Source organism: Oncorhynchus kisutch, linkage group LG3, assembly GCF_002021735.2.
Source record: "Oncorhynchus kisutch isolate 150728-3 linkage group LG3, Okis_V2, whole genome shotgun sequence".
Taxonomy (NCBI): Eukaryota; Metazoa; Chordata; class Actinopteri; order Salmoniformes; family Salmonidae; genus Oncorhynchus; species Oncorhynchus kisutch.
Genome location: NC_034176.2, coordinates 4158216 through 4229778, shown reverse-complemented (window position 1 = coordinate 4229778; position 71563 = coordinate 4158216). Strand labels below are relative to the sequence as shown.

At 49.1% G+C, this 71563-nt stretch overlaps 2 protein-coding genes and 1 long non-coding RNA gene across 5 annotated transcripts; 1 reads left to right on the top strand and 2 right to left on the bottom strand.

Annotated features, from left to right (window-relative positions):
* Positions 1–23317: 23317 nt before the first annotated feature.
* Positions 23318–49811, bottom strand: LOC109875014 (sorting nexin-18). Of its 2 annotated transcripts, XM_031816605.1 has the most exons (4): positions 47102–49811; positions 36471–36921; positions 34136–34152; positions 23829–24849 (listed from the first exon to the last, which is right to left on the bottom strand). In XM_031816605.1, exons 1-4 carry the CDS (start codon positions 48157–48159, stop codon positions 24594–24596), a joined length of 1782 nt encoding a protein of 593 aa, XP_031672465.1. In that variant the 5' UTR covers positions 48160–49811; the 3' UTR covers positions 23829–24593. The 2 variants fall into 2 exon arrangements, with proteins under 2 accessions (XP_020322729.1, XP_031672465.1); XM_020467140.2 differs by lacking the exon at positions 34136–34152 and having other exon boundaries at positions 23318–24847; positions 36452–36921.
* A 20-nt stretch (positions 49812–49831) lies between these two features.
* Positions 49832–52011, top strand: LOC109871321 (uncharacterized). Of its 2 annotated transcripts, XR_004207749.1 has the most exons (4): positions 49832–50062; positions 51050–51111; positions 51309–51524; positions 51922–52011. It is a non-coding gene; the product is annotated as an uncharacterized LOC109871321 (long non-coding RNA). The 2 variants fall into 2 exon arrangements; XR_002252278.2 differs by having other exon boundaries at positions 51309–52001.
* A 1731-nt stretch (positions 52012–53742) lies between these two features.
* Positions 53743–55149, bottom strand: hspb3 (heat shock protein, alpha-crystallin-related, b3). The gene is made up of 2 exons (XM_031816604.1): positions 55044–55149; positions 53743–54639 (listed from the first exon to the last, which is right to left on the bottom strand). Exons 1-2 carry the CDS (start codon positions 55060–55062, stop codon positions 54071–54073), a joined length of 588 nt encoding a protein of 195 aa, XP_031672464.1. The 5' UTR covers positions 55063–55149; the 3' UTR covers positions 53743–54070.
* Positions 55150–71563: the final 16414 nt, after the last annotated feature.

Below are 71563 nucleotides of genomic sequence, written 5' to 3'. Positions count from 1 at the left end.
GCATCAAAGCTGGGACCGAGAGACTGAAAAACAGCTTCTATCTCAAGGCCATCAGACTGTTAAACAGCCACCACTAACATTGAGTGGCTGCTGCCAACACACTGACACTGACACTGACTCTACTCCAGCCACTTTAATAATGGGAATTGATGAGAAATGATGTAAATATATCACTAGCCACTTTAAACAATGCTACCTTATATAATGTTACTTACCCTACATTATTCATCTCATATGCATACGTATATACTGTACTCTATATCATTGACTGCATCCTTATGTAATACATGTATCACTAGCCACTTTAACTATGCCACTTTGTTTACATACTCATCTCATATGTATATACTGCACTCGATACCATCTACTGTATCTTGCCTATGCTGCCTCTGTACCATCACTCATTCATATATCCTTATGTACATATTCTTTATCCCCTTACACTGTGTATAAGACAGTAGTTTTGGAATTGTTAGTTAGATTACTTGTTGGTTATTACTGCCTTGTCGGAACTAGAAGCACAAGCATTTCGCTACACTCTCATTAACATCTGCTAACCATGTGTATGTGACAAATAAAATTTTATTTTATTTGATTTGATTTAAAAGTAAAGAATGGAATTAATAAATATATATATATATTAGACTGAACAATGTCGGAGTGGCATTGATTAAAATACAGTAGAATAGAATACAGTATATACATATGAGATGAGTAAAGCAGTATGTAAACATGATTTAAACATGGGACGACAGGGACGAGTGTTCCATTATTAAAGTGGGCAATGATTCCAAGTCTATGTATATGAGGCAGCAGCCTCTAAGGTGCAGGGTTGCGTAACCGGGTGGAAGCCGGCTAGTGATGGCTATTTAACATTCTGATGGCCATAAAGATAGAAGCTATTTTTCAGTCTCTCGGTCCCAGCTTTGATGCACCTGTACTGACCTCGCCTTCTGGATGATAGCGGGGTGAACAGGCCGTGGCTTGGTTGGTTGATGTCCTTGATGATTTGGCCTTCCTGTGACATCGGGTGGTGTAGGTGTCCTGGAGGGCAGGTAGTTTGCCCCACAGCACCAACAGATCTAGAACCAGGCTATTGGCTAGACAGCACAAACAGATCTAGAACCAGGCTATTGGCTAGACAGCACCAACAGATCTAGAACCAGGCTATTGGCTAGACAGCACCAACAGATCTAGGACCAGGCTATTGGCTAGACAGCACCAACAGATCTAGGACCAGGCTATTGGCTAGACAGCACCAACAGATCTAGGACCAGGCTATTGGCTAGACAGCACCAACAGATCTGGGACCAGGCTATTGGCTAGACAGCGCCAACAGATCTAGGACCAGACTATTGGCTCGACAGCACCAACAGATCTAGGACCAGGCTACTGGCTCGACAGCACCAACAGATCTGGGACCAGGCTATTGGCTAGACAGCGCCAACAGATCTAGGACCAGACTATTGGCTCGACAGCACCAACAGATCTAGGCCCAGGTTAGAGAACTTGCAGCTCACACAGAGGAACTGTGTCCTAATGAGCAGAATGCACGGAGGGTGCATTCGACCGCAGCATAACTCCTATAATGACTTAATCAGAGTCTCGAGATCCTTCCTTAGATAACGCTGAATTCCTGCCCCACCCTCCTATTCAATGCTATTGCTGTGAGCCCAGAGGAGAGGCGGAAATAAGCTAAAAACAGGAGCTTAACTTTTCTCCTGGCTGTAACTTGGGTTACTGAATATGTCTGTATATCATCAAATCGAGCTTTATTTATACAGCACATTATAAACATGAATGCAGAAATATTTACTGCACCACCGACATAAGAGGATCAAAAAGAAGAAAGTGACAATAAAAACTGACTGACGGAAAAGCACCTTCAGGAAAAGCACCTTCAGGAAAAGCACCTTCAGGAAAAGCACCTTCAGGAAAAGCACCTTCAGGACAAGCACCTTCAGGAAAAGCACCTTCAGGAAAAGCACCTTCAGGAAAAGCACCTTCAGGAAAAGCACCTTCAGGAAAAGCACCTTCAGGAAAAGCACCTTCAGGACAAGCACCTTCAGGAAAAGCACCTTCAGGAAAAGCACCTTCAGGACAAGCACCTTCAGGAAAAGCACCTTCAGGAAAAGCACCTTCAGGACAAGCACCTTCAGGAAAAGCACCTTCAGGAAAAGCACCTTCAGGACAAGCACCTTCAGGAAAAGCACCTTCAGGAAAAGCACCTTCAGGACAAGCACCTTCAGGAAAAGCACCTTCAGGGAAAGCACCTTCAGGGAAAGCACCTTCAGGGAAAGCACCTTCAGGAAAAGCACCTTCAGGGAAAGCACCTTCAGGGAAAGCACCTTCAGGAAAAGCACCTTCAGGAAAAGCACCTTCAGGAAAAGCACCTTCAGGACAAGCACCTTCAGGAAAAGCAAAGCTAAAAAGGTGTTTTAAGATCCCTTTTAAATATGTCCACAGTTTCGGTCCTCCTCAGGTTCTCTGGCAGGATATTCCAGAAGCTGGGGGCATAGTAACTAAAGGCTGCCTCTCCATGCCTCTTGGTTCTAGACTTCAGGATCGTTAAAAGGCTGCCTCTCCATGCCTCTTGTTCCAATACTTCAGGATAGTTAAAAGGCCAGAGGACCTGAGGGACATACTGGGTACATCACTTAAAAGCATGTCTGACATGTATTGGGTTGCACAATTGTGGATTGATTTAAAAACCAATAAAATAATCTGAAAATGAATTCCAAAATTCACAGGCAGCCAGCGCAGAGACCATAAAACCGGTTGTAATGTGTGCTCTCCATCTGGTCTTGGTTAGTACCCGACCAATGTCTTTCTTGTGAAAAACAGACAGGGGAGCATTACAGTAGTCAGGCCTGCTTGTAATAAAAGCATGGACGAGTCTCTCTGTGTCATCCTGAGAGAGAAACAGCCGCACTGTGGCAATGTTTCTCAGGTGGTAAAAAACTAAACTACATGGCCAAAGGTATGAGGACATCACTTCAAATGAGTGGAATTGGTTGATTTCAGCCAATAAAATCGAGGACACAGCCATGCGATCTCCATAGACAAACATTGTCAGAGCTTAGTGACTTTCAATGTAGCCCCGTCATAGCATACCACCTTTCCAACAAGTTAGTTCCTCAAAAAACTGTAAGCGCTGTTATTGTGAAATGGAAATGTCTAGGCGCAATAACGGCTCAGCTGCGAAGTGGTCGGCCACAGAAGATCACAAAATGGGTCTGTCAAAGACCTGAAGCGCGTAATGTGTAGAAATCATCTGTCCTCTGTTCCAAACTGCCTCTGGAAGCAATGTCAGCACAATATCTGTCTGTTGGGAATGAAATGGGTTTCCATGGCTAAGCAGCCGCACACAAGCCTAAGATCACCATGTGTAAAGCTCGCCGCCATTGGACTCTGGAGCATTGGAAACGTTATCTCTAGAGTGATGAATCACGCTTCACCATCTGGCAGTCCGATGGACGAATCTGGGTTTGGCGGATGCCAGGAGAACGCTACCTGCCCCATTGCAGAGTGCCAACTGTAAAGTTTGGTGGTGGAGGAGGAATAATGGTCTGGGGCTGTTTTTTACAGTTTGGGCCCCTTAGTTCCTGTGAAGGGAAAGGTAAACGCTACAATGACATTCTAGATGTTTCTTCCAACATTGTGGCAACAGTTTGGGGAAGGTCCTTTCCTGTTTCAGCATGAAAATATTCTCATCCCATTCCTTTACTAGATTGTGTGTATTAGGTTTTGTTGTGGAATCGTTAGATATTACCTGTTAAATATTGCTGTGGATCTAGAAGCATAAATATTTCGCTACACTCGCATTAACATCTGCTAACCATGTGTATGTGACTAATAACATTTGAATTGATTTAAATCAGACACCTTTGGGAAGAATTGGAACGGCGACTGTGAGCCAGGCCTAATCACCCAACATCAGTGACTGACCTCACTAATGCTCTTGTGCCTGAATGGAAGCAAGTCCCCGCAGCAATGTTCCAACATCTAGTGGAAAGCCTTCCCAGAAGAGTGGATGCTGTTATAGCAGCAATGTTCCAACATCTAGTGGAAAGCCTTCCCAGAAGAGAGGAGGCTGTTATAGCAGTAATGTTCCAACATCTAGTGGAAAGCCTTCCCAGAAGAGTGGAGGCTGTTATAGCAGCAATGTTCCAACATCTAGTGGAAAGCCTTCCCAGAAGAGTGGAGGCTGTTATAGCAGCAATGTTCCAACATCTAGTGGAAAGCCTTCCCAGAAGAGTGGAGGCTGTTATAGCAGCAATGTTCCAACATCTAGTGGAAAGCCTTCCCAGAAGAGTGGAGGCTGTTATAGCAGCAATGTTCCAACATCTAGTGGAAAGCCTTCCCAGAAGAGTGGAGGCTGTTATAGCAGCAATGTTCCTACATCTAGTGGAAAGCCTTCCCAGAAGAGTGGAGGCTGTTATAGCAGCAATGTTCCAACATCTAGTGGAAAGCCTTCCCAGAAGAGTAGAGGCTGTTATAGCAGCAATGTTCCAACATCTAGTGGAAAGCCTTCCCAGAAGAGTGGATGCTGTTATAGCAGCAATGTTCCAACATCTAGTGGAAAGCCTTCCCAGAAGAGTAGAGGCTGTTATAGCAGCAATGTTCCAACATCTAGTGGAAAGCCTTCCCAGAAGAGAGGAGGCTGTTATAGCAGGAATGTTCCACATCTAGTGGAAAGCCTTCCCAGAAGAGAGGAGGCTGTTATAGCAGTAATGTTCCAACATCTAGTGGAAAGCATTCCCAGAAGAGTGGATGCTGTTATAGCAGCAATGTTCCAACATCTAGTGGAAAGCCTTCCCAGAAGAGTGGAGGCTGTTATAGCAGCAATGTTCCAACATCTAGTGGAAAGCCTTCCCAGAAGAGTGGAGGCTGTTATAGCAGCAATGTTCCAACATCTAGTGGAAAGCCTTCCCAGAAGAGTAGAGGCTGTTATAGCAGCAATGTTCCAACATCTAGTGGAAAGCCTTCCCAGAAGAGTGGAGGCTGTTATAGCAGCAATGTTCCAACATCTAGTGGAAAGCCTTCCCAGAAGAGTGGAGGCTGTTATAGCAGCAATGTTCCTACATCTAGTGGAAAGCCTTCCCAGAAGAGTGGAGGCTGTTATAGCAGCAATGTTCCAACATCTAGTGGAAAGCCTTCCCAGAAGAGTGGAGGCTGTTATAGCAACAATGTTCCAACATCTAGTGGAAAGCCTTCCCAGAAGAGTGGAGGCTGTTATAGCAGCAATGTTCCAAAATCTAGTGGAAAGCCTTCCCAGAAGAGTGGAGGCTGTTATAGCAACAATGTTCCAACATCTAGTGGAAAGCCTTCCCAGAAGAGTGGAGGCTGTTATAGCAGCAATGTTCCAACATCTAGTGGAAAGCCTTCCCAGAAGAGTGGAGGCTGTTATAGCAGCAATGTTCCAACATCTAGTGGAAAGCCTTCCCAGAAGAGTGGAGGCTGTTATAGCAGCAATGTTCCAACATCTAGTGGAAAGCCTTCCCAGAAGAGTGGAGGCTGTTATAGCAGCAATGTTCCAACATCGAGTCCTGGGCGGCTCCATGGCCATTTGATAGGGGTGGTGATGGAAGAAAGATGAGGCGAGGGGGGAGGACGTGGGAGGGGATTGCGGAGGAGAACCGTTGGAGTTGGAAGAACGAAGCGGCAGAAATCCCCTAGCGCCGCTGGTCTGACTGTAGCTGGCTACTAGTCCTCCCCTGCCCCCCTCGGCGCCCCCGTATTCTGTTCGCTCCTGCGACTCGGCTACTGCCCCCGCAACGTCACATAAATGAACCCCTTTTGGTACAGGCTCCGGGGTGGAGGGCAGTCGGGAGAAAATACAGGGTTCCTGAGTCGTCAGTTGACCCGTGGCTGCGATTGGCATTTCCTTTTGGTGGTTTCCTCGTTTTCTTTTCTGTCGTTCTCTGTATTCCCCGGCAGCAAAGGGTGGACCAACTCCATATTAATGCCCATAATTTGAAATGAGATGTTCGACAAGTAGGTGTCCACCTATGTTTGTAGTATGTGTAGTATATTTTGGTCACGTTCCTAATGTGTGATTCCAAATTATGTTCAGAATCTAAAATTACAGCTATTTAAAAAAATTTACCTTTTGAATTAAAATGTGTGGCCAGATTCTCTCTTTGTGTTTTGGCTCCAACAATAAGTACCTCGGTCTTGTCTTGATTTAGCTGGAGGGAGTTGTGAGCCATCTAAGTATTTAAATCACTAATAGAATCTAATAATTGATTTGTGGAGCTAAAATCCTCTGGTGACACAGAAATGCCAGGGAGTAACAATTGGGTGTACACACATTACCTCTTTGATTTAAGCTTGGCATTGGTGTGTGTGTATGTGTGTGTCTATGTGTGTGTGTGTGTGCGTGTGCATGTGTGTGTGTGTATGTATGTGTGTGTATGTGTGTGCGTGTGTGTATATGTATGTGTGTGTGCATGTGTGTTTGTGTGTGTGTGGGTATGTGTGTGTGTATGTGTATGTGTGTGTGTATGTGTATGTGTGTGTGCGTGTGCATGTGTGCAAACTCACGTTATCTCTCAGTCACACTAGCCCATTTTGTCTCTTTACATCAAACCATTTTTCCTCATCGTCTCTAGACTTTTCTCTCACCACTTTACCATCTGTCTCTGCAGCTCTCAACCCCCTATTGGCCCATACACCCTCTCTGCCAATGCCCCCAGAAAATCACCAGATTACGATTACACTATTGCCAGACTTGATGAAGGCCTCCCAAAACTCACATTAGCGTCAGGAAACAGGAAACAGGAAACAGAGGTGGCGTCCCAAACAGGATCCTATATACTAAACTACTACTTTTAACCAGAGCTCTATTCTGCCCTGCATACCGACGTTGGGCACTTCAATATCATGGTTTTTAACACCACAATAAATAAATGTCAACCAACATAAAGTCCCTCTCTATCTAGTTTGGGATTGATTGATTTATTAGTCAGGAAAAATACACATACAGCATATTAATGAGGCTGTTTTGATACACTGTACCCTCATACTATACTATACTACTATACTACTATACTATACAACACTACACGATACCATCATACTATACTATACTACTATACTATACAACACTACACGATACCCTCATACTATACTATACTACTATACTACTATACTATACAACACTACACGATACCCTCATACTATACTATACTACTATACTAATATACTATACAACACTACACGATACCCTCATACTATACTATACTACTATACTACTATACAACACTACACGATACCCTCATACTATACTATACTACTATACTACTAAACTATACTATGCAACACTACACGATACCATCATACTATACTATACTACTAAACTATACCATACAACACTACACGATACCCTCATACTATACTATACTACTATACTACTATCCTATACTATACAACAATACACGATACCCTCATACTATACTATACTACTATACTACTATACCACTAAACTATACTATACAACACTGTGCCCCCATACTATACTATACTACTATACTACTATACTACTAAACTATACTATACAACACTACACGATACCCTCATACTATACTATACTACTATACTACTAAACTACTAAACTATACTATACAACACTACACGATACCCCCATACTATACTATACTACTATACTACTATACTACTAAACTATACTATACAACACTACACGATACCCTAATACTATACTATACTACTATACTACTATACTATACAACACTACACTATACCCTCATACTATACTATACTACTATACTACTAAACTACTATACTATACTATACAACACTACACGATACCCTCATACTATACTATACTACCATACTATACAACACTGTACCCTCATACTATACTATACTACTATACAACACTATACCCTCATACTATACTATACTACTAAACTATACAACACTACACTATACAAAAATACTATACTGTACTACTATACTACTATACTACTAAACTATACTATACACCACTACACAATACCCTCATACTATACTATACTACTATACTACTAAACTATACTATACAACACTACAACGATACCCTCATACTATACTATACTACTATACTACTATACTACTAAACTATACTATACAACACAACACTGTACCCTCATACTAAACTATACTACTATACTACTATACTACTAAACTATACTATACAACACTACACTGTACCCTCATACTATACTATACTACTATACTACTATACTACTAAACTATACTATACAACACTACATGATACCCTCATACTATACTACACTACTATACTACTATACTACTATACTACTAAACTATACCATACAACACTACACGATACCCTCATACTATACTATACTACTATACTATACATCACTACACTCTCATACTATACTATACTACTATACAACACTATACCCTCATACTATACTACTAAACTATACTATACAACACTACACGATACCCCCATACTATACTATAATACTATACTATACAACACTACACTCTCATACTATACTATACTACTATACAACACTATACCCTCATACTATACTATACTATACTATGCTATACTATACACCACTACACAATACCCTCATACTATACTATACTACTATACTATACTACTAAACTATAATATACAACACTATACCCTCATACTATACTATACTACTAAACTATACTATACAACACTATACTACTATACTATACAACACTACACTATACCCTCATACTATACTATACTACTATACTACTATACTACTGAACTATACTATACAACACTGTACCCCCATACTATACTATACTGCTATACTACTATACTACTAAACTATACTATACAACACTGTACCCTCATACTATACTATACTGCTATACTACTATACTACTAAACTATACTATACAACACTACACAATACCTGCATACTATACTATACTATTAAACTATACTAAACAACACTATACCCTCATACTATACTATACTATACTATACTACACTATACCCTCATACTATACTATACTGCTATACAACACTATACCCTCATACTATACTATACAACACTACACTATACCCTCATACTATACTATACTACTATACTATACAACACTACACTATACCCTCATACTATACTATACTACCATACTATACAACACTACACTATACCCTCATACTATACTACACTACTATACTATACAACACTACACTATACCCTCATACTATACTATACTACTATACTATACAACACTACACTATACCCTCATACTATACTATACTATACTATGCTGTACTATACTGTGCTACTATACTATACTACTAAACTATACTATACAACACTACACTATACCCTCATACTATACTATACTGCTATACTATACTATACAACACTACACTATACCCTCATACTATACTATACTACTATACTATACAACACTACACTATACCCTCATACTATACTATACTACTATACTGTACAACACTACACTATACCCGCATACTATACTATACAACACTACACTATACCCTCATACTATACTATACTACACTATACTATACTATACTATACTATACTATACTACACTATACCCTCATACTATACTATACTGCTATACAACACTATACCCTCATACTATACTATACAACACTACACTATACCCTCATACTATACTATACTACTATACTATACAACACTACACTATACCCTCATACTATACTATACTACCATACTATACAACACTACACTATACCCTCATACTATACTACACTACTATACTATACAACACTACACTATACCCTCATACTATACTATACTACTATACTATACAACACTACACTATACCCTCATACTATACTATACTATACTATGCTGTACTATACTGTGCTACTATACTATACTACTAAACTATACTATACAACACTACACTATACCCTCATACTATACTATACTGCTATACTATACTATACAACACTACACTATACCCTCATACTATACTATACTACTATACTATACAACACTACACTATACCCTCATACTATACTATACTACTATACTGTACAACACTACACTATACCCGCATACTATACTATACAACACTACACTATACCCTCATACTATACTATACTATACTATACTATACTATACTATACTATACTATACTATACAACACTACACTATACCCTCATACTATACTATACTACTATACTATACAACACTGCACTATACCCTCATACTATACTATACTACTATACTATACTATACAACACTACACTATACCCTCATACTATACTATACTACTATACTGCTCTACCAAACAAAAAGGCAGTAGCTGCTCATAGCGTAGAACCTAGAAAAAAGTGCTTTTATTTCCCTTGGTTTCACGGTAACTTTATCCAGTTACTGTTAACATGACCCCCATTGTCTCCTGAACACAATACAATAGAGGTAGGATACTTGTCCACGTGATTAAGCATGTATTTAATGTTGTAAAAAGGACATTAACTCATTTTCGACCAAATTTAGTAGTTACTGCATTTTGTTGTTGTTGTTGTTTTGGTAGGGAATAAGGAATGGGACACAGATACTTCATCATCCTCACCTTCGTATTTCTTCTGGCCTTTTATTGAAAAGGAACTAAAACACTGTTTAAAAAAATAATATATATATTTTTTAAAGGAAGTCCTCCTTTTAAAGGAAGTCCTCCGTGGTTTTATTGAAGTGGTGTAGCGTGTATATTGTTAGTGAAGGTGTTACTGAACAAGCATACGATAGGCCTAACAGTATGGAGCTACAGCTCAAGTAGTGCTGTAGTCGCTGCCTCAAATGGTACCCTGTTGCCTATATAGTACACTAGTGTTGACCCGGAGCCTTCAATAGGTCATGGTGAAAAGTAGTGTATCGAGTGTTATTTGGGAGTCACTGCAGTGTTGGAGCCAACAGACGACTGCGTTGGTATGCCCCGACTTCCTGTGTACTTCAGACCTGGGTTAAAAAAGGTATTGATTTTCTTTCAAATACTTTAGTTGATCTTGATTGAGCTTGCCTGGCACAGGGGAAACAATCGGATGCTCTTAAAAAAGTGCCGCCCATCTGGGACAATCAGGCAGGCTCCATCAAAAGCTCAGTTTTTGAAAGATTTCGAATACTATTTAAACCCGGGTCTTCTGCACTCAGGGCAGACTGGGGCGATATCTACGGCATCTCAGATAGGACATGTCCCAGGAGTACTAGTTCAGATCTTTTTACTGTTTTCACTAACCAAGGAAACTGACACCATGACACTATAGACAATGAAACTGACACCAAGGAAACTGACACCATGACACTATAGACAAGGAAACTGACACCATGACCCTATAGACAAGGAAACTGACACCAAGGAAACTGACACCATGACACTATAGACAAGGAAACTGACACCATAACACTATAGACAAGGAAACTGACACCATGACCCTATAGACAAGGAAACTGACACCAAGGAAACTGACACCATGACACTATAGACAAGGAAACTGACACCATGACCCTATAGACAAGGAAACTGACACATGACACTATAGACAAGGAAACTGACACCATGACACTATAGACAAGGAAACTGACACCAAGGAAACTGACACCATGACCCTATAGACAAGGAAACGGACACCATGACCATATAGACAAGGAAACTGACACCAAGGAAACTGACACCATGACCCTATAGACAAGGAAACGGACACCATGACTCTATAGACAAGGAAACTGACACCAAGGAAACTGACACCATAGACAAGGAAACTGACACCAAGGAAACTGACACCATGACACTATAGACAAGGAAACTGACACCATGACCCTATAGACAAGGAAACTGACACCAAGGAAACTGACACCATGACACTATAGACAAGGAAACGGACACCATGACCCTATAGACAAGGAAACGGACACCATAACACTATAGACAAGGAAACTGACACCATGACACTATAGACAAGGAAACTGACACCAAGGAAACTGACACCATGACCCTATAGACAAGGAAACGGACACCATGACCATATAGACAAGGAAACTGACACCAAGGAAACTGACACCATGACCCTATAGACAAGGAAACTGACACCATGACCCTATAAGAGCCAGACACTGTGTTCATACAGTAAGAGCCAGGCACTGTGTTCATACAGTAAGAGCCAGACACTGTGTTCATACAGTAAGAGCCAGGCACTGTGTTCATACAGTAAGAGCCAGACACTGTGTTCATACAGTAAGAGCCAGACACTGGGTTCATACAGTAAGAGCCAGACACTGTGTTCATACAGTAAGAGCCAGACACTGGGTTCATACAGTAAGAGCCAGACACTGGGTTCATACAGTAAGAGCCAGACACTGGGTTCATACAGTAAGAGCCAGACACTGGGTTCATACAGTAAGAGCCAGACACTGGGTTCATACAGTAAGAGCCAGACACTGGGTTCATACAGTAAGAGCCAGACACTGGGTTCATACAGTAAGAGCCAGACACTGGGTTCATACAGTAAGAGCCAGACACTGGGTTCATACAGTAAGAGCCAGACACTGGGTTCATACAGTAAGAGCCAGACACTGGGTTCATACAGTAAGAGCCAGACACTGGGTTCATACAGTAAGAGCCAGACACTGGGTTCATACAGTAAGAGCCAGACACTGGGTTCATACAGTAAGAGCCAGACACTGTGTTCATACAGTAAGAGCCAGACACTGGGTTCATACAGTAAGAGCCAGACACTGGGTTCATACAGTAAGTAGGGCATCTCTGTTCTTCTAAAAAAAAATTAACAATTAAAAAAAAAGTTTTTTCTTTAGTCATGCCTAAAATAAATAGTTGATTTATTGTGATGGTGTATATTAAATTGATTTATTAGAATGTAGATGTTCCAAAGATCAGCAGCTTATATGGACGTCTGGAGATGTTAATTACGGGGCAATTTAAATTCTTTAATTACGGGACTCTGAAATTCTCGGAGAGTCCTGTGTAGTATTTTCGTATAGAGAGAGAGGAGATGGTCAGTGGTCCTGGAGAGAGAGGAGGGAGAGGAGATGATCAGTGCTCCTGGAGAAGGAGAGGAGATGGTCAGTGGTCCTGGAGGGAGAGGAGACAGTCATTGCTCCTGGAGAAGGAGGAGAGAGAGAGGAGATGTTCAGTGGTCCTGGAGAGAGAGGAGGGAGAGGAGATGGTCAGTGGTCCTGGAGAAAGAGAGAGTGACGAGATGGTCAGTGGTCCTGGAGAGAACGGAGGGAGAGGAGATGGTCAGTGGTCCTGGATAGAGAGGAGGGAGAGGAGATGGTCAGTGGTCCTGGAGTGAGAGGAGGGAGAGGAGATGGTCAGTGGTCCTGGAGAGAGAGGAGGGAGAGGAGACGGTCAGTGGTCCTGGAGAGAGAGGAGGGAGAGGAGACGGTCAGTGGTGCTGGAGAGAGAGGAGGGAAAGGAGAGGGTCAGTGGTCCTGGAGAGAGAGGAGGGAGAGGAGATGGTCAGTGGTCCTGGAGTGAGAGGAGGGAGAGGAGATGGTCAGTGGTCCTGGAGAGAGAGGAGGGAGAGGAGACGGTCAGTGGTCCTGGAGAGAGAGGAGGGAGAGGAGACGGTCAGTGGTGCTGGAGAGAGAGGAGGGAAAGGAGAGGGTCAGTGGTCCTGGAGAGAGAGGTTGGAGAGAGGAGATGGTCAGTGGTCCTGGAGAGAGAGGAGGGAGAGGAGATGGTCAGTGGTCCTGGGGTGAGAGGAGGGAGAGGAGATGGTCAGTGGTCCTGGAGAGAGAGGAGGGAGAGGAGACGGTCAGTGGTCCTGGAGAGAGAGGAGGGAGAGGAGACGGTCAGTGGTCCTGGAGAGAGAGGAGGGAGAGGAGAGGGTCAGTGGTCCTGGAGAAAGAGGAGGGAGAGGAGAGGGTCAGTGGTCCTGGAGAGAGAGGAGGGAGAGGAGACGGTCAGTGGTGCTGGAGAGAGAGGAGGGAAAGGAGAGGGTCAGTGGTCCTGGAGAGAGAGGAGGGAGAGAGGAGATGGTCAGTGGTCCTGGAGAGAGAGGAGGGAGAGGAGATGGTCAGTGGTCCTGGAGAGAGAGGAGGGAGAGGAGACGGTCAGTGGTCCTGGAGAGAGAGGAGGGAGAGGAGACGGTCAGTGGTCCTGGAGAGATAGGAGGGAGAGGAGAGGGTCAGTGGTCCTGGAGAGAGAGGAGGGAGAGGAGACGGTCAGTGGTCCTGGAGAGAGAGGAGGGAGAGGAGACGGTCAGTGGTGCTGGAGAGAGAGGAGGGAAAGGAGAGGGTCAGTGGTCCTGGAGAGAGAGGAGGGAGAGAGGAGATGGTCAGTGGTCCTGGAGAGAGAGGAGGGAGAGGAGATGGTCAGTGGTCCTGGGGTGAGAGGAGGGAGAGGAGATGGTCAGTGGTCCTGGAGAGAGAGGAGGGAGAGGAGAGGGTCAGGAATGTTTTACTGGAGTCAATGGAAGGACAGTCTTCTGGCAAAAACATATTGATAAGTCCATTATGTGACCACCAGGTAAGTCAGTTGAGAGCAAGTTCACATACACAGAGTGTATAAAACCTTCCTAACATTAAGTTGTACCCCCTTTTCCCTCAGAACAGCTTCAATTGGTCAGGGCATGGACTCTACAAGGTGTTGAAAGCTTTCCTTAGGGATGCTGGCCCATGTTAACTCCAATGCTTCTCACAGTTTTGTCAAATTGTCTTGATGTCCTTTGGGTGTTGGATCATTTTTGATACACAAAGGAAACTGTTGAATGTGGAAAAACCCAGCAGCGTTGCAGTTCTTGACATATTCAAACCGGTGCGCCCGGCAGCTACTACCATACCCCGTTCAAAATCCTTCTTTAACCAGGTCTCCTCCTCTTCTACACTGATTGAAGTGACATCAATAAGGGATCATATCTTTCACCTGGATTCACCTCGTCAGTCATGGAAATGTTTTGTACACTCATTGCATGTGTAAACTTACAATAAACCTCTTCATCACCGATGAGATCATGGTAGATGTAAAACTGGCTCGATGGCTGAGTGCTCGACCCAAAAATAGGCTCCAGATTCCTGGCATGAACGATCTGTTCCCATCGTCCAGAGAACGCTGCCTGGGCTACTCTGCAGGCATTGTTTGAGCTAATGAGAATGGTTCCCGAACAGGGAACTGTAGCTAAAAATACCAATTACGGTCTGGATACCCACGTTATGGGGTTAAAAGCTGTGGAGTACAGTGTCTGCATGGCTCAATAAAAGTTATTTACAAACACTAAATTAAGTTTTTGGGGCCTTGCCAGAGGCAATGAGAACCAGAGAAGGCAAAGAGGAACCGAGAAAAATGTACAACAGCACAATTTTTTAAAAATATTTTTTTACCTTTATTTAACCAGGCAAGTCAGTTAAGAACATATTCTTATTTTCAATGACGGCCTGGGAACAGTGGGTTAACTGCCTGTTCAGGGACAGAACGACAGATTTGTACCTTGTCAGCTCGGGGGTTTGAACTCGCAACCTTCCGGTTACTAGTCCAACGCTCTAACCACTAGGCTACCCTGCCACCTCTACACTCTAACCACTAGGCTACGCTGCCGCCTCTACACTCTAACCACTAGGCTACCCTGCCACCTCTACACTCTAACCACTAGGCTACGCTGCCGCCTCTACACTCTAACCACTAGGCTACCCTGCCACCTCTACACTCTAACCACTAGGCTACCTGCCACCTCTACACTCTAACCACTAGGCTACCTGCCTCTACGCTCTAACCACTAGGCTACCCTGCCACCTCTACACTCTAACCACTAGGCTACCCTGCCACCTCTACACTCTAACCACTAGGCTACCCTGCCACCTCTACACTCTAACCACTAGGCTACCCTGCCACCTCTACACTCTAACCACTAGGCTACCCTGCCACCTCTACACTCTAACCACTAGGCTACCCTGCCACCTCTACACTCTAACCACTAGGCTACCCTGCCACCTCTACTCTCTAACCACTAGGCTACCCTGCCCCCTCTACACTCTAACCACTAGGCTACCCTGCCTCCTCTACACTCTAACCACTAGGCTACCCTGCCGCCTCTACACTCTAACCACTAGCTACGCTGCCGCCTCTACACTCTAACCACTAGCTACGCTGCCTCCTCTACACTCTAACCACTAGGCTACCCTGCCTCCTCTACACTCTAACCACTAGGCTACCCTGCCTCCTCTACACTCTAACCACTAGCTACGCTGCCGCCTCTACACTCTAACCACTAGGCTACCTGCCTCCTCTACACTCTAACCACTAGGCTACCTGCCTCCTCTACACTCTAACCACTAGGCTACCTGCCTCCTCTACACTCTAACCACTAGGCTACCTGCCTCCTCTACACTCTAACCACTAGGCTACCCTGCCACCTCTACACTCTAACCACTAGCTACGCTGCCACCTCTACACTCTAACCACTAGGCTACCTGCCACCTCTACACTCTAACCACTAGGCTACCCTGCCTCCTCTACACTCTAACCACTAGGCTACCTGCCTCCTCTACACTCTAACCACTAGGCTACCCTGCCGCCTCTACACTCTAACCACTAGGCTACCTGCCTCCTCTACACTCTAACCACTAGGCTACCCTGCCGCCTCTACACTCTAACCACTAGGCTACCCTGCCGCCTCTACACTCTAACCACTAGGCTACCCTGCCGCCTCTACACTCTAACCACTAGGCTACCTGCCTCCTCTACACTCTAACCACTAGGCTACCCTGCCGCCTCTACACTCTAACCACTAGGCTACCCTGCCGCCTCTACACTCTAACCACTAGGCTACCTGCCTCCTCTACACTCTAACCACTAGGCTACCCTGCATCCTCTACACTCTAACCACTAGGCTACCCTGCCACCTCTACACTCTAACCACTAGGCTACCCTGCCACCTCTACACTCTAACCACTAGGCTACCCTGCCTCCTCTACACTCTAACCACTAGGCTACCCTGCTGCCTCTACACTCTAACCACTAGGCTACCTGCCTCCTCTACACTCTAACCACTAGGCTACCTGCCTCCTCTACACTCTAACCACTAGGCTACCCTGCCTCCTCTACACTCTAACCACTAGGCTACCCTGCCTCCTCTACACTCTAACCACTAGGCTACCCTGCCCCCTCTACACTCTAACCACTAGGCTACCTGCCACCTCTACACTCTAACCACTAGGCTACCCTGCCTCCTCTACACTCTAACCACTAGGCTACCTGCCACCTCTACACTCTAACCACTAGGCTACCCTGCCTCCTCTACACTCTAACCACTAGGCTACCTGCCTCCTCTACACTCTAACCACTAGGCTACCCTGCCACCTCTACACTCTAACCACTAGGCTACCCTGCCTCCTCTACACTCTAACCACTAGGCTACCCTTCCTCCTCTACACTCTAACCACTAGGCTACCCTGCCCCCTCTACACTCTAACCACTAGTCTACCCTGCCTCCTCTACACTCTAACCACTAGGCTACCCTGCTGCCTCTACACTCTAACCACTAGGCTACCCTGCTGCCTCTACACTCTAACCACTAGGCTACCCTGCTGCCTCTACACTCTAACCACTAGGCTACCTGCCTCCTCTACACTCTAACCACTAGGCTACCCTGCCTCCTCTACACTCTAACCACTAGGCTACCCTGCCTCCTCTACACTCTAACCACTAGGCTACCCTGCCGCCTCTACACTCTAACCACTAGGCTACCCTGCCACCTCTACACTCTAACCACTAGGCTACCCTGCCTCCTCTACACTCTAACCACTAGGCTACCCTGCTGCCTCTACACTCTAACCACTAGGCTACCTGCCTCCTCTACACTCTAACCACTAGGCTACCTGCCTCCTCTACACTCTAACCACTAGGCTACCCTGCCTCCTCTACACTCTAACCACTAGGCTACCCTGCCTCCTCTACACTCTAACCACTAGGCTACCCTGCCGCCCCTACACTCTAACCACTAGGCTACCCTGCCACCTCTACACTCTAACCACTAGGCTACCCTGCCTCCTCTACACTCTAACCACTAGGCTACCCTTCCTCCTCTACACTCTAACCACTAGGCTACCCTGCCCCCTCTACACTCTAACCACTAGTCTACCCTGCCTCCTCTACACTCTAACCACTAGGCTACCCTGCTGCCTCTACACTCTAACCACTAGGCTACCCTGCTGCCTCTACACTCTAACCACTAGGCTACCCTGCTGCCTCTACACTCTAACCACTAGGCTACCTGCCTCCTCTACACTCTAACCACTAGGCTACCCTGCCTCCTCTACACTCTAACCACTAGGCTACCCTGCCTCCTCTACACTCTAACCACTAGGCTACCCTGCCCCCTCTACACTCTAACCACTAGGCTACCTGCCACCTCTACACTCTAACCACTAGGCTACCCTGCCTCCTCTACACTCTAACCACTAGGCTACCCTGCCGCCTCTACACTCTAACCACTAGGCTACCTGCCTCCTCTACACTCTAACCACTAGGCTACCCTGCCGCCCCTACACTCTAACCACTAGGCTACCCTGCCACCTCTACACTCTAAGCACTAGGCTACCCTGCCTCCTCTACACTCTAACCACTAGGCTACCCTTCCTCCTCTACACTCTAACCACTAGGCTACCCTGCCCCCTCTACACTCTAACCACTAGTCTACCCTGCCTCCTCTACACTCTAACCACTAGGCTACCCTTCCTCCTCTACACTCTAACCACTAGGCTACCCTGCCCCCTCTACACTCTAACCACTAGGCTACCCTGCCCCCTCTACACTCTAACCACTAGGCTACCCTGCCGCCTCTACACTCTAACCACTAGGCTACCCTGCTGCCTCTACACTCTAACCACTAGGCTACCCTGCTGCCTCTACACTCTAACCACTAGGCTACCCTGCTGCCTCTACACTCTAACCACTAGGCTACCCTGCTGCCTCTACTCTCTAACCACTAGGCTACCTGCCTCATCTACACTCTAACCACTAGGCTACCCTGCCGCCTCTACACTCTAACCACTAGGCTACCCTGCTGCCTCTACACTCTAACCACTAGGCTACCCTGCTGCCTCTACACTCTAACCACTAGGCTACCCTGCTGCCTCTACACTCTAACCACTAGGCTACCCTGCCGCCTCTACACTCTAACCACTAGGCTACCTGCCTCCTCTACACTCTAACCACTAGGCTACCCTGCCTCCCCTCTACACTCTAACCACTAGGCTACCCTGCCACCTCTACACTCTAACCACTAGGCTACCTGCCTCCTCTACACTCTAACCACTAGGCTACCTGCCTCCTCTATACTCTAACCACTAGGCTACCTACCGCCTCTACACTCTAACCACTAGGCTACCTGCCTCCTCTATACTCTAACCACTAGGCTACCTGCCTCCTCTATACTCTAACCACTAGGCTACCTGCCTCCTCTACACTCTAACCACTAGGCTACCCTGCCTCCTCTACACTCTAACCACTAGGCTACCTGCCTCCTCTACACTCTAACCACTAGGCTACCCTGCCTCCTCTACACTCTAACCACTAGGCTACCTGCCTCCTCTACACTCTAACCACTAGGCTACCCTGCCTCCTCTACACTCTAACCACTAGGCTACCTGCCTCCTCTACACTCTAACCACTAGGCTACCATGCCACCTCTACACTCTAACCACTATGCTACCTGCCTCCTCTACACTCTAACCACTAGGCTACCCTGCCTCCTCTACACTCTAACCACTAGGCTACCTGCCTCTACACTCTAACCACTAGGCTACCTGCCTCCTCTACACTCTAACCACTAGGCTACCTGCCGCCCCTACACTCTAACCACTAGGCTACCTGCCTCCTCTACACTCTAACCACTAGGCTACCTGCCTCTACACTCTAACCACTAGGCTACCCTGCCTCTACACTCTAACCACTAGGCTACCCTGCCGCCTCTACACTCTAACCACTAGGCTACCTGCCTCCTCTACACTCTAACCACTAGGCTACCTGCCTCTACACTCTAACCACTAGGCTACCCTGCCTCTACACTCTAACCACTAGGCTACCCTGCCACCTCTACACTCTAACCACTAGTCTACCCTGCCTCCTCTACACTCTAACCACTAGGCTACCTGCCTCTACACTCTAACCACTAGGCTACCCTGCATCTACACTCTAACCACTAGTCTACCCTGCCACCTCTACACTCTAACCACTAGTCTACCTGCCTCCTCTACACTCTAACCACTAGTCTACCCTGCCACCTCTACACTCTAACCACTAGTCTACCGTGCCTCCTCTACACTCTAACCACTAGTCTACCCTGCCCCCTCTACACTCTAACCACTAGTCTACCCTGCCTCCTCTACCTGCCGCCCCAAATGCTTTTCTGTTTGATACTTTAGGCCAGATATTGTTAAACATGCAATGCTTCTTCATCGTTTCACAAACACAAGAATAGGTGTAAAGCTAATCAAGCACCACTATGAATATTAGGTGATTTTAACAATATGGCTAAACAAGTTGTTATTTACAAGTTATCTCTTTTGGACTGTAGGACACATTTTTATTTAACCTTTATTTAACGAGGCAAGTCAGTAAAGAACAAATTCTTATTTTCATTGATGGCTTAGGAACAGTGGGGTTAACTGCCTTGTTCTGGGGGCAGAACGACATATTTTTACCTTGTCAGCTTCAATCGATGCCAAGCAGCGTTGGTTCCCATGATTTAGGCTAACGATTTCAGCCCTCTCATTTCTGACTTGTATGCCTAAAACCGTCTGTGTTAACTCAGTTTCTCAGTCCACGCAACAACCAACCACAACACTGACAGATCAGAACACAATACGACACTAACGAAAGACTTCCTGTCTGTTAGAAAAGCCAACACGCTCCCACATCTTTCTCTGCTCTGACACACAGTACTCAACATCCCTCACTCTTTACCAAGTCAAGTGCTATGATAACCCCTCTCTCTCCTTAACTCTGCTCTCTCTCCTTAACCCCACTCTCCCTCCTTAACCCCACTCTCCCTCCTTAACCCCACTCTCTCTCCTTAACCCCACTCTCCCTCCGTAACCCCACTCTCTCCCTCCTTAACCCCACTCTCTCCCTCCTTAACCCCACTCTCTCTCCTTAACCCCACTCTCTCTCCTTAACCCCACTCTCCCTCCTTAACCCCACTCTCTCCCTCCTTAACCCCACTCTCTCCCCTTAACCCCACTCTCCCTCCTTAACCCCACTCTCCCTCCTTAACCCCACTCTCTCTCCTTAACCCCTCTCTCCACTTAACCCCACTCTCCCTCCTTAACCCCACTCTCTCTCCTTAACCCCACTCTCTCCCCTTAACCCCACTCTCCCTCCTTAACCCCACTCTCCCCTTAACCCCTCTCCTCCTTAACCCCACTCTCTCTCCTTAACCCTGATCTCTCTCCTTAACCCTACACTCTCTCTCCTTAACCCCTCTCTCCCCTTAACCCCACTCTCTCTCCTTAACCCCACTCTCCCTCCTTAACCCCACTCTCTCTCCTTAACCCCACTCTCCCTCCTTAACCCGGCTCTCTCTCCTTAACCCTACACTCTCTCTCCTTAACCCCTCTCTCCCCTTAACCCCACTCTCCCTCCTTAACCCCACTCTCCCTCCTTAACCCCACTCTCTCTCCTTAACCCCACTCTCTCTCCTTAACCCCACTCTCTCTCCTTAACCCCACTCTCCCTCCTTAACCCCACGTTCCCTCCTTAACCCCACTCTCTCTCCTTAACCCCACTCTCTCTCCTTAACCCCACTCTCCCTCCTTAACCCCACTCTCTCTCCTTAACCCCACTCTCCCTCCTTAACCCCACTCTCCCTCCTTAACCCCACTCTCTCTCCTTAACCCCACTCTCTCTCCTTAACCCCACTCTCTCTCCTTAACCCCACTCTCCCTCCTTAACCCCACGTTCCCTCCTTAACCCCACTCTCTCTCCTTAACCCCACTCTCTCTCCTTAACCCCACTCTCCCTCCTTAACCCCACTCTCTCTCCTTAACCCAACTCTCCCTCCTTAACCCCACTCTCTCCCTCCTTAACCCCACTCTCTCCCCTTAACCCCACTCTCCCTCCTTAACCCCATTCTCTCTCCTTAACCCCTCTCTCCCCTTAACCCCACTCTCCCTCCTTAACCCCACTCTCTCCCCTTAACCCCACTCTCCCTCCTTAACCCCTCTCTCCCCTTAACCCCTCTCCCTCCTTAACCCCACTCTCTCTCCTTAACCCTGATCTCTCTCCTTAACCCTACACTCTCTCTCCTTAACCCCTCTCTCCCCTTAACCCCACTCTCTCTCCTTAACCCCTCTCTCCCCTTAACCCCACTCTCCCTCCTTAACCCCACTCTCTCCCCTTAACCCCACTCTCCCTCCTTAACCCCTCTCTCCCCTTAACCCCTCTCCCTCCTTAACCCCACTCTCTCTCCTTAACCCTGATCTCTCTCCTTAACCCTACACTCTCTCTCCTTAACCCCTCTCTCCCCTTAACCCCACTCTCTCTCCTTAACCCCACTCTCCCTCCTTAACCCCACTCTCTCTCCTTAACCCCACTCTCTCTCCTTAACCCCGCTCTCCCTCCTTAACCCCACTCTCTCTCCTTAACCCCACTCTCCCTCCTTAACCCCACTTTCCCTCCTTAACCCCACTCTCTCTCCTTAACCCCACTCTCCCTCCTTAACCCCACTCTCTCTCCTTAACCCCACTCTCTCTCCTTAGACATACACTCTCTCCTTAGCCCTACACTCTCTCCTTAACCCCACTCTCCCTACCTTAACCCCACTCTCTCTCTCCCTTAACCCCACTCTCCCTCCTTAACCGCACTCTCTCCCTCTAGACTGTTGCAGTTCTGGTACACTCTAGTTGAGAACTAAATCTAACCACTTACTCTCAGGCTGAGCAATCATTTCCATTGAAGACGTGTGTTGAACGCGCTGTGGTTGAGTGTGTCCTCATCTAAAATGAGGTGGGGTCTGATGACAAGCCGCGGTAAGACATGTCTCAAGTTACCATGTTTAGGACGTCCTTAACATTTAGGCCTAACTAGAGACTGTTTGATAGCAATCCTTCAGGGATTTGACCGACCTACTGCTAGTGACACTGTTCTTGCTCTCTGTTCTGTAAACAGGGCGGAAGCATTAGTTTAGGACTACATTAGCTTACATCAATAACTGGGGAGAATGTAGAAGATTCAGGAGAGACACATGGATGTGGTGTTTGTCAGCTGTATCATGGGATAGTTGACACTGGTCTAGGTTTGCACAATTTCAAAAACTTTAAAAGACCGAATATAAAGACCAAATAAGTATAATTTACAGTATAATACAGTATAATACAGTATAATTTACAGTATAATACAGTATAATTTACAGTATAATACAGTATAATACAGTATAATTTACAGTATAATACAGTATAATACAGTATAATTTACAGTATAATACAGTATAATACAGTAGAATACAGTATAATATACAGTATAATACAGTATAATTTACAGTATAATACAGTATAATACAGTATAATTTACAGTATAATACAGTATAATACAGTATAATACAGTATAATTTACAGTATAATTTACAGTATAATACAGTATAATACAGTATAATTTACAGTATAATACAGTATAATACAGTATAATTTACAGTATAATACAGTATAATTTACAGTATAATACAGTATAATACAGTATAATTTACAGTATAATACAGTATAATACAGTATAATTTACAGTATAATACAGTATAATTTACAGTATAATACAGTATAATTTACAGTATAATACAGTATAATTTACACATCTCCGTCTGGCTTTCGGGATTCACCTTATTTTTAAATTTATTAAATTTAATTTTTTCAGCTGCAGAGTATTAAAACTCTCCTGTATCGTTTCTTTAAATCAGAGAACCAGAGAGCACATTCATTCTCCCTCTCCATCAGTCCCATTTAAATTGCATCCAAAATAGATCGTGTTCAAGATTGATATATAGCCCTATACTGTGTGTGTGTGTGTATACAGTACCAGTCAAACCGACTCATTCAAGGGCTTTTTCTTTATTTTTTATTATTACTATTTTCTACATTGTAGAATAATAGTGAAGACATCAACACTGTGAAATAACACATATGGAATCATGTAGTAAACCCCCCAAAAAATGTTAAACAAATCAAAATATAATTTATATTTGAGATTCTTCAAAGTAGCCACCCTTTGCTAATGACAGCTAATCAATCTCATGTTTGACGCTCTGACCTACTATACCAACCCTGTTAAAAACAAAAATCTGTCAACTCAAGTCCCTTCAACAGTATCCACCAAACATGGAATCAACTTCCAGGCTTCAGGAGACTATCCTGGTCTCCTTATCTTTTTCTCACAGTGGATTGTATTGCTGTCAGGCGGGTTGACTGTAATGTCGATGATTGTCTGAATAAGCAAGGTCAAGGGTCAGATCTGTAACCATCTAGACCTATTAGGAGGGCCGGATCTGAGATCTGGACCAATCAGAAAGTGCCCGATCAGATCTAAACCAATCAGAGGTGTCCGTCCCACCCCTCTCTCCTCTAAGCGTTGTCATACTTCTGCAGGGCCTCCTCCAGCTTTCCGGTGATCTTCTGGAAGAAGCCAATCTGCTCGGTTAGATACTGCTGCATCTGGGCCTTGAAGTCCCTCACCCGGACCTGGTGGAAGTGCTGCATCTCTGCCAGCGTGGCGAAGGAGATGATGTTACAGCGCTCGTTGACTCCGTCCGCCTGGCGAGCGTCCATCTTGCCTTCCTCAACGTGCTTCTGGGACTCCTTCACCTTGTTAAGTGCTCCTGGAGAAGGAGGAGAGAGGAGAGGGTCAGTGCTCCTGGACAGAGAGGACAGAGAGGAGAGGGTCAGTGCTCCTGGACAGAGAGGACAGAGAGGAGAGGGTCAGTGCTCCTGGACAGAGAGGACAGAGAGGAGAGGGTCAGTGCTCCTGGACAGAGAGGACAGAGAGGAGAGGGTCAGTGCTCCTGGACAGAGAGGACAGAGAGGAGAGGGTCAATGCTCCTGGACAGAGAGGACAGAGAGGAGAGGGTCAGTGCTCCTGGACAGAGAGGACAGAGAGGAGACTGGTTTCATGAGAAGTATCCAAATTCTTGTTTTTTGCAAAAGAGGGATTTCGGTAACATAACTTTTCAGTCCGAGAAACAACAAGTAAGAAATTAAAACAAAATGGCTGTATTTAGGAAGCAGCTTCAGCAACACAGACATCACAAAACACACTGTTGCAACTGCCTGTGCCTGCTAACTTGCAGCTGACAGAGAGGAGACAGAGAGAGAGAGAGAGAGAGAGAGAGAGAGAGAGAGAGACAGACAGACAGACAGACAGACAGACAGACAGACAGACAGACAGACAGACAGACAGACAGACAGACAGACAGACAGACAGACAGACAGACAGACAGACAGACAGACAGACAGACAGACAGACAGACAGACAGACAGACAGACAGACAGACAGACAGACAGACACACAGACAGACAGACACACAGACAGACAGAGACAGAGACAGAGAGAGAGAGACAGAGAGAGAGAGAGAGAGAGACAGACAGAGAGAGACAGAGAGAGAGAGACAGAGAGAGAGACAGAGACAGAGACAGAGAGAGAGAGAGAGAGACAGACAGAGAGAGAGAGAGAGAGACAGAGAGAGAGAGAGAGAGAGAGAGACAGAGAGAGAGAGAGAGAGAGACAGAGAGAGAGAGACACACAAGCTGCACCAGTCACATGCTGTCATTTCTATTTACAGCGTGGCAATTCCGAGCCCGTACAAAATTAATCGTAGAAAATTCTGGCCCCGTTCAGACAGAAAATAACAACTATAGTAAGAGTGTATGTAGGGTCACGGGTGATAGACTGACTGGCTTTCCTGGCAAACCCTGTGTCATTTTCCATTGTTTTCAGGCTATATACAGTGTCTGATAGGTCATGTACCACAGTGACTGCAAACACACACACACTACCAGTTGTGGAAAAACACACAACGCGTCAGTGAAACCACATGCTGCCTCCCATGTGACTTGAGCAATCAAATGAAACGTGTGTGTGTGTGTGTGTGTGTGTATACAGTGGGGCAAAAAAGTATTTAGTCAGCCACCAATTGTGCACGTTCTCCCACTTAAAAAGATGAGAGGCCTGTAATGACAGACAAAATGAGATTTTTTTTCTCCAGAAAATCACATTGTAGGATTTTTTATGAATTTATTTGCAAATTATGGTGGAAAATAAGTATTTGGTCACCTACAAACAAGCAAGATTTCTGGCTCTCACAGACCTGTAACTTCTTCTTTAAGAGGCTCCTCTGTCCTCCACTCGTTACCTGTATTAATGGCAACTGTTTGAACTTGTTATCAGTATAAAAGACACCTGTCCACAACCTCAAACAGTCACACTCCAAACTCTACTATGGCCAAGACCAAAAAGCTGTCAAAGGACACCAGAAACAAAATTGTAGACCTGCACCAGGCTGGGAAGACTGAATCTGCAATAGGTAAGCAGCTTGGTTTGTAGAAATCAACTGTGGGAGCAATTATTAGGAAATGGAAGACATACAAGACCACTGATAATCTCACTCGATCTGGGGCTCCACGCAAGATCTCACCCCAGAACTATCAGAACCCCAGAACTAATTATCCCAGAACCATGCAGAGAGCAGGGACCAAAGTAACAAAGCCTACCATCAGTAACACACTACGCCGCCAGGGACTCAAATCCTGCAGTGCCAGACGTGTCCCCCTTCTTAAGCCAGTACATGTCCAGGCCCGTCTGAAGTTTGCTAGAGAGCATTTGGATGATCCAGAAGAAGATTGGGAGAATGTCATATGGTCAGATGAAACCAACATAGAACTTTTTGGTAAAAACTCAACTCGTCGTGTTTGGAGGACAAAGAATGCTGAGTTGCAACCAAAGAACACCATACCTACTGTGAAGCATGGGGGTGGAAACATCATGCTTTGGGGCTGTTTTTCTGCAAAGGGACTAGGACCACTGATCCGTGTAAAGGAAAGAATGAATGGGGCCTTGTATCGTGAGATTTTGAGTGAAAACCTCCTTCCATCAGCAAGGGCATTGAAGATGAAACGTGGCTGGGTCTTTCAGCATGACAATGATCCCAAACACACCGCCCGGGCAACGAAGGAGTGGCTTCGTAAGAAGCATTTCAAGGTCCTGGAGTGGCCTAGCCAGTCTCCAGATCTCAACCCCATAGAAAATCTTTGGAGGGAGTTGAAAGTCTGTGTTGCCCAGCAACAGCCCCAAAACATCACTGCTCTAGAGGAGATCTGCATGGAGGAATGGGCCAAAATACCAGCAACAGTGTGTGAAAACCTTTTGAATACTTACAGAAAAAGTTTGACCTCTGTCATTGCCAACAAAGGGTATATAACAAAGTATTGAGATAAACTTTTGTTATTGACCAAATACTTATTTTCCACCATAATTTGCAAATAAATTCATAGAAAATCCTACAGTGTGATTTTCTGGATTTTTTTTCTCATTTTGTCTGTCATAGTTGAAGTGGACCTATGATGAAAATTACAGGCCTCTCTCATCTTTTTAAGTGGGAGAACTTGCACAATTGGTGGCTGACGCATATAAGGCCCTGCCCCGCTCTCCTTTCGGAAAAGCTGACCACGACTCCATTTTGTTGATCCTTGCCTACAGACAGAAACTAAAACAAGAAGCTCCCGCGCTGAGGTCTGTTCAACGCTGGTCCGACCAAGCTGATTCCACACTCCAAGACTGCTTCCATCACGTGGACTGGGATATGTTTCATATTGCATCAGACAACAACATTGACGAATACGCTGATTCGGTGAGCGAGTTCATTAGAACGTGCGTTGAAGATGCCGTTCCCATAGCAACGATCAAAACATTCCCAAACCAGAAACCGTGGATTGATGGCAGCATTCGCGTGAAACTGAAAGCGCGAACCACTGCTTTTAATCAGGGCAAGGTGACTGGAAACATGACCGAATACAAACAGTGTAACTATTCCCTCCGCAAGGCAATCAAACAAGCTAAGCGTCAGTATAGAGACAAAGTAGAATCTCAATGCAACGGCTCAGACACAAGAGGTATGTGGCAGGGTCTACAGTCAATCACGGATTACAAAAAGAAAACCAGCCCCGTCACGGACCAGGATGTCTTGCTCCCAGGCAGACTAAATAACTTTTTTGCCCACTTTGAGGACAATACAGTGCCACTGACACTGCCCGCAACTAAAACATGCGGACTCTCCTTCACTGCAGCCGACGTGAGGAAAACATTTAAACGTGTCAACCCTCGCAAGGCTGCAGGCCCAGACGGCATCCCCAGCCGCGCCCTCAGAGCATGCACAGACCAGCTGGCTGGTGTGTTTACGTACATATTCAATCAATCCCTATCCCAGTCTGTTGTTCCCACATGCTTCAAGAGGGCCACCATTGTTCCTGTTCCCAAGAAAGCTAAGGTAACTGAGCTAAACGACTACCACCCCGTAGCACTCACTTCCGTCATCATGAAGTGCTTTGAGAGACTAGTCAAGGACCATATCACCTCCACCCTACCTGACACCCTAGACCCACTCCAATTTGCTTACCGCCCAAATAGGTCCACAGACGATGCAATCTCAACCACACTGCCCTAACCCATCTGGACAAGAGGAATACCTATGTGAGAATGTTGTTCATCGACTACAGCTCGGCATTTAACACCATAGTGCCCTCCAAGCTCGTCATCAAGCTCGAGACCCTGGGTCTCGACCCCGCCCTGTGCAACTGGGTACTGGACTTCCTGACGGGCCGCCCCCAGGTGGTGAGGGTAGGCAACAACATCTCCACCCGCTGATCTTCAACACTGGGGTCCTACAAGGGTGCGTTCTGAGCCCTCTCCTGTATTCCCTGTTCACCCACGACTGCGTGGCCATGCACGCCTCCAACTCAATCATCAAGTTTGCGGACGCCACAACAGTGGTAGGCTTGATTACCAATAACGACGAGACGGCCTACAGGGAGGAGGTGAGGGCCCTCGGAGTGTGGTGTCAAGAAAATAACCTCACACTCAACGTCAACAAAACTAAGTAGATGATTGTGGACTTCAGGAAACAGCAGAGGGTACACCCCCCTATCCACATCGATGGAACAATAGTGGAGAGGGTAGTAAGTTTTAAATTCCTCGGCGTACACATCACAGACAAACTGAATTGGTCCACCCACACAGACAGCATCGTGAAGAAGGCGCAGCAGCGCCTCTTCAACCTCAGGAGGCTGAAGAAATTCAGGTTGTCACCAAAAGCACTCACAAACTTCTACAGATGCACAATCGAGAGCATCCTGTCGGGCTGTATCACCGCCTGGTACGGCAACTGCTCCACCCACAACCGTAAGGCTCTCCAGAGGGTAGTGAGGTCTGCACAACACATCACCGGGGGCAAACTACCTGCCCTCCAGGACAACTACACCACCCGATGTCACAGGAAGGCCATAAAGATCATCAAGGACAACAACCACCCGAGCCACTGCCTGTTCACCCCGCTATCATCCATAAGGTGAGGTCAGTACAGGTGCATCAAAGCAGGGACCGAGAGACTGAAAAACAGCTTCTATCTCAAGGCCATCAGACTGTTAAACAGCCACCACTAACATTGAGTGGCTGCTGCCAACACACTGACTCAACTCCAGCCACTTTAATAATGGGAATTGATGGGAAATGATGTAAAATATGTCACTAGCCACTTTAAACAATGCTACCTAATATAATGTTTACATACCCTACATTATTCATCTCATATGTATATGTATATACTGTACTCTACCATCTACTGCATCTTTATGTAATACATGTATCACTAGCCACTTTAACTATGCCACTTTTTTTACATACCCTACATCACTCATCTCATATGTATATACTGCACTCAATACCATCTACTGTATCTTGCCTATGCCGCTCTGTACCATCACTCATTCATATATCTTTATGTACATATTCTTTATCCCCTTACACTTGTGTCTATAAGGTAGTAGTTTTGGAATTGTTAGCTAGATTACTCGTTGGTTATTACTGCCTTGTCGGAACTAGAAGCACAAGCATTTCGCTACACTCGCATTAACATCTGCTAACCATGTGTATGTGACAAATAAAATGTGATTTGATTTGATTTTTGACTAAATACTTTTTTGCCCCACTGTATGTCTTTGTGTAAGGGAGGTTGCGTGGTGTGGGTCAATATCTCAATGAAAACATTTCCTATTTCTCATGCAAAACTAAGTCCAGTCCCCTCCCTCTCTAAAAGACAACAGGCTTTTCATCTCTGTAACTGAATTTACAAGCTGCATCAATCAGGAATGATCAATCAATCAGATAATAGTGATCATTCAATGATTGACAGCCCAGGGTCATGGGTCACAAAGAGGATGCAAATAGTAATGTGATCACTTGGATTAATCGAATAACTGTGATCAAAAAAATAAACAGTGTGACGGTCCTGATGGACTTGGCGTGTGACGGTCTAGTCCTGATGGACTTGGCGTGTGACGGTCTAGTCCTGATAGACTTGGCGTGTGACGGTCTAGTCCTGATGGACTTGGCATGTGACGGTCTAGTCCTGATAGACTTGGCGTGTGACGGTCTAGTCCTGATAGACGATAGACTTGGCGTGTAACGGTCCTGATAGACTTGGTGTGTGACGGTCTAGTCCTGATAGACTTGGCGTGTGACGGTCTAGTCCTGATGGACTTGGCGTGTGACGGTCTAGTCCTGATGGACTTGGCGTGTGACGGTCTAGTCCTGATGGACTTGGCGTGTGACGGTCTAGACCTGATGGACTTGGCGTGTGACGGTCTAGTCCTGATAGACTTGGCGTGTGACGGTCTCATCCTGATAGACTTGGCGTGTGACGGTCTCGTCCTGATAGACTTGGCGTGTGACGGTCTAGTCCTGATGGACTTGGCGTGTGACGGTCTAGTCCTGATAGACTTGGCGTGTGACGGTCTAGTCCTGATAGACTTGGCGTGTGACGGTCTAGTCCTGATAGACTTGGCGTGTGACGGTCTAGTCCTGATAAGACTTGGCGTGTGACGGTCCTGATAGACTTGGCGTATGACGGTCCTGATAGACTTGGCGTGTGACGGTCCAGTCCTGATAGACTTGGCGTGTGACGGTCTAGTCCTGATAGACTTGGCGTATGACGGTCCTGATAGACTTGGCGTGTGACGGTCCCGTCCTGATAGACTTGGCGTGTGACGGTCTCGTCCTGATAGACTTGGCGTGTGACGGTCTAGTCCTGATGGACTTGGCGTGTGACGGTCTAGTCCTGATGGACTTGGCGTGTGACGGTCTAGTCCTGATGGACTTGGCGTGTGACGGTCTAGTCCTGATAGACTTGGCGTGTGACGGTCTCGTCCTGATAGACTTGGCGTGTGACGGTCTCGTCCTGATAGACTTGGCGTGTGACGGTCTCGTCCTGATAGACTTGGCGTGTGACGGTCTCATCCTGATAGACTTGGCGTGTGATGGTCCTGATAGACTTGGCGTGTGACGGTCCTGATAGACTTGGTGTGTGACGGTCTAGTCCTGATGGACTTGGCGTGTGACGGTCTAGTCCTGATGGACTTGGCGTGTGACGGTCTAGTCCTGATGGACTTGGCGTGTGACGGTCTAGTCCTGATGGACTTGGCGTGTGACGGTCTAGTCTTGATGGACTTGGCGTGTGACGGTCTAGTCCTGATGGACTTGGCGTGTGACGGTCTAGTCTTGATGGACTTGGCGTGTGACGGTCTAGTCTTGATGGACTTGGCGTGTGACGGTCTAGTCCTGATAGACTTGGCGTGTGACGGTCTAGTCTTGATGGACTTGGCGTGTGACGGTCTAGTCCTGATAGACTTGGCGTGTGACGGTCTAGTCTTGATGGACTTGGCGTGTGACGGTCTAGTCCTGATGGACTTGGCGTGTGACGGTCTAGTCCTGATGGACTTGGCGTGTGACGGTCTAGTCCTGATGGACTTGGCGTGTGACGGTCTAGTCCTGATGGACTTGGCGTGTGACGGTCTAGTCCTGATGGACTTGGCGTGTGACGGTCTAGTCTTGATGGACTTGGCGTGTGACGGTCTAGTCTTGATGGACTTGGCGTGTGACGGTCTAGTCTTGATGGACTTGGCGTGTGAGGGTCTAGTCCTGATAGACTTGGCGTGTGACGGTCTAGTCTTGATGGACTTGGCGTGTGACGGTCTAGTCCTGATGGACTTGGCGTGTGACGGTCTAGTCCTGATGGACTTGGCGTGTGACTTTGAAGTAGACCTGAGCCTAACAGTATGATGATATGTGCACCTGTATTAATCGACCTGGCCAAGGCTTTCAATTTTCTTATCGGCAGACTCAAAAGCCTTGGTTTCTCAAATGATTTCCTCGCCTGGTTCACCAACTACTTCTCTGATAGAGTTCAGTGTGTCAAATCGGAGGGCCTGTTGTCCGGACCTCTAGCAGTCTCTATGGGGGTGCCACATGGTTAAATTCTCCGGCCGACTCTTTTCTCTGTATACATCAATGATATCGCTCTTGCCGCGGGTGATTATTTTATCCAACTCTACGCAGACGACACCATTCTGTGTACATCTGGCCCTTCTTTGGACACTGTGTTAACTAACTTCTAAACAAGCTTCAATGCCATACAACTCGCCTTCTGCCTCCAACTGCTCTTAAATGCAAGTAAAACTAAATGCATGCTCTTCAACTGATCGCTGCCCGCACCTGCCCACCCGTCCAGCATCACTACTCTGGACGGTTCTGACTTAGAATATATGGACAACTACAAATACCTAGGTGTCTGGCTAGACTGTAAACTCTCCTTCCAGACTCACATTAAGCATCTCCAATCCAAAATTAAATCTAGAATAGGCTTCCTATTTTGCAACATAGCATCCTTCACTCATGCTGCCGAACATACCCTCGTAAAACTGACCATCCTACCGATCCTTGACTTCGGCGATGTCATCTATAAAGTAGACTCCAACACTCTACTCAACAAATTGGATGCAGTCTATCACAGTGCCATCCGTTTTGTCACCAAAGCCCCAACAACTACCCACCACTGCGACCTGTATGCTCTCGTTGGTTGGCCCTCGCTTCATAATCGTCACCAAACCCACTGGCTCCAGGTCATCTATAAGTCTTTGCTAGGTAAAGCCCCACCTTATCTCAGCTCACTGGTTACCATAGCAGCACCCAACCGTAGCACGCGCTCCAGCAGGTATATCTCACTGGTCACCCCCAAAGCCTATTCCTCCTTTGGCCGCATCTCCTTCCAGTTCTCTGGTGCCAATGACTGGAACGAATTGCAAAAATCACTGAAGCTGGAGACTCATTTCTCCCTCACTAGCTTTAAGCACCAGCTGTCAGAGTAGCCCACTGATCACTGCACCTGTACATAGCTCATATGTAAATAGCCCAATCCAACTACCTCATCCCCACTGTTATTTATTTTTGTTCCTTTGCACCCCAGTATCTCTACTTGCACATTCATCATCTGCACATCTATCACTCCAGTGTTCAATTGCAAAATTGTAATTATTTCGCCACTATGGCCTATTTATTGCCTTACCTCTCTTATCCTACCTCATTTGCACACACTGTATATAGTCTTTTCTATTGTATTATTAACTCTTACGTTTGTTTATTCCATGTGTAACTCTGTGTTATTGTCTGTGTCACACTGCTTTGCTTTATCTTAGCCAGGTCACAGTTGTAAATGAGAACTTGTTCTCAACTGGCCAACCTGGTTAAATAAAGGTGAAGAAAAAAAATCCTTTCTGTACCGTGGATGATGTCAGGGTAGTATGGTTTCTGTACGTGGATGATGTCAGGGTAGTATGGTTTCTGTACGTGGATGATGTCAGGGTAGTATGAGGACATTACCTTTCTGTATGTGGATGATGTCAGGGTAGTATGGTTTCTGTACGTGGATGATGTCAGGGTAGTATGAGGACATTACCTTTCTGTATGTGGATGATGTCAGGGTAGTATGGTTTCTGTACGTGGATGATGTCAGGGTAGTATGAGGACATTACCTTTCTGTATGTGGATGATGTCAGGGTAGTATGGTTTCTGTACGTGGATGATTTCAGGGTAGTATGAGGGCATTACCTTTCTGTACGTGGATGATTTCAGGGTAGTATGAGGGCATTACCTTTCTGTACATGGATGATATCAGGGTAGTATGAGGACATTACCTTTCTGTACCGTGGATGATGTCAGGGTAGTATGAGGACATTACCTTTCTGTATCATTGATAATGTCAGGGTATTATGAGGACATTACCTTTCTGTATGTGGATGATGTCAGGTTAGTATGAGGACATTACCTTTCAGTACGTGGATGAGGTCAGGGTAGTATGGTTTCTGTACGTGGATGATTTCAGGGTAGTATGAGGACATTACCTTTCTGTACGTGGATGATATCAGGGTAGTATGAGGACATTACCTTTCTGTATCATGGATAATGTCAGGGTATTATGAGGACATTACCTTTCTGTACGTGGATGATGTCAGGGTAGTATTGTTTCTGTACGTGGATGATTTCAGGGTAGTATGAGGACATTACCTATTCTGTATGTGGATGATGTCAGGGTAGTATGAGGACATTACCATTCTGTATGTGGATGATGTCAGGGTAGTATGAGGACATTACCTTTCTGTACTGTGGATGATGTCAGGGTAGTATGAGGACATTACCTATTCTGTATCATGGATGATGTCAGGGTAGTATGAGGACATTACCTTTCTGTACTGTGGATGATGTCAGGGTAGTATGGTTTCTGTACGTGGATGATGTCAGGGTAGTATGAGGACATTACCTTTCTGTACGTGGATGATGTCAGGGTAGTATAAGGACATTACCTATTCTGTACCGTGGATGATGTCAGGGTAGTATGAGGACATTACCTTTCTGTACTGTGGATGGTGTCAGGGTAGTATGGTTTCTGTTCGTGAATGATGTCAGGGTAGTATGAGGACATGACCTATTCTGTACCGTGGATGATGTCAGGGTAGTATGAGGACATTACCTATTCTGTACGTGGATGATGTCAGGGTAGTATGAGGACATTACCTTTCTGTACGTGGATGATGTCAGGGTAGTATGATGACATTACCTTTCTGTACTGTGGATGGTGTCAGGGTAGTATGGTTTCTGTATGTGGATGATGTCAGGGTAGTATGAGGACATTACCTTTCTGTACTGTGGATGATGTCAGGGTAGTATAGTTTCTGTACGTGGATGATGTCAGGGTAGTATGGTTTCTGTACGTGGATGACGTCAGGGTAGTATGAGGACATTACCTTTCTGTACTGTGGATGATGTCAGGGTAGTATGGTTTCTGTACGTGGATGATGTCAGGGTAGTATGAGGACATTACCTTTCTGTACGCGGATGATGTCAGGGTAGTATGAGGACATTACCTATTCTGTACCGTGGATGATGTCAGGGTAGTATGAGGACATTACCTATTCTGTATGTGGATGATGTCAGGGTAGTATGAGGACATTACCTTTCTGTACTGTGGATGGTATCAGGGTAGTATGGTTTCTGTACGTGGATGATGTCAGGGTAGAATGAGGACATTACCTTTCTGTATCATGGATGATGCCAGGGTAGTATGAGGACATTACCTATTCTGTATGTGGATGATGTCAGGGTAGTATGGTTTCTGTACGTGGATGATGTCAGGGTAGTATGGTTTCTGTACGTGGGATGATGTCAGGGTTAGTATGAGGACATTACCTTTCTGTACGTGGATGATGTCAGGGTAGTATGAGGACATTACCTATTCTGTACCGTGGATGATGTCAGGGTAGTATGAGGACATTACCTATTCTGTATGTGGATGATGTCAGGGTAGTATGAGGACATTACCTATTCTGTATGTGGATGATGTCAGGGTAGTATGAGGACATTACCTTTCTGTACTGTGGATGGTATCAGGGTAGTATGGTTTCTGTACGTGGATGATGTCAGGGTAGAATGAGGACATTACCTTTCTGTATCATGGATGATGCCAGGGTAGTATGAGGACATTACCTATTCTGTATGTGGATGATGTCAGGGTAGTATGGTTTCTGTACGTGGATGATGTCAGGGTAGTATGGTTTCTGTACGTGGGATGATGTCAGGGTTAGTATGAGGACATTACCTTTCTGTACGTGGATGATGTCAGGGTAGTATGAGGACATTACCTTTCTGTAGGTGGATGATGTCAGGGTAGTATGGTTTCTGTACGTGGATGATGTCAGGGTTAGTATGAGGACATTACCTTTCTGTACGTGGATGATGTCAGGGTTAGTATGGTTTCTGTACGTGGATGATGTCAGGGTAGTATGGTTTCTGTACGTGGATGATGTCAGGGTTAGTATGAGGACATTACCTTTCTGTACGTGGATGATGTCAGGGTAGTTGGCCAGATGTCCCTGGTACAGCTGTAACAAATCCATTAAAGGGTCCACATCATGTCTTGGCTGCTCTGCAAAGTAGTCTCCGATAGCATCGTATGCTTCTCCTGTATACGCTATGGCCTGGTTCAACCCCACCGAGTATGCCTGCTGGTCCTGCTCAAACGCCTGTCCTAGGGCATTAAACGCCTGGCCCACTTTCTGGTACTCCTTCTTAAACCCTGTGATCTGTTTCCGGGCGAATTCGTTGGTGGTGGTGTTGACTTGGACCACGCTGTCGTCCATTTTCTTAGTGAAAGCTTTGAAGCCGTCGATCTTGGACTCGACCTCGACCAGGTCCAGGGGGGGTCCGGAGGGCGTGGAGATAGTGAGGAAGAAGTTAGCCCCCACCATCTCGTCCTTCTCTGCCTTCCTCTTCCCCTGCTTCCATGACTTCTGGTCCATGCTGTTGAATAGAACACAATAATAAAAGTTAGAGCCCCTATAGGACCGCCTGGTAGAGCCCCTATAGGACCGCCTGGTAGAGCCCCTATAGGACCGCCTGGTAGAGCCCCTATAGGACCGCCTGGTAGAGCCCCTATAGGACCGCCCGGGAGAGTCAGTAGAGCCCCTATAGGACCGCCTGGTAGAGCCCCTATAGGACCGCCCGGGAGAGTCAGTAGAGCCCCTATAGGACCGCCCGGGAGAGTCAGTAGAGCCCCTATAGGACCGCCTGGTAGAGTCAGTAGAGCCCCTATAGGACCGCCCGGGAGAGCCCCTATAGGACCGCCCGGGAGAGTCAGTAGAGCCCCTATAGGACCGCCTGGTAGAGTCAGTAGAGCCCCTATAGGACCGCCCGGGAGAGCCCCTATAGGACCGCCCGGGAGAGCCCCTATAGGACCGCCTGGTAGAGTCAGTAGAGCCCCTATAGGACCGCCTGGTAGAGTCAGTAGAGCCCCTATAGGACCGCCTGGTAGAGTCAGTAGAGCCCCTATAGGACCGCCTGGTAGAGTCAGTAGAGCCCCTATAGGACCGCCTGGTAGAGTCAGTAGAGCCCCTATAGGACCGCCTGGTAGAGTCAGTAGAGTCAGTAGAGCCCCTACAGGACCACCTGGTAGAGCCCCTACAGGACCGCCCGGTAGAGTCAGTAGAGCCCTCTACAGGACCGCCCGGGAGAGTCAGTAGAGCCCCTACAGGACCGCGCGGTAGAGTCAGTAGAGCCCTCTACAGGACCGCCCGGGAGAGTCAGTAGAGCCCCTACAGGACCTCGCGGTAGAGCACCTACAGGACCGCCCGGTAGAGCCAGTAGAGCCCCTACAGGACCACCCGGTAGAGTCAGTAGAGCCCCTACAGGAAAGCCCGGTATCTTTAGTGAACTGATGATCTGTTTGGACACGAGGCTACTGTGCTGTTGTCTGATTGGACACAAGGCTACTGTGCTGTTGTCTGATTGGACACCGAGGCTACTGTGCTGTTGTCTGATTGGACACCGAGGCTACTGTGCTGTTGTCTGATTGGACACCGAGGCTACTGTGCTGTTGTCTGATTGGACACCAAGGCTACTGTGCTGTTGTCTGATTGGACACCGAGGCTACTGTGCTGTTGTCTGATTGGACACCGAGGCTACTGTGCTGTTGTCTGATTGGACACCAAGGCTACTGTGCTGTTGTCTGATTGGACACCGAGGCTACTGTGCTGTTGTCTGATTGGACACCGAGGCTACTGTGCTGTTGTCTGATTGGACACCGAGGCTACTGTGCTGTTGTCTGATTGGACACCGAGGCTACTGTGCTGTTGTCTGATTGGACACCGAGGCTACTGTGCTGTTGTCTGATTGGACACCGAGGCTACTGTGCTGTTGTCTGATTGGACACCAAGGCTACTGTGCTGTTGTCTGATTGGACACCAAGGCTACTGTGCTGTTGTCTGATTGGACACCAAGGCTACTGTGCTGTTGTCTGATTGGACGCCGAGGCTACTGTGCTGTTGTCTGATTGGACACCAAGGCTGCTGTGCTGTTGTCTGATTGGACACCAAGGCTACTGTGCTGTTGTCTGATTGGACGCCGAGGCTACTGTGCTGTTGTCTGATTGGACACCAAGGCTACTGTGCTGTTGTCTGATTGGACGCCGAGGCTACTGTGCTGTTGTCTGATTGGACACCAAGGCTACTGTGCTGTTGTCTGATTGGACGCCGAGGCTACTGTGCTGTTGTCTGATTGGACACCAAGGCTACTGTGCTGTTGTCTGATTGGACACCGAGGCTACTGTGCTGTTGTCTGATTGGACACCGAGGCTACTGTGCTGTTGTCTGATTGGACGCCGAGGCTACTGTGCTGTTGTCTGATTGGACACCGAGGCTACTGTGCTGTTGTCTGATTGGACGCCGAGGCTACTGTGCTGTTGTCTGATTGGACACCAAGGCTACTGTGCTGTTGTCTGATTGGACACCGAGGCTACTGTGCTGTTGTCTGATTGGACACCAAGGCTACTGTGCTGTTGTCTGATTGGACGCCGAGGCTACTGTGCTGTTGTCTGATTGGACACCAAGGCTACTGTGCTGTTGTCTGATTGGACACCAAGGCTACTGTGCTGTTGTCTGATTGGACACCAAGGCTACTGTGCTGTTGTCTGATTGGACACCGAGGCTACTGTGCGCAGTTGTGTAGGATAGTCTATTGAGAAACACTCAATGCTCTTCCTATGAATTATTCTGAATATAATGACAACAAATGACATAGCTCAGTGGGCTTATTCCCAATATGATCTGGTAATAATGACATATACATTTTGTTTTCCATGTTACACAATACAAGGGGCTTGAAGTAGCCTACTTAGAATAGGCCTACAAGGGGCTTGAAGTAGACTCCTTAGAATAGGCCTACGAGGGGCTTGAAGTAGACTCCTTAGAATAGGCCTACGAGAGGCTTGAAGTAGCCTACTTAGAATAGGCCTACGAGGGGCTCGAAGTAGCCTACTTAGAATAGGCCTACAAGGGGCTTGAAGTAGACTCCATAGAATAGGCCTACGAGGGGCTTGAAGTAGCCTACTTAGAATAGGCCTACAAGGGGCTTGAAGTAGCCAACGAGGGGCTTGAAGTAGCCTACTTAGAATAGGCCTACAAGGAGCTTGAAGCAGCCTACTTACAATAGGCCTACAAGGGGCTTGAAGTAGACTCCTTAGAATAGGCCTACAAGGGGCTTGAAGTAGCCTACTTAGAATAGGCCTACGAGGGGCTTGAAGGAGCCTACTTAGAATAGGCCTACAAGGGGCTTGAAGCAGCCTACTTAGAATAGGCCTATGAGGGCCTTGAAGTAGACTACTTGAACAAGTAGGCTGTTAGAAAAGGCCTACATTGAAATGCATACATTTCTAAAGCTCTCGTGTTGCTTTTTAATTTCCCGTGATTTCATTTTTGATCTGTTTGTTGTTGTTGTTGATGTTGTTGTTGCTGTGAGAGATGTGGCCACTTCCGTTTCCCACCACTTCAATAGATGGGTATTCGGTTGAGGCTATATACATGGGGTACCGGTCCTGAATCAATGTGCAGGGGTAGAGGTTAGTAATGAGGCTATATACAGGGGGTACCGGTACTGAATCAATGTGCAGGGGTACAGTTTAGTAATGAGGCTATATACAGGGGGTACCGGTAACGAATCAATGTGCAGGGGTACAGGTTAGTTGAGGTCATGTGTACATGTAGTTAGGGGTAAAGTGACTGTACATCGATAATAAACAGTAGTACAGGTTAGTTGAGGTAATGTACATGTAGGTAGGGGTAAAGTGACTGTACATAGATAATAAACAGAGTAGCAGCAGTGTAAAAACAAATTGGGGGGGGGGGGGGGGGTCAATGTAAATAGTCCGAGTGGCCATTTGATGGCCGTGCAGCAGCACACAATCCTAACATAACCATGTGCAATGCAAAGCGTCGGCTGGAGTGGTGTGAAGCTCGCCGCCATTTGGACTCTGGAGCAGTGGAAACGCGTTCTCTGGAGTGATGAATCATGCTTCACCATCTGGCAATCCCACGGACAAATCTGAGTTTGGTAGATGCCAGGGGAACCCTACCAGCCTCAATGCATAGTGCCAACTGTAAAGTTTGGTGGAGGAGGAATAATGATCTGGGGCTGATTTTCATGGTTCAGGCCCCTTAGTTCCAGTGAAGGGAAATCTTAATGCTACAGCATTCAATGACATTCTAGACGATTCTGTGCTTCCAACTGCCCTTTCCTGTTTTAGCATGACAATGCCCCCATGCAAGTCCATACAGAAATGGTTTGTCGATATCGGTGTGGAAGAACTTGACCTCGCCTGCACTGAGCCCTGACCTCAACCCCATCGAACACCTTTGGAATGAATTGGAACACCAACTGTGAGCCAGGCCTAATCACTGAACATCAGTGCCCGACCTCACTAATGTTCTTGTGGCTGAATGGAAGCAAGTCCCTGCAACAATGTTCCAACATCTAGTGGAAAGCCTTCCCTGAAGAGTGGAGGCTGTTATAGCAGCAATGGCTACTGCAGCTAGGCTAACTTAGCTGGATACTGTAGCTAGGCTAACTTAGCTGGCTATTGTAGCTAGGCTAACTTAGCTGGCTACTGTAGCTAGGCTAACTTAGCTGGCTACTGTAGCTAGGCAAACTTAGCTAGGCTAACTCTTTACAACAATTTGATACAGTCAAGACAGACACTACCAGGTGGTATGATGGATAACCTTTGGCAGCAACACGTTTTTGTAACTAGCACAAGTCGGTTTGGCTACTGTCCCCCCCCCCCCTCTGTGCCACCCACACACTGTCACACACCCTGGCCCCTGCTCATCTCTCCCTCCTCTCTCTCTCCCTCCGTCACACACCCTGGCCCCTGCTCCTCTCTCCCTCCTCTCTCTCTCCCTCCGTCACACACCCTGGCCCCTGCTAATCTCTCCATCCTCTCTCTCCCTCTGTCACACACCCTGGCCCCTGCTCATCTCCCCCTCCTCTCTCTCTCCCTCCGTCACACACACTGGCCCCTGCTCCTCTCTCCCAAACAACCTTGGCCTTATTTTTAGCTACAGTTGAAGTCGGAGGTTTACATACACCATAGCCAACTATATCTAAACTCCGTTTTCACAAATCCTGACATTTAATCCTAGTAAAACCCTACAACCCTGTTTTAGGTTAGATAGGATCACCACCTTATTTTAAGAATGTGAAATGTCAGGATAATAGTAGAGAGAATGATTTATTTCAGCTTTCATCACATTCCCAGTGGGTCAGAAGTTTACATACACTCAATTAGTATTTGGTAGCATTGCCTTTAAAATGGTTTAACTTTTCCGGGTATCCTTCCACACGCTTCCCACAATAAGTTGGGTAAATTCTGGCCCATTCCTCCTGACAGAGCTGGTGTAACGGAGTCAGGTTTGTAGGCCTCCTTACTCGCACACACTTTTTCAGTTCTGCCCACACATTTTCTATGGGATTGAGGTCAGGGCTTTGTGATGGCCACTCCAATACCTTGACTTTGTTGTCCTTAAGCCATTTTGCCACACCTTTGGAAGTATGCTTGAGGTCATTGTTGATTTGGAAGACCCATTTGCGACCAAGCTTTAATTTCCTGACTGATGTCTTGAGATATCCACATGTCCACATACTTTTCCAGCCTCATGATGCCAGCTATTTGAGGTGAAGTGCATCAGTCCGTCCTGCAGCAAAGCACCCCCACATCATGATGCTGCCAACCCCACATCATGATGCTGCCAACCCCACATCATGATGCTGCCAACCCCACATCATGATGCTGCCAACCCCACATCATGATGCTGCCAACCCCACATCATGATGCTGCCAACCCCACAACATGATGCTGCCACCCTCGTGCTTCCCGGTTTGGGATGGTGTTCTTCGGCTTGCAAACCTCCCCCTTTTTCCTCCAAACATAACGATGGTCATTATGGCCTAACAGTTCTATTTTTGTTTCATCAGACCAGAGGACATTTCTCCAAAAAGTACGATCTTTATCCCATGTGCAGTTGCAAACCGTAGTCTGGCTTTTTTATGGTGGTTTTGGAGCAGTGGGTTCTTCCTGGCTGAGCGGCCTATCAGGTTATGTCGATATAGGACTCGTTTTACTGTGGATATAGATACTTTTGTACCTGTTTCCTCCAGCATCTTCACAAGGTCCTTTGCTATTGTTCTGGGATTGATTTGCACTTTTCGCACCAAAGTACGTTCATCTCTAGGAGACAGAACGCGTCTCCTTCCTGAGCGGTATGACGGCTGCGTGGTCCCATGGTGTTTATACTTGCGTACGCTTGTTTGTACAGATGAACGTGGTACCTTCAGGTGTTTGGGAATTGCTCCCAAGGATGAACCAGTCTACAATTTTTTTCTGAGGTCTTGGCAGATTTTTTTTGATTTTCCCATAATGTCAAGCAAAGAGGCACTGAGTTTGAAGGTAGACCTTGAAATACATCCGCAGGTACACCTCCAATTGACTCAAATTATGTCAATTAGCCTATCAGAAACTTCCAAAGCCATGACATACATTTCTGGGATTTTCCAAGCTGTTTAAGCCACAGTCAACTTTGTATGTAAACTTCTGACCCACTGGAATTGTGATTCAGTGAATTATACATGAAATAACCTGTCTGTAAACAATTGTTTGAAATTTGACTTGTGTCATGTACAAAGTAGATGTCCTAACCAACTTGACAAAACTATGGTTTGTTAACAAGACATTTGTGGAGTGGTTGAAGAACAAGTTTAATGACTCCAACCTAAGTGTATGTAAACTCCCAACTTCAACTGTAAATGTTGCAATAGCGATTTGACTTGTGATTTAGAGCAAAACATTTGGGCAAACTGTTGGAATGATGGAAACAGAATGAATATTCTAATTCTATAGTTAGTTAGAATATAATAGTGGGTTTGTGACATTATTTAAATATTTCAGAAAAAGTGGGAGAAAACACCTGCATCTTATCCAGAACGCTGCAGCCCACCTGGTGTCCAACCTGCCCAAGTTCTCCCATCCTGCTCCTCCTCCACACACTCCAGTTAAAGCTCAAACCAATCCGTTCTGCCACCTCTGGTCTCCTGGCCCTCCCACCCCTACGGGAGGACAGCTCCCGCTCAGCCCAGTCCTAGCTCTTCTCTGCCCTCCCACCCCTACGGGAGGACAGCTCCCGCTCAGCCCAGTCCTAGCTCTTCTCTGCCCTCCCACCCCTACGGGAGGACAGCTCCCGCTCAGCCCAGTCCTAGCTCTTCTCTGCCCTCCCACCCCTACGGGAGGACAGCTCCCGCTCAGCCCAGTCCTAGCTCTTCTCTGCCCTCCCACCCCTACGGGAGGACAGCTCCCGCTCAGCCCAGTCCTAGCTCTTCTCTGTCCTCCCACCCCTACGGGAGGACAGCTCCCGCTCAGCCCAGTCCTAGCTCTTCTCTGCCCTCCCACCTCTACGGGAGGACAGCTCCCGCTCAGCCCAGTCCTAGCTCTTCTCTGTGACAGCTCCCGCTCAGCCCAGTCCTAGCTCTTCTCTGCCCTCCCACCTCTACGGGAGGACAGCTCCCGCTCAGCCCAGTCCTAGCTCTTCTCTGTGACAGCTCCCGCTCAGCCCAGTCCTAGCACTTCTCTGCCCTCCCACCCCTACGGGAGGACAGCTCCCGCTCAGCCCAGTCCTAGCTCTTCTCTGTCCTCCCACCCCTACGGGAGGACAGCTCCCGCTCAGCCCAGTCCTAGCTCTTCTCTGTGACAGCTCCCGCTCAGCTCAGTCCTAGCTTTTCTCTGTCCTCCCACCCCTACGGGAGGACAGCTCCCGCTCAGCTCAGTCCTAGCTTTTCTCTGTCCTCCCACCCCTACGGGAGGACAGCTCCCGCTCAGCCCAGTCCTAGCTCTTCTCTGTGACAGCTCCCGCTCAGCCCAGTCCTAGCACTTCTCTGCCCTCCCACCCCTACGGGAGGACAGCTCACGCTCAGCCCAGTCCTAGCACTTCTCTGCCCTCCCACCCCTACGGGAGGACAGCTCCTGCTCAGCCCAGTCCTAGCTTTTCTCTGCCCTCCCACCCCTACGGGAGGACAGCTCACGCTCAGCTCAGTCCTAGCTTTTCTCTGTCCTCCCACCCCTACGGGAGGACAGCTTCCGCTCAGCCCAGTCCTAGCTCTTCTCTGCCCTCCCTCCCCTACGGGAGGACAGCTCCCTCTCAGCCCAGTCCAAGCTCTTCCCTGTCCTGGCAACCCAATGGTTGAACCAGCTTCCACCTGAAGCTAGGACAACACAGTCCCTGCCCATCTTCAAACAGTATCTTAAATAATCCTCGTCCACGGTATGGTTTTTAATACTGTGAGTACAATAAAAAATGTAAAAAGTAAATACCTTCAGTCAACTAGTGCAATACATTAGCAGACAATGTTCTTCATTTCACCTGTCATATAATTTTTCATTATGAAGTGTACTGGTAGTCCCCAGGCACATGGTGTTTGTTAACAAGCACATAACAATGAGAGACCAGAGCCTTGTGAGTCACCCACTGTGGTGCAGCATGCGCCAGATGATCTATTGTAGTTACAGTATGGAATTCACAACTAAATGTTTGCCAGCTAGACATCTTATAATTATTAAGTCTAAAATGTGTTAAATGCTCTGCAGTTGTGGAATTAGTTTGCTAATTTAGTAGGCATGTAGGTAGTTAGCATGTAGCTAGTTAGCATGTAGCTAGTTAGCTTCTTGTAAAAATCTAGCTTCTCCTGGATCAAGAGCCTTGCTGTCTAATATTTGTTTTGCTCGTGCATCAAACTGCGAGTAGCATTTTTTTGAGTTACATGTATAATGTTATGAGCTGGAATGTCTGTCCTGCAAATAGTTTGTCAGAGACTGTCATTTGCTATGAGATTTTACATTACATTAGAATTGCTAATCTTCTAAATTACAGAGGCTCAGTAGGGTTCGAAAATAGCGCCCCTAGTGTTCAGCGCCGATATTACCCAAACATCCAGGGATTGCACAAGGTCGTTAAAAATGAAGGTGTAACAAAATCTGGATAGCATTCAAACCTAACGTACAAGCAACATTTTTCTCCAATCCTATCGAAAACATAATGTTATTAATTCATAAACAAGTTTAAAAACTACACGTGAAGTTTAAAACGCATTATATGTCATTACTAAATGTGTGATGTTATTCAAATATTTAAATCAGTTGTCTTCCTCATGTCATTACTAAATGTATGATGTTATTCAAATATTTAAATCAGTTGTCTTCCTCATGTCATTACTAAATGTGTGATGTTATTCAAAGATTTAAATCAGTTGTCTTCCTCATGTCATTACTAAATGTGTGATGTTATTCAAATATTTAAATCAGTTGTCTTCCTCATGTCATTACTAAATGTGTGATGTTATTCAAATATTTAAATCAGTTGTCTTCCTCATGTCATTACTAAATATATGATGTTATTCAAATATTTAAATCAGTTGTCTTCCTCATGTCATTACTAAATGTGTGATGTTATTCAAATATTTAAATCAGTTGTCTTCCTCATGTCATTACTAAATGTATGATGTTATTCAAATATTTAAATCAGTTGTCTTCCTCATGTCATTACTAAATGTGTGATGTTATTCAAAGATTTAAATCAGTTGTCTTCCTCCTGTCATTACTAAATGTGTGATGTTATTCAAATATTTAAATCAGTTGTCTTCCTCATGTCATTACTAAATGTGTGATGTTATTCAAATATTTAAATCAGTTGTCTTCCTCATGTCATTACTAAATATATGATGTTATTCAAATATTTAAATCAGTTGTCTTCCTCATGTCATTACTAAATGTGTGATGTTATTCAAATATTTAAATCAGTTGTCTTCCTCATGTCATTACTAAATGTGTGATGTTATTCAAATATTTAAATCAGTTGTCTTCCTCATGTCATTACTAAATGTGTGATGTTATTCAAATATTTAAATCAGTTGTCTTCCTCATGTCATTACTAAATGTATGATGTTATTCAAATATTTAAATCAGTTGTCTTCCTCATGTCATTACTAAATGTGTGATGTTATTCAAAGATTTAAATCAGTTGTCTTCCTCCTGTCATTACTAAATGTGTGATGTTATTCAAATATTTAAATCAGTTGTCTTCCTCATGTCATTACTAAATGTGTGATGTTATTCAAATATTTAAATCAGTTGTCTTCCTCATGTCATTACTAAATGTGTGATGTTATTCAAATATTTAAATCAGTTGTCTTCCTCATGTCATTACTAAATGTGTGATGTTATTCAAATATTTAAATCAGTTGTCTTCCTCAAAATTAAAGGGGATGATGAAGCAATATTTGCGAGAAGGAGGGAATCTAATTTCATTGGTCCTCCAACTCACAGCTCAGAGACTTTTTAAATCAGAATAAATGGAGTTATCTCTGAGTTAGCCTGCCTGAGAACAGGCTAGTTCTGAAGGATTCATTGCCATTGGAAAATGTACATACCTGGCTAAAAAGGTGAGTCACTTTCACTGTACCTCTTATCCAGAGTTGAACTCAATAGTCGATCAAAGTTAGCTTGCTAATTTTCTCCAACCACGTATGTATTATAAGGGTTCTGGCCAACTCATTGTCATGTTTTATAGGTCAAGAGAATAGAAACAGACAGGCGAGGAGAGAAACCTACCTGTTGCAGGAGAGGAAGTGCTGGAACACGTCACATCTGGACAGGACCGGGTGACTAGTCATGTGATTCATCCACCATATCAACCCTTTCCTCCTTTTAGAGATGAAGTCCTCCTCAAACCGCCCCGTGGCCTGTTTCTCTGGGATGTGAGGCACGGAGATGACAGGGAACTTTTCCACCAGCCTGGCGTAGAGCCAATCAAAGTGTTTATACCTCCTGTTTACCTGGGTCTGTGTGTGGGTGGGCGTCAGCTTGTAGGCAATGTAACTCTTCATCCCTTTGAACTTGGTCTGCTTGGTGGGGTCGTCTATGGTACAGGAGAATGGGTATGGGTTTTCCTGCCATTCTGGACCGTATTGTCCCGTTACAACACAGATCTTATCCCCATCTTTCACAAACCCAGCTGCCTCACCTAACACGAACGCTTCCCCTCCTGATTTCACAAATGTTGAAAACCTATTGAGGTTTCTACTGACCGTGGCAGAGCTCTTGGCTTGTTGAGCGTTGCCACTTCTGGACATAGAAGATGTTGACACGCTATATGTAGACGATCCATTGCCATCAAAGTCCCCTTGGTGACTACCACCAACAACTACGGGCTCGTCAGCCACTGTCGAGGTGTCATCCCAGTCTTCATCCCAGTCTTCATCGCTGCCCTGGCTGGCTTGGTAACCGTGCTGCTGCTGCTGCGCTGGGGCAAGCGGCGAGGACGCTGTAAACCCAGACGATATTATTGATGTTTTGGACAAGTTTTCAATTTGATTTAATGTTTTATTCGAGGCGTCCCCGAAACCTCCGGTTGGAATATTGGCGTATCGGGATCCCCGGTAAGTGTCCTCTGATGTGCTGTTATTATTAAACGTGGACGCGGTATCGTTATTTAGGATCTCAACGTAGGACGCGGGGAAGAGACCTCTCTCGCCTTTGCTGTTGGATCCTTCTAGCCAGCCTTCAATGTCCTGTTCGCTGTACAAACTCACTATTTCATGTTCCTTTAATGATATCTCCCCTGTGTTTTCGGAATTGAACTCGTATAAAGCCCTCGCCTTGAGCGCCATAATTCAACAAATTACTGTCTGCCGCCCCCGCAAAACAAATAACCAGCAAACTCTTATTAACGGGCTAGCCTATACAAACTACACCAGTTCTGAAGGCACACTCCCTCCTAAATGTCCCTTCTTATGCGATCTACCTCGCAATCCAGTTGTCTTTTGCTACTGTAATAAAAATAATAATAATAAGTGCAATAAAATCCCGTTACTTCGTCCGAGTCTTTGCCGTTTAAAGTTGAAGGGACTAGTTGCAGCGGTGGCCCCTGCCTCTCTCATCACACACTCCCCTTTTCGCACTCAACAACCATACGTAATCAGTCTGAGTAATGGAGGGTGGTATGAGCCAGAATTAAGTCTAGGCAACCGTACCACCCTGTGGCTGTCGCCTACTATTGAACGTCTGACTGACATGACAGACACCATGTCTGTGTGAGCCTGCGTGTTAATGAAAGTCATAAGTTGTGTATTTTATATTATTCATTAAATCTCAACCATAAATGTTAGAAATGTACAGTTTTTCACGTGTAAAAAGGGTATTTTCCCCATTGTAAAGTAATGGAGTTAGGCTAGGTTGCTAATGGTTTTACGTGTAAGAGATGGTTAGTAAAATGGCGTTCAAACTTTCTGTACTTTTTTTCAACAACATTTTTAGATCCAATTTGTTAAAAAAAATTTTTTATCAACAAACGCTCAGATTAGTTCAGGTAATATATGTAAATATGTGATGTCACAATAAAATGTGTTTGTGTTAATGTTTGTACGAAAATAGCATTTAACAGTTCACTAGCTTGATGTTAACCAAATGTAGCTTGATGTTAACCAAATGTAGCTTGATGTTAACCAAATGTAGCTTGATGTTAACCAAATGTAGCTTGATGTTAACCAAATGTAGCTTGATGTTAACCAAATGTAGCTTGATGTTAACCAAATGTAGCTTGATGTTAACCAAATGTAGCTTGATGTTAACCAAATGTAGCTTGATGTTAACCAAATGTAGCTTGGCCCCCAGTAATTTAGATTATGTAATTTTCTTGTTGTTGAAATTGACACTACAGAATAGGCAATAATTTATACACAATTGCATTGCTTACCTCAATAAACAGTTGCGGCTCCCGTCCGGAAAAGTAGCTTTACTAAGGTAAGCAATGCAATTGTGTATAAATGATTGCCTATTCTGTAGAGTATGGGGGAGTATTCTGGAGGCCTGGACGTGAGTTATATGTAATGTGAATGTGTAGATGTATGGTGACTCCAGATTTGGATTAAGGGACCAACGGGTTCTGCCTTGACCGGTACCAGGAATGGTGGGAGGGACAATCTGAAAGTATTTATCTTTGCACACAAGAGCAGCGTCCAAAATACTCCCCCTATCACCTGCTGTACGGACGGGAGCCGCAACTGTTTACTGAGGTAAGCAATGTGCAATTGTGTATAAATTATTGCCTATCCTGTAGTGTGAAACATTTTGTAATTGACTTTCTATTGCTGTTTTTTGTATAACATAGTTTATTATCCCTGATACAAGTTGTCGAACAAGATCAGAATGCCTTCGAGGACCACCTTCAAGCAGGGACTGAGGAGGTTTTTGACCAGGCAAAAATGTTCACTGTTCATTTATTTTCTGGCCTTCAAAAAAAAAAAAAAAAAAAAAAAAAAAAAAAAAAATATATATATATAGAGATGTATTTGTGATAACATAAAATATAATTGCATTTATTTCTATTGTCAATCAAGGTGAGACTGAACATGAACAAGGCACAGGAGAAACAGAATGAGAGCCACCGGAGGAGAATCAAGACCAGGTGCTTTGAACATCCGGGCTAATAACTTGGAAGAAGGACGAATAGAAGACGAGACCTGGGAAACCTTGGTGCTCTTTCTCTCCTAGCTGGGGTCACCATCCATTAAGGTGAATATTAAAATCTCACATTATAACTATTTGCCTCCTCGTGGTGGGCGGTATCGCCAAATTGTCCATCTCAAGGCCAAGCGCTGGGTCACGTTAAGTAACCAGGGGTGGCAGGTAGCCTAGTGGTTAGAGTGTAGAGGAGGCAGGTAGCCTAGTGGTTAGAGTGTAGAGGCGGCAGGTATCCTAGTGGTTAGAGTGTCGAGGAGACAGGTAGCCTAGTGGTTAGAGTGTAGAGGAGGCAGGTAGACTAGTGGTTAGAGTGTAGAGGAGGCAGGTAGACTAGTGGTTAGAGTGTAGAGGAGGCAGGTAGACTAGTGGTTAGAGTGTAGAGGAGGCAGGTAGCCTAGTGGTTAGAGTGTAGAGGAGACAGGTAGCCTAGTGGTTAGAGTGTAGAGGAGACAGGTAGCCTAGTGGTTAGAGTGTAGAGGAGACAGGTAGCCTAGTGGGTAGAGTGTAGAGGAGACAGGTAGCCTAGTGGGTAGAGTGTAGAGGAGACAGGTAGCCTAGTGGGTAGAGTGTAGAGGAGACAGGTAGCCTAGTGGTTAGAGTGTAGAGGCGGCAGGTAGCCTAGTGGTTAGAGTGTAGAGGAGGCAGGTAGCCTAGTGGTTAGAGTGTAGAGGAGGCAGGTAGACTAGTGGTTAGAGTGTAGAGGCGGCAAGTAGCCTAGTGGTTAGAGTGTAGAGGAGGCAGGGTAGCCTAGTGGTTAGAGTGTAGAGGAGGCAGGTAGCCTAGTGGTTAGAGAGTTGGGACCGTAAGCAAAAAGTTGCTGGATCGAATCCCTGAGCTGACAAGGCAAAACAATATGTAATATTCTCCTGAACAAGGCAATTAATTGTTCCCCGGTAGGCCGTCATTAAAACAAATACTTTTAATAAAGGTTCAAACATTTTCTTTTTTAAGTAATCGCCATTTCCAGGTAGGTACTGTTAAGGTGTATGACATCACCTTGGAGTTTCTCTCCCAACTCACCTCTCTGATCTTTTTCAGGGACCATCCCTTACCTCCCTCATCACCTCCCTCATCACCTCCCTCATCAAACCCACTGACAGGTTTCCTTTCTTTTCTGTCCTTTCTTTTCTGTCCGCCATTAACATTATTGTCTGATTATAGTCTGATCAAACATTTTTTTAAATTCAATCATTCAGTAACTGTATTTTTTACCTGATAAACCTGTAACCTGTGTGTTTGCTTGTTTACGTCTCTGTCTCCTACCCTGGTTCCCTTTAACTCTGCTCCCGTTCTCCAGGACCTAGTGGTTCTGCCCAACACCCAGATGTGGATCCACCTGATGTCCTCCATTACCTGTTCTCCAGGAACTAGGGGTTCGGCCCAACACCCAGACCCACCTGATGTCCTCCATTTCCTGTTCTCCATGACCTAGGGGTTCTGCCCAACACCCAGAACCACCTGATGTCCTCCATTTCCTGTTCTCCAGGACCTAGTGGTTCATTTAGCCTATTTGGTAACAAATTTGACGTGTGGAAAAGTCAAGATTCCTAGACAGGCTATTGTTTGTCAATGTTACGTTCCCCATTTCTGTGTTAGGTGTGTGCTTCAGGATGGCTTCCTGAAATCCCCTCAAGCAGCTGATTACCAATGCCTTCTGAAGCTATAATAAAGCCAGTGTTCTGTTCAAGAGGGATATCAATTGCTGAGAGAAAGATTGATTGTGATATAGAGAGATGATTGCTGAGAGAGGAGGCTGATGGCTGTGGGTTATTTACTGTGTTAGTTGTTGCTGAGAACAGCTTTGGTATGTTCTGTGTTAGTTTGTTGCTCTGTCAGATAGAGCTTATTTGAAGTAATTTGTTTCTCAGTATGTTTGAAATTGTTTAATATTCTGTTTCATTTGTTCCCAGGGGGGAAGGAGAAGGCACCTAGGAAGTCCTTAGGCAAGAGGCCCGCGGGCATACATAACCCGTAGTATATTCACTGTCTATGCACACTAGGTAAGGCCTGGGTGGACCACCCCCTGTATTTTTTTACCTTGTCAGCTCGGGGGTATGAACTTCCAACCTTCCGGTTACTAGTCCAACGCTCTAACCACTAGGCTACCCTGCCGCCCCAACACCGACTCTATCTTTTTGGTCTTTTGTGTACCACTAATATTCTACATTGCGGAGCCTTTAAAAAAACCAAACAATATTTTTGATAGGCTAGTAGACTATTCGGAAATAATCCTGGAGTTAATCATTATTATAGCCTAGATCGCTTTATATAATATGGACTTATTTTTTTCTAAGACTAAACAAACAAGGGGTAGCATATGCTTTTTGCCTGTCTCAACAAGGGTTAGGCCTATATCCTCACATACCCCCTCAATTCGACCTCTGCTTTTAAACATAAGACATCTCCATAGAAATGTAAAGCCTAAGGATCAAGTGATGACAGTGATTATGTCTGGTAAACTGGGAACTCGGGGCAGGGACGGGGGACGGGGGACGGGGGACTTTTTGGTCATATCATGACCATCAGTGATTTTCAGGTCAGAGAAAGATGCCAGAGTTTCTGAATTGGAATTTCGAGTAGGATGACCGGTCAAAACAACAAATAATCCCAGTCTGAGCTCGTTTTTTCCCCTAAGTTCCAAGTTGTTTTGAACGCACTGAAGTCGGAAGTCAGAGATTGCAGAGTTCCGAGGTATTTTGAATGCTCCACTAGATAACTACCTCTTATTTCTGAATAGGACTACCTCCAACAAAGAAGACCTTGTCTCCATTGACAGTCCATGTTAATTCATGGAGGTATTTTATGAGGCTAGGAAGACGTTAGGTGACTTTGTGAAAGGTATCAGTAGCTTCACGAGGCTTAATTCTGGCACTTATCACCCCCTATAGGTGTGTATTGACGTGAGAAATAGGCGTATCTACACAGCGATGGTGGCTGGCTGCGATATCAACTAGCCTAATAATTTTTGTATTGAGTTGCCTATTTGAGCTAAATCGACAAATGAAATTGATTAGATTACTCTGGCAATCATTTAATTTTTGTTAACAAAATCATGTGCATTTGTACAAACGTCACGTTTGAATGGTGTTCATGGTAAGATCGTTCCTAATAAATTTACCAGCAAACTGACACGTGACGTGTCTGTGTCACGTTGCATGACGTGAAAACTATGTCTACATGACGTGTATGTGTCACGTGACATAAACGTGACGTGAACGCGTCAGCAAGTTTGATGCCTTGGAAAAAAAACTTGTCTCCATTGACAGTCCATGTTAATTCATGGCGGTATTTTATGGCGCTTGGAAGACGTTTAGGTGACTTTGTGAAAGGTATCAGTAGCTTCACAAGGCTTAATTCTGGCACTTATCACCCCCCAATAGGTGCAGCTAGGGAGATGAACAATCTAATGGGCCACACCAATCAAACACTGGCCCCTTTAGTTGAGTGGTGTGATTTGATTGATTCTAGATGGTATCGGAATCCTATTGTATTTATAATAGTTTCTACATCTCCTTTTTCTTTTATCAGAATGTAACATGGGTGTAAACAATCTGTAACAATCTGTAACAATCTGTAACAATCTGTAACAATCTGTAACAATCTGTAACAATGTAACATTTTTTTTTTTAAATTGTTTTTATTTAACCTTAATTTAATTAGGCAAGTCAGTTAAGAACAAATTCTTATTTACAATGACAGCCTACTTGTAAAGCTCCCCCCCCCCCCCCCCCGACCAGTTGTGATACAGCCCGGGATCGAACCGGGGTCTGTAGTGACACCTCTAGCGATGCAGTGCCTTAGACCGATAACATCTGATAACAATATTTATTGTTCTATCACATTTTTTAAGTCTCTTCTTTCAACAGTGAACAATTTCTAAACAATCTCATAAAATTTGTACTGTAAAAAAGAATATCGTCACTGATGCTGAAAGCCTCATGCTTAGCATTCCCATTTATGTCATAGATATCATACGTTTTCAATGACTGGAGAGGAACTTCCCTCTGTCCATTTACCAAATTAAATATACATATTCATATTTATTCATACAGTCAATAATCAATAGGGGTCCTCCTCACTGTGTTGTATCCTAACAGGTGTTCTCTGTTTGGATTCCACCACCAGTATCCCATCATGACATAGCAGAGCCCTCAGACCCCCCGCCTGCTGTAGTTTCTCAGGCAGTGGGTCCTGGCGGGTGAAGCTTCGGGTAACAAACCCATGTTCATCCATTCTGGCTCCATGCTGAGCCTTGATCAAGAGCCATCCTTCAAACACCTGAATCATGATATCCTCAGGTCTGAACTGGGACACGTCCAGAAGCACCTGGAAAACAGGCTCAGTCCGCTGGGGTTGGGTTGTGGTAGTACCGTCGCAGACCCCTTCTAGCTTCACTACCCCTGGGTCGGGCCTCACTACCTCAGGGTCGGGCCTCACTACCCCAGGGTCGGGGAAGGCAGGCCCGGGCAGGGCGAACAGGTCATGGTCCTCCACACAGTCGTCCAAGTCCCTTCCTTGGAACAGGGCCTGGTGGCGGACTGGGCTGTTCACCCAGTGGGTTATACACAGTCCCTCCATGGTTCTGCCTTCCTCCCAATCCATGTCCCAGAAAGCCTCTTGTGTTGCTGCTGTGTGGCAGAGAGGAGTGAGCTTCACAGTCGCACAAATAAAATCAAGGAATGAAAAGAAACTGCAGTCGCTACTTCTCTTTCAAACCAAGGTGCATGAACAACTGAGCAAACGGAATGAGAAGATATCCAGCCAGTCAATAGTCATTCAGAAACACTTTTCTATTGTTAAACCCCAGTGCTAATCAGTCAGAAACACTTTTCTATTGTTAAACCCCAGTGCTAATCAGTCAGAAACACTTTTCTATTGTTAAACCCCAGTGCTAATCAGTCAGAAACACTTTTCTATTGTTAAACCCCAGTGCTAATCAGTCAGAAACACTTTTCTATTGTTAAACCCCAGTGCTAATCAGTTAGAAACACTTTTCTATTGTTAAACCCCATTGCTAATCAGTCAGAAATACTTTTTTCTTTTATCGCCATGGCAAAGCAGAGGATTGCGATTGACGGGTCTGTGATCGTGTCGCTTGCAGTCTCTCAGTCTGAAAACCTCTTGTATATTGCTGTGGCACTGAGTCACTGAGTTTGACAGTCGGTCAGATGAAATCAAGACAGGACATGGCCTATATTTAGGACAGCGTGTGATAGGTGCTCTATCAGACTCCCATGTTGCTGTGGCAGAGGAGTGAGCCTGACGAACAGTTAGCTGAAATCATGGCAAACTATGTCTATATTAAGGACAGCGTGTTATTCTGGTGGGTGGTAGTTTCTGGGGGGTGGTGGTTTCTGGGGGGTGGTGATTTCTGGGGGGTGGTGGTTTCTGGGGGGTGGTGGTTTCTGGGGGGTGGTGGTTTCTGGGGGTGGTGGTTTCTGGGGGGTGGTGGTTTCTGGGGGGTGGTGGTTTCTGGGGGGTGGTGGTTTCTGGGGGGTGGTGGTTTCTGGGGGGTTGTGGTTTCTGGGGGTGGTGGTTTCTGGGGGTGGTGGTTTCTGGGGGGTGGTGGTTCTGGGGGTGGTGGTTCTGGGGGTGGTGGTTTCTGGGGGTGGTGGTTCTGGGGGTGGTGGTTTCTGGGGGGTGGTGGTTTCTGGGGGTGGTGTTTCTGGGGGGTGGTGGTTCTGGGGGTGGTGGTTTCTGGGGGGTGGTGGTTCTGGGGGTGGTGGTTTCTGGGGGGTGGTGGTTTCTGGGGGGTGGTGTTTTCTGGGGGTGGTGTTTTCTGGGGGTGGTGGTTTCTGAGGGGTGGTGGTTTCTGAGGGGTGGTGGCTTCTGGGGGTGGTGGTTTCTGGGGGGTGGTGGTTTCTGGGGGTGGTGGTTTCTGGGGGTGGTGGTTTCTGGGGGGTGGTGGTTTCTGGGGGGTGGTGGCTTCTGGGGGGGTGGTGGTTTCTGGGGGGTGGTGGTTCTGGGATGGTGGTTCTGGGGGTGGTGGTTTCTGGGGGTGGTGGTTTCTGGGGGGTGGTGGTTTCTGGGGGTGGTGGTTTCTGGGGGGTGGTGGTTTCTGGGGGTGGTGGTTTCTGGGGGTGGTGGTTTCTGGGGGGTGGTGGTTTCTGGGGGTGGTGGCTTCTGGGGGGTGGTGGTTTCTGGGGGGTGGTGGTTCTGGGATGGTGGTTCTGGGGGTGGTGGTTTCTGGGGGGTGGTGGTTTCTGGGGGTGGTGGTTTCTGGGGGTGGTGGTTTCTGGGCGTGGTGGTTTCTGGGGGGTGGTGGTTCTGGGGGTGGTGGTTCTGGGGGTGGTGGTTCTGGGGGTGGGCCTCTCAAGTCCTAATAGCAGTGGGAAGGGATCAGACCTGGGTTTCTGGGGGGTGGTGGTGCTGGGGTGGTGGTTCTGGGGGTGGTGGTTCTGGGAGTGGGCCTCTCAAGTCCTAATAGTGGTGGGAAGGGATCAGGCCTGGGTTTCTGGGGGGTGGTGGTTCTGGGAGTGGGCCTCTCAAGTCCTAATAGTGGTGGGAAGGGATCAGACCTGGGTTTCTGGGGGTGGTGGTTCTGGGGGGTGGTGGTTTCTGGGGGGTGGTGGTTCTGGGGTGGTGGTTCTGGGGGTGGTGGTTCTGGGGGGTGGTGGTTCTGGGGTGGTGGTTCTGGGGGTGGTGGTTCTGGGGGGTGGTGGTTCTGGGGTGGTGGTTCTGGGGGTGGGCCTCTCAAGTCCTAATAGTGGTGGGAAGGGATCAGACCTGGGTTTCTGGGGGATGGTGGTTCTGGGGGTGGGCCTCTCAAGTCCTAATAGCGGTGGGAAGGGATCAGAACTGGGTTTCTGGGGGGTGGTGGTTCTGAGGGTGGGCCTCTCAAGTCCTAATAGCGGTGGGAAGGGATCAGACCTGGGTTTCTGGGGGTGGTGGTTCTGGGGGTGGGCCTCTCAAGTCCTAATAGCGGTGGGAAGGGATCAGACCTGGGTTTCTGGGGGGTGGTGGTTCTGGGGGTGGGCCTCTCAAGTCCTAATAGCGGTGGGAAGGGATCAGACCTGGGTTTCTGGGGGTGGTGGTTCTGGGGGTGGTGGTTCTGGGGGTGGGCCTCAAGTCCTAATAGCGGTGGGAAGGGATCAGACCTGGGTTTTTGGGGTGGTGGTTCTGGGGGTGGGCCTCTCAAGTCCTAATAGCGGTGGGAAGGGATCAGACCTGGGTTTCTGGGGTGGTGGTTCTGGGGGTGGGCCTCTCAAGTCCTAATAGCGGTGGGAAGGGATCAGACCTGGGTTTCTGGGGGTGGTGGTTCTGGGGGTGGGCCTCTCAAGTCCTAATAGTGGTGGGAAGGGATCAGACCTGGGTTTCTGGGGGGTGGTGGTTCTGGGGGTGGGCCTCTCAAATCCTAATAGTGGTGGGAAGGGATCAGACCTGGGTTCTGGGGGTGGTGGTTCTGGGGGGTGGGCCTCTCAAGTCCTAATAGCGGTGGGAAGGGATCAGACCTGGATTTCTGGGGGGTGGGCCTCTCAAGTCCTAATAGCGGTGGGAAGGGATCAGACCTGGGTTTCTGGGGGGTGGTGGTTCTGGGGGTGGTGGTTCTGGGGGTGGGCCTCTCAAGTCCTAATAGCGGTGGGAAGGGATCAGACCTGGGTTTCTGGGGGGTGGTGGTTCTGGGGGTGGGCCTCTCAAGTCCTAATAGCGGTGGGAAGGGATCAGACCTGGGTTTCTGGGGGTGGTGGTTCTGGGGGTGGGCCTCTCAAGTCCTAATAGCGGTGGGAAGGGATCAGACCTGGGTTTCTGGGGGTGGTGGTTCTGGGGGTGGTGGTTCTGGGGGTGGTGGTTCTGGGGGTGGGCCTCTCAAGTCCTAATAGCGGTGGGAAGGGATCAGACCTGGGTTTCTGGGGGGTGGTGGTTCTGGGGGTGGTGGTTCTGGGGGTGGTGGTTTCTGGGGGTGGTGGTTTCTTGGGGTGGTGGTTTCTGGGGGGTGGTGGTTCTGGGGGTGGTGGTTCTGGGGTGGTGGTTCTGGGGGTGGTGGTTCTGGGGGTGGGCCTCTCAAGTCCTAATAGCGGTGGGAAGGGATCAGACCTGGGTTTCTGGGGTGGTGGTTCTGGGGGTGGGCCTCTCAAGTCCTAATAGCGGTGGGAAGGGATCAGACCTGGGTTTCTGGGGGGTGGTGGTTCTGTGGGTGGGCCTCTCAAGTCCTAATAGCGGTGGGAAGGGATCAGACCTGTGTTTCTGGGGGTGGTGGTTCTGGGGGTGGTGGTTCTGGGGGGTGGTGGTTCTGGGGGGTGGTGGTTCTGGGGGTGGGCCTCTCAAGTCCTAATAGCGGTGGGAAGGGATCAGACCTGGGTTTCTGGGGGTGGGCCTCTCAAGTCCTAATAGCGGTGGGAAGGGATCAGACCTGGGTTTCTGGGGGTGGTGGTTCTGGGGGTGGGCCTCTCAAGTCCTAATAGCGGTGGGAAGGGATCAGACCTGGGTTTCTGGGGGTGGTGGTTCTGGGGGTGGGCCTCTCAAGTCCTAATAGCGGTGGGAAGGGATCAGACCTGGGTTTCTGGGGGGTGGTGGTTCTGGGCGTGGGCCTCTCAAGTCCTAATAGCGGTGGGAAGGGATCAGACCTGGGTTTCTGGGGGTGGGCCTCTCAAGTCCTAATAGCGGTGTGAAGGGATCAGACCTGGGTTTCTGGGGGTGGTGGTTCTGGGGGTGGTGGTTCTGGGGGGTGGTGGTTCTGGGGGGTGGTGGTTCTGGGGGTGGGCCTCTCAAGCCCTAATAGCGGTGGGAAGGGATCAGACCTGGGTTTCTGGGGGTGGGCCTCTCAAGTCCTAATAGCGGTGGGAAGGGATCAGACCTGGGTTTCTGGGGTGGTGGTTCTGGGGGTGGGCCTCTCAAGTCCTAATAGCGGTGGGAAGGGATCAGACCTGGGTTTCTGGGGTGGTGGTTCTGGGGGTGGGCCTCTCAAGTCCTAATAGCGGTGGGAAGGGATCAGACCTGGGTTTCTGGGGGTGGTGGTTCTGGGGGTGGGCCTCTCAAGTCCTAATAGTGGTGGGAAGGGATCAGACCTGGGTTTCTGGGGGGTGGTGGTTCTGGGGGTGGGCCTCTCAAGTCCTAATAGTGGTGGGAAGGGATCAGACCTGGGTTTCTGGGGGGTGGTGGTTCTGGGGTGGTGGTTCTGGGGGTGGGCCTCTCAAGTCCTAATAGTGGTGGGAAGGGATCAGACCTGGGTTCTGGGGGTGGTGGTTCTGGGGGGTGGGCCTCTCAAGTCCTAATAGCGGTGGGAAGGGATCAGACCTGGATTTCTGTGGGGTGGGCCTCTCAAGTCCTAATAGCGGTGGGAAGGGATCAGACCTGGGTTTCTGGGGGGTGGTGGTTCTGGGGGTGGTGGTTCTGGGGGTGGTGGTTCTGGGGGTGGGCCTCTCAAGTCCTAATAGCGGTGGGAAGGGATCAGACCTGGGTTTCTGGGGGGGTGGTGGTTCTGGGGGTGGGCCACTCAAGTCCTAATAGCGGTGGGAAGGGATCAGACCTGGGTTTCTGGGGGTGGTGGTTCTGTTGGTGGGCCTCTCAAGTCCTAATAGCGGTGGGAAGGGATCAGACCTGGGTTTCTGGGGGTGGTGGTTCTGGGGGTGGTGGTTCTGGGGGTGGTGGTTCTGGGGGTGGGCCTCTCAAGTCCTAATAGCGGTGGGAAGGGATCAGACCTGGGTTTCTGGGGGGTGGTGGTTCTGGGGGTGGGCCACTCAAGTCCTAATAGCGGTGGGAAGGGATCAGACCTGGGTTTCTGGGGGTGGTGGTTCTGTTGGTGGGCCTCTCAAGTCCTAATAGCGGTGGGAAGGGATCAGACCTGGGTTTCTGGGGGTGGTGGTTCTGGGGGTGGTGGTTCTGGGGGTGGTGGTTCTGGGGGTGGGCCTCTCAAGTCCTAATAGCGGTGGGAAGGGATCAGACCTGGGTTTCTGGGGGGTGGTGGTTCTGGGGGTGGGCCTCTCAAGTCCTAATAGCGGTGGGAAGGGATCAGACCTGGGTTTCTGGGGGGTGGTGGTTCTGGGGGTGGGCCTCTCAAGTCCTAATAGCGGTGGGAAGGGATCAGACCTGGGTTTCTGGGGGTGGTGGTTCTGGGGGTGGTGGTTCTGGGGTGGTGGTTCTGGGGGTGGTTGTTCTGGGGTGGTGGTTCTGGGGGGTGGTGGTTCTGGGGTGGTGGTTCTGGGGGTGGGCCTCTCAAGTCCTAATAGTGGTGGGAAGGGATCAGACCTGGGTTCTGGGGGTGGTGGTTCTGGGGGGTGGGCCTCTCAAGTCCTAATAGCGGTGGGAAGGGATCAGACCTGGATTTCTGTGGGGTGGGCCTCTCAAGTCCTAATAGCGGTGGGAAGGGATCAGACCTGGGTTTCTGGGGGGTGGTGGTTCTGGGGGTGGTGGTTCTGGGGGTGGTGGTTCTGGGGGTGGGCCTCTCAAGTCCTAATAGCGGTGGGAAGGGATCAGACCTGGGTTTCTGGGGGGTGGTGGTTCTGGGGGTGGGCCTCTCAAGTCCTAATAGCGGTGGGAAGGGATCAGACCTGGGTTTCTGGGGGTGGTGGTTCTGGGGGTGGGCCTCTCAAGTCCTAATAGCGGTGGGAAGGGATCAGACCTGGGTTTCTGGGGGTGGTGGTTCTGGGGGTGGTTGGTTCTGGGGGTGGTGGTTCTGGGGGTGGGCCTCTCAAGTCCTAATAGCGGTGGGAAGGGATCAGACCTGGATTTCTGTGGGGTGGGCCTCTCAAGTCCTAATAGCGGTGGGAAGGGATCAGACCTGGGTTTCTGGGGGGTGGTGGTTCTGGGGGTGGTGGTTCTGGGGGGTGGTGGTTCTGGGGGTGGGCCTCTCAAGTCCTAATAGTGGTGGGAAGGGATCAGACCTGGGTTTCTGGGGGTGGTGGTTCTGTTGGTGGGCCTCTCAAGTCCTAATAGCGGTGGGAAGGGATCAGACCTGGGTTTCTGGGGGTGGTGGTTCTGGGGGTGGTGGTTCTGGGGGTGGTGGTTCTGGGGGTGGGCCTCTCAAGTCCTAATAGCGGTGGGAAGGGATCAGACCTGGGTTTCTGGGGGGTGGTGGTTCTGGGGGTGGGCCTCTCAAGTCCTAATAGCGGTGGGAAGGGATCAGACCTGGGTTTCTGGGGGGGTGGTGGTTCTGGGGGTGGGCCTCTCAAGTCCTAATAGCGGTGGGAAGGGATCAGACCTGGGTTTCTGGGGGTGGTGGTTCTGGGGGTGGTGGTTCTGGGGTGGTGGTTCTGGGGGTGGTTGTTCTGGGGTGGTGGTTCTGGGGGGTGGTGGTTCTGGGGTGGTGGTTCTGGGGGTGGGCCTCTCAAGTCCTAATAGTGGTGGGAAGGGATCAGACCTGGGTTCTGGGGTGGTGGTTCTGGGGGGTGGGCCTCTCAAGTCCTAATAGCGGTGGGAAGGGATCAGACCTGGATTTCTGTGGGGTGGGCCTCTCAAGTCCTAATAGCGGTGGGAAGGGATCAGACCTGGGTTTCTGGGGGGTGGTGGTTCTGGGGGTGTTGGTTCTGGGGGTGGTGGTTCTGGGGGTGGGCCTCTCAAGTCCTAATAGCGGTGGGAAGGGATCAGACCTGGGTTTCTGGGGGGTGGTGGTTCTGGGGGTGGGCCTCTCAAGTCCTAATAGCGGTGGGAAGGGATCAGACCTGGGTTTCTGGGGGTGGTGGTTCTGGGGGTGGGCCTCTCAAGTCCTAATAGCGGTGGGAAGGGATCAGACCTGGGTTTCTGGGGGTGGTGGTTCTGGGGGTGGTGGTTCTGGGGGTGGTGGTTCTGGGGGTGGGCCTCTCAAGTCCTAATAGCGGTGGGAAGGGATCAGACCTGGGTTTCTGGGGGGTGGTGGTTCTGGGGGTGGGCCTCTCAAGTTCTAATAGCGGTGGGAAGGGATCAGACCTGGGTTTCTGGGGGGTGGTGGTTCTGGGGGTGGGCCTCTCAAGTCCTAATAGCGGTGGGAAGGGATCAGACCTGGGTTTCTGGGGGTGGTGGTTCTGGGGGTGGTGGTTCTGGGGGTGGTGGTTCTGGGGTGGTGGTTCTGGGGGTGGTGGTTCTGGGGGGTGGTGGTTCTGGGGTGGTGGTTCTGGGGTTGGGCCTCTCAAGTCCTAATAGCGGTGGGAAGGGATCAGACCTGGGTTTCTGGGGGTTGGTGGTTCTGGGGGTGGGCCTCTCAAGTCCTAATAGTGGTGGGAAGGGATCAGACCTGGGTTTCTGGGGTGGTGGTTCTGGGGGTGGGCCTCTCAAGTCCTAATAGCGGTGGGAAGGGATCAGACCTGGGTTTCTGGGGGTGGTGGTTCTGGGGGTGGGCCTCTCAAGTCCTAATAGTGGTGGGAAGGGATCAGACCTGGGTTTCTGGGGGGTGGTGGTTCTGGGGGTGGGCCTCTCAAGTCCTAATAGTGGTGGGAAGGGATCAGACCTGGGTTTCTGGGTGGTGGTGGTTCTGGGGTGGTGGTTCTGGGGGTGGGCCTCTCAAGTCCTAATAGTGGTGGGAAGGGATCAGACCTGGATTTCTGGGGGGTGGGCCTCTCAAGTCCTAATAGCGGTGGGAAGGGATCAGACCTGGGTTCTGGGGGTGGTGGTTCTGGGGGGTGGGCCTCTCAAGTCCTAATAGCGGTGGGAAGGGATCAGACCTGGATTTCTGGGGGGTGGGCCTCTCAAGTCCTAATATCAAATCAAATCAAATTTATTTATATAGCCCTTCGTACATCAGCTGATATCTCAAAGTGCTGTACAGAAACCCAGCCTAAAACCCCAAACAGCAAGCAATGCAGGTGGAGAAGCACAGTGGCTAGGAAAAACTCCCTAGAAAGGCCAATAGCGGTGGGAAGGGATCAGACCTGGGTTTCTGGGGGGTGGTGGTTCTGGGGGTGGTGGTTCTGGGGGTGGTGGTTCTGGGGTGGTGGTTCTGGGGGTGGTTGTTCTGGGGTGGTGGTTCTGGGGGGTGGTGGTTCTGGGGTGGTGGTTCTGGGGGTGGGCCTCTCAAGTCCTAATAGTGGTGGGAAGGGATCAGACCTGGGTTCTGGGGGTGGTGGTTCTGGGGGGTGGGCCTCTCAAGTCCTAATAGCGGTGGGAAGGGATCAGACCTGGATTTCTGTGGGGTGGGCCTCTCAAGTCCTAATAGCGGTGGGAAGGGATCAGACCTGGGTTTCTGGGGGGTGGTGGTTCTGGGGGTGGTGGTTCTGGGGGTGGTGGTTCTGGGGGTGGGCCTCTCAAGTCCTAATAGCGGTGGGAAGGGATCAGACCTGGGTTTCTGGGGGGTGGTGGTTCTGGGGGTGGGCCTCTCAAGTCCTAATAGCGGTGGGAAGGGATCAGACCTGGGTTTCTGGGGGTGGTGGTTCTGGGGGTGGGCCTCTCAAGTCCTAATAGCGGTGGGAAGGGATCAGACCTGGGTTTCTGGGGGTGGTGGTTCTGGGGGTGGTGGTTCTGGGGGTGGTGGTTCTGGGGGTGGGCCTCTCAAGTCCTAATAGCGGTGGGAAGGGATCAGACCTGGATTTCTGTGGGGTGGGCCTCTCAAGTCCTAATAGCGGTGGGAAGGGATCAGACCTGGGTTTCTGGGGGGGTGGTGGTTCTGGGGGTGGTGGTTCTGGGGGTGGTGGTTCTGGGGGTGGGCCTCTCAAGTCCTAATAGTGGTGGGAAGGGATCAGACCTGGGTTTCTGGGGGGTGGTGGTTCTGGGGGTGGGCCACTCAAGTCCTAATAGCGGTGGGAAGGGATCAGACCTGGGTTTCTGGGGGTGGTGGTTCTGTTGGTGGGCCTCTCAAGTCCTAATAGCGGTGGGAAGGGATCAGACCTGGGATTCTGGGGGTGGTGGTTCTGGGGGTGGTGGTTCTGGGGGTGGTGGTTCTGGGGGTGGGCCTCTCAAGTCCTAATAGCGGTGGGAAGGGATCAGACCTGGGTTTCTGGGGGGTGGTGGTTCTGGGGGTGGGCCTCTCAAGTCCTAATAGCGGTGGGAAGGGATCAGACCTGGGTTTCTGGGGGGTGGTGGTTCTGGGGGTGGGCCTCTCAAGTCCTAATAGCGGTGGGAAGGGATCAGACCTGGGTTTCTGGGGGTGGTGGTTCTGGGGGTGGTGGTTCTGGGGTGGTGGTTCTGGGGGTGGTTGTTCTGGGGTGGTGGTTCTGGGGGGTGGTGGTTCTGGGGTGGTGGTTCTGGGGGTGGGCCTCTCAAGTCCTAATAGTGGTGGGAAGGGATCAGACCTGGGTTCTGGGGGTGGTGGTTCTGGGGGGGTGGGCCTCTCAAGTCCTAATAGCGGTGGGAAGGGATCAGACCTGGGTTTCTGGGGGGTGGTGGTTCTGGGGGTGGTGGTTCTGGGGTGGTGGTTCTGGGGGTGGTGGTTCTGGGGTGGTGGTTCTGGGGGTGGTGGTTCTGGGGGGTGGTGGTTCTGGGGTGGTGGTTCTGGGGTTGGGCCTCTCAAGTCCTAATAGCGGTGGGAAGGGATCAGACCTGGGTTTCTGGGGGTTGGTGGTTCTGGGGGTGGGCCTCTCAAGTCCTAATAGTGGTGGGAAGGGATCAGACCTGGGTTTCTGGGGTGGTGGTTCTGGGGGTGGGCCTCTCAAGTCCTAATAGCGGTGGGAAGGGATCAGACCTGGGTTTCTGGGGGGTGGTGGTTCTGGGGGTGGGCCTCTCAAGTCCTAATAGTGGTGGGAAGGGATCAGACCTGGGTTTCTGGGTGGTGGTGGTTCTGGGGTGGTGGTTCTGGGGGTGGGCCTCTCAAGTCCTAATAGTGGTGGGAAGGGATCAGACCTGGGTTCTGGGGGTGGTGGTTCTGGGGGGTGGGCCTCTCAAGTCCTAATAGCGGTGGGAAGGGATCAGACCTGGATTTCTGGGGGGTGGGCCTCTCAAGTCCTAATAGCGGTGGGAAGGGATCAGACCTGGGTTTCTGGGGGGTGGTGGTTCTGGGGGTGGTGGTTCTGGGGGTGGTGGTTCTGGGGGTGGGCCTCTCAAGTCCTAATAGCGGTGGGAAGGGATCAGACCTGGGTTTCTGGGGGGTGGTGGTTCTGGGGGTGGGCCTCTCAAGTCCTAATAGCGGTGGGAAGGGATCAGACCTGGGTTTCTGGGGGGTGGTGGTTCTGGGGGTGGGCCTCTCAAGTCCTAATAGCGGTGGGAAGGGATCAGACCTGGGTTTCTGGGGGTGGTGGTTCTGGGGGTGGGCCTCTCAAGTCCTAATAGCGGTGGGAAGGGATCAGACCTGGGTTTCTGGGGGTGGTGGTTCTGGGGGTGGTGGTTCTGGCGGTGGGCCTCTCAAGTCCTAATAGCGGTGGGAAGGGATCAGACCTGGGTTTCTGGGGGGTGGTGGTTCTGGGGGTGGGCCTCTCAAGTCCTAATAGCGGTGGGAAGGGATCAGACCTGGGTTTCTGGGGGGTGGTGGTTCTGGGGGTGGGCCTCTCAATTCCTAATAGCGGTGGGAAGGGATCAGACCTGGGTTTCTGGGGGTGGTGGTTCTGGGGGTGGTGGTTCTGGGGTGGTGGTTCTGGGGGTGGTGGTTCTGGGGTGGTGGTTCTGGGGGTGGTGGTTCTGGGGGGTGGTGGTTCTGGGGTGGTGGTTCTGGCGGTGGGCCTCTCAAGTCCTAATAGCGGTGGGAAGGGATCAGACCTGGGTTTCTGGGGGTTGGTGGTTCTGGGGGTGGGCCTCTCAAGTCCTAATAGTGTTGGGAAGGGATCAGACCTGGGTTTCTGGGGGTGGTGGTTCTGGGGGTGGTGGTTCTGGGGGTGGGCCTCTGAAGTCCTAATAGCGGTGGGAAGGGATCAGACCTGGGTTTCTGGGGGTGGGCCTCTCAAGTCCTAATAGCGGTGGGAAGGGATCAGACCTGGGTTTCTGGGGGTGGTGGTTCTGGGGGTGGGCCTCTCAAGTCCTAATAGCGGTGGGAAGGGATCAGACCTGGGTTTCTGGGGGTGGGCCTCTCAAGTCCTAATAGCGGTGGGAAGGGATCAGACCTGGGTTTCTGGGGGGTGGTGGTTCTGGGGGTGGGCCTCTCAAGTCCTAATAGCGGTGGGAAGGGATCAGACCTGGGTTTCTGGGGGGTGGTGGTTCTGGGGGTGGGCCTCTCAAGTCCTAATAGCGGTGGGAAGGGATCAGACCTGTGTTTCTGGGGGTGGTGGTTCTGGGGGTGGTGGTTCTGGGGGGTGGTGGTTCTGGGGGGGTGGTGGTTCTGGGGGTGGGCCTCTCAAGTCCTAATAGCGGTGGGAAGGGATCAGACCTGGGTTTCTGGGGGTGGGCCTCTCAAGTCCTAATAGCGGTGGGAAGGGATCAGACCTGGGTTTCTGGGGGTGGTGGTTCTGGGGGTGGGCCTCTCAAGTCCTAATAGCGGTGGGAAGGGATCAGACCTGGGTTTCTGGGGGTGGTGGTTCTGGGGGTGGGCCTCTCAAGTCCTAATAGCGGTGGGAAGGGATCAGACCTGGGTTTCTGGGGGGTGGTGGTTCTGGGGGTGGGCCTCTCAAGTCCTAATAGCGGTGGGAAGGGATCAGACCTGGGTTTCTGGGGGTGGGCCTCTCAAGTCCTAATAGCGGTGTGAAGGGATCAGACCTGGGTTTCTGGGGGTGGTGGTTCTGGGGGTGGTGGTTCTGGGGGGTGGTGGTTCTGGGGGGTGGTGGTTCTGGGGGTGGGCCTCTCAAGCCCTAATAGCGGTGGGAAGGGATCAGACCTGGGTTTCTGGGGGTGGGCCTCTCAAGTCCTAATAGCAGTGGGAAGGGATCAGACCTGGGTTTCTGGGGGGTGGTGGTTCTGGGGGTGGGCCTCTCAAGTCCTAATAGCGGTGGGAAGGGATCAGACCTGGGTTTCTGGGGGTGGTGGTTCTGGGGGTGGTGGTTCTGGGGGGGTGGTGGTTCTGGGGGGTGGTGGTTCTGGGGGTGGGCCTCTCAAGTCCTAATAGCGGTGGGAAGGGATCAGACCTGGGTTTCTGGGGGGTGGTGGTTCTGGGGGTGGGCCTCTCAAGTCCTAATAGCGGTGGGAAGGGATCAGACCTGGGTTTCTGGGGGGTGGTGGTTCTGGGGGTGGGCCTCTCAAGTCCTAATAGCGGTGGGAAGGGATCAGACCTGGGTTTCTGGGGGGTGGTGGTTCTGGGGGTGGGCCTCTCAAGTCCTAATAGCGGTGGGAAGGGATCAGACCTGTGTTTCTGGGGGTGGTGGTTCTGGGGGTGGTGGTTCTGGGGGTGGTGGTTCTGGGGGGTGGTGGTTCTGGGGGTGGGCCTCTCAAGTCCTAATAGCGGTGGGAAGGGATCAGACCTGGGTTTCTGGGGGTGGGCCTCTCAAGTCCTAATAGCGGTGGGAAGGGATCAGACCTGGGTTTCTGGGGGTGGTGGTTCTGGGGGTGGGCCTCTCAAGTCCTAATAGCGGTGGGAAGGGATCAGACCTGGGTTTCTGGGGGTGGTGGTTCTGGGGGTGGGCCTCTCAAGTCCTAATAGCGGTGGGAAGGGATCAGACCTGGGTTTCTGGGGGGTGGTGGTTCTGGGGGTGGGCCTCTCAAGTCCTAATAGCGGTGGGAAGGGATCAGACCTGGGTTTCTGGGGGTGGGCCTCTCAAGTCCTAATAGCGGTGTGAAGGGATCAGACCTGGGTTTCTGGGGGTGGTGGTTCTGGGGGTGGTGGTTCTGGGGGGTGGTGGTTCTGGGGGGTGGTGGTTCTGGGGGTGGGCCTCTCAAGCCCTAATAGCGGTGGGAAGGGATCAGACCTGGGTTTCTGGGGGTGGGCCTCTCAAGTCCTAATAGCGGTGGGAAGGGATCAGACCTGGGTTTCTGGGGGGTGGTGGTTCTGGGGGTGGGCCTCTCAAGTCCTAATAGCGGTGGGAAGGGATCAGACCTGGGTTTCTGGGGGTGGTGGTTCTGGGGGTGGTGGTTCTGGGGGGTGGTGGTTCTGGGGGGTGGTGGTTCTGGGGGTGGGCCTCTCAAGTCCTAATAGCGGTGGAAAGGGATCAGACCTGGGTTTCTGGGGGGTGGTGGTTCTGGGGGTGGGCCTCTCAAGTCCTAATAGCGGTGGGAAGGGATCAGACCTGGGTTTCTGGGGGTGGTGGTTCTGGGGGTGGTGGTTCTGGGGTGGTGGTTCTGGGGGTGGTGGTTCTGGGGTGGTGGTTCTGGGGGTGGTGGTTCTGGGGGTGGGCCTCTGAAGTCCTAATAGCGGTGGGAAGGGATCAGACCTGGGTTTCTGGGGGTGGGCCTCTCAAGTCCTAATAGCGGTGGGAAGGGATCAGACCTGGGTTTCTGGGGGTGGTGGTTCTGGGGGTGGGCCTCTCAAGTCCTAATAGCGGTGGGAAGGGATCAGACCTGGGTTTCTGGGGGTGGGCCTCTCAAGTCCTAATAGTGTTGGGAAGGGATCAGACCTGGGTTTCTGGGGGTGGTGGTTCTGGGGGTGGTGGTTCTGGGGGTGGGCCTCTGAAGTCCTAATAGCGGTGGGAAGGGATCAGACCTGGGTTTCTGGGGGTGGGCCTCTCAAGTCCTAATAGCGGTGGGAAGGGATCAGACCTGGGTTTCTGGGGGTGGTGGTTCTGGGGGTGGGCCTCTCAAGTCCTAATAGCGGTGGGAAGGGATCAGACCTGGGTTTCTGGGGGTGGGCCTCTCAAGTCCTAATAGCGGTGGGAAGGGATCAGACCTGGGTTTCTGGGGGGTGGTGGTTCTGGGGGTGGGCCTCTCAAGTCCTAATAGCGGTGGGAAGGGATCAGACCTGGGTTTCTGGGGGTGGGCCTCTCAAGTCCTAATAGCGGTGGGAAGGGATCAGACCTGGGTTTCTGGGGGGTGGTGGTTCTGGGGGTGGGCCTCTCAAGTCCTAATAGCGGTGGGAAGGGATCAGACCTGGGTTTCTGGGGGGTGGTGGTTCTGGGGGTGGGCCTCTCAAGTCCTAATAGCGGTGGGAAGGGATCAGACCTGTGTTTCTGGGGGTGGTGGTTCTGGGGGTGGTGGTTCTGGGGGGGTGGTGGTTCTGGGGGGTGGTGGTTCTGGGGGTGGGCCTCTCAAGTCCTAATAGCGGTGGGAAGGGATCAGACCTGGGTTTCTGGGGGTGGGCCTCTCAAGTCCTAATAGCGGTGGGAAGGGATCAGACCTGGGTTTCTGGGGGTGGTGGTTCTGGGGGTGGGCCTCTCAAGTCCTAATAGCGGTGGGAAGGGATCAGACCTGGGTTTCTGGGGGTGGTGGTTCTGGGGGTGGGCCTCTCAAGTCCTAATAGCGGTGGGAAGGGATCAGACCTGGGTTTCTGGGGGGTGGTGGTTCTGGGGGTGGGCCTCTCAAGTCCTAATAGCGGTGGGAAGGGATCAGACCTGGGTTTCTGGGGGTGGGCCTCTCAAGTCCTAATAGCGGTGTGAAGGGATCAGACCTGGGTTTCTGGGGGTGGTGGTTCTGGGGGTGGTGGTTCTGGGGGGTGGTGGTTCTGGGGGCTGGTGGTTCTGGGGGTGGGCCTCTCAAGCCCTAATAGCGGTGGGAAGGGATCAGACCTGGGTTTCTGGGGGTGGGCCTCTCAAGTCCTAATAGCGGTGGGAAGGGATCAGACCTGGGTTTCTGGGGGGTGGTGGTTCTGGGGGTGGGCCTCTCAAGTCCTAATAGTGGTGGGAAGGGATCAGACCTGGGTTTCTGGGGGTGGTGGTTCTGGGGGTGGTGGTTCTGGGGGGTGGTGGTTCTGGGGGGTGGTGGTTCTGGGGGTGGGCCTCTCAAGTCCTAATAGCGGTGGGAAGGGATCAGACCTGGGTTTCTGGGGGTGGTGGTTCTGGGGGTGGTGGTTCTGGGGGGTGGTGGTTCTGGGGTGGTGGTTCTGAGGGTGGGCCTCTCAAGTCCTAATAGTGGTGGGAAGGGATCAGACCTGGGTTTCTGGGGGGTGGTGGTTCTGGGGGTGGGCCTCTCAAGTCCTAATAGCGATGGGAAGGGATCAGACCTGGGTTTCTGGGGGTGGTGGTTCTGGGGGTGGTGGTTCTGGGGGGTGGTGGTTCTGGGGTGGTGGTTCTGAGGGTGGGCCTCTCAAGTCCTAATAGCGGTGGGAAGGGATCAGACCTGGGTTTCTGGGGGTGGGCCTCTCAAGTCCTAATAGCGGTGGGAAGGGATCAGACCTGGGTTTCTGGGGGTTGGCCTCTCAAGTCCTAATAGTGGTGGGAAGGGATCAGACTTGGGTTTCTGGGGGTTGGTGGTTCTGGGGGTGGGCCTCTCAAGTCCTAATAGCGGTGGGAAGGGATCAGACCTGGGTTTCTGGGGGGTGGTGGTTCTGGGGGTGGGCCTCTCAAGTCCTAATAGCGGTGGGAAGGGATCAGACCTGGGTTTCTGGGGGTGGTGGTACTGGGGGTGGGCCTCTCAAGTCCTAATAGCGGTGGGAAGGGATCAGACCTGGGTTTCTGGGGGTGGTGGTTCTGGGGGTGGTGGTTCTGGGGGTGGTGGTTCTGGGGGTGGGCCTCTCAAGTCCTAATAGCGGTGGGAAGGGATCAGACCTGGGTTTCTGGGGGGTGGTGGTTCTGGGGGTGGGCCTCTCAAGTCCTAATAGCGGTGGGAAGGGATCAGACCTGGGTTTCTGGGGGGTGGTGGTTCTGGGGGTGGGCCTCTCAAGTCCTAATAGCGGTGGGAAGGGATCAGACCTGGGTTTCTGGGGGTGGTGGTTCTGGGGGTGGTGGTTCTGGGGTGGTGGTTCTGGGGGTGGTGGTTCTGGGGTGGTGGTTCTGGGGGTGGTGGTTCTGGGGGGTGGTGGTTCTGGGGTGGTGGTTCTGGGGGTGGGCCTCTCAAGTCCTAATAGCGGTGGGAAGGGATCAGACCTGGGTTTCTGGGGGTTGGTGGTTCTGGGGGTGGGCCTCTCAAGTCCTAATAGTGGTGGGAAGGGATCAGACCTGGGTTTCTGGGGTGGTGGTTCTGGGGGTGGGCCTCTCAAGTCCTAATAGCGGTGGGAAGGGATCAGACCTGGGTTTCTGGGTGGTGGTTCTGGGGGTGGGCCTCTCAAGTCCTAATAGTGGTGGGAAGGGATCAGACCTGGGTTTCTGGGGGGTGGTGGTTCTGGGGGTGGGCCTCTCAAGTCCTAATAGTGGTGGGAAGGGATCAGACCTGGGTTTCTGGGTGGTGGTGGTTCTGGGGTGGTGGTTCTGGGGGTGGGCCTCTCAAGTCCTAATAGTGGTGTGAAGGGATCAGACCTGGGTTCTGGGGGTGGTGGTTCTGGGGGGTGGGCCTCTCAAGTCCTAATAGCGGTGGGAAGGGATCAGACCTGGATTTCTGGGGGGTGGGCCTCTCAAGTCCTAATAGCGGTGGGAAGGGATCAGACCTGGGTTTCTGGGGGGTGGTGGTTCTGGGGGTGGTGGTTCTGGGGGTGGTGGTTCTGGGGGTGGGCCTCTCAAGTCCTAATAGCGGTGGGAAGGGATCAGACCTGGGTTTCTGGGGGGTGGTGGTTCTGGGGGTGGGCCTCTCAAGTCCTAATAGCGGTGGCAAGGGATCAGACCTGGGTTTCTGGGGGGTGGTGGTTCTGGGGGTGGGCCTCTCAAGTCCTAATAGCGGTGGGAAGGGATCAGACCTGGGTTTCTGGGGGTGGTGGTTCTGGGGGTGGGCCTCTCAAGTCCTAATAGCGGTGGGAAGGGATCAGACCTGGGTTTCTGGGGGGTGGTGGTTCTGGGGGTGGGCCTCTCAAGTCCTAATAGCGGTGGGAAGGGATCAGACCTGTGTTTCTGGGGGTGG

Bases quoted from the DNA above. Each gene is read 5' to 3' on its own strand.
- LOC109875014 (XM_020467140.2), bottom strand. From the start codon at position 48,159: ATGGCGCTCAAGGCGAGGGCTTTATACGAGTTCAATTCCGAAAACACA. The intron at 36,922-47,101 runs GTAGGTTTCTCT...TCTATTCAACAG, and splicing joins CACTTCCTCTCCTGCAACAG to CATGGACCAGAAGTCATGGA. The intron at 24,848-36,451 runs GTAATGTCCTCA...CTCCTTCTCCAG, and splicing joins CATCATCCACGTACAGAAAG to GAGCACTTAACAAGGTGAAG.